Genomic DNA, 67,897 nt, shown 5'->3' with positions numbered 1-67,897 from the left:
CAATACTTCCTTGAGTCTTGGCTTCCTCTGGAAAAGCCCTTGACTCTTCCAGGGAAATGCTCTGTCATAATCAGCTGAATTCCTACTTCATATTTCTGTGGCTCATAGCCCCTCAGCTTGTTCAAGAACATTTAACAGTAGTATTTGAGTAGATTCTCTCTTGCTCTCCCTCACCCTCCTTTTTTACGCTTTGCCTGTTGAGATTGGTTCAGGTTGGCCTTGAACTTGTGACCCTCCAGAATCAGCCTTCTAACTTCTGGGATATAGGCATGAACCACCATACTTAGCTTTTCATTTTAATCATATTCTTGGTGAAACCCCTTTCACTTCAGGCTGTTCTTCACCTGGTCCATCAAGGAGCACTTCCTCACATCTGCACAGTTGTCCGTGTGTATCCCATCTGAGGCCAATGGGCCAACCAGCATTTATTTCACTGTTCTTTAGCCTTGCTTAGATGACAAGTCTCTCGGGCAACTGTGTTTTATCAGTTCAAGCGCTTATGTATTTCATTAGAATAAGAACTTTCTCTCCTTGTTTGACTTTATTCTAAAAGCACTGAGTCTTCCACCCGGCCTGGGAACCTGTTCTGATAAATACCCATGACTCTCAGGCTGTAGCAGTCAGTGTCCACTTCCTCCTTCGGTGACCATCTGGGGGTGACCTTTGTCACATAGCTGAACTCCTCAGGAGCCTGATTTTTATGCTAAGTGAGCTGATCTGGAAAGTCAGTGGGTAAGAATTGGTGGAATGTGTTAGGCACATTGCTAGATATCCTGGCCAAGAAAGATTAGGTCTGCCAGATTTAGATAACTGAAAAGCGTGGGCGTCCATTTGCTTGTTTGTTTTGAGATAGGAGCTTGCTATGTGGCCACTACTGGGCTAGTACTGGATATGAAGCTCATGTTGGCCCTAAACTTGCAGCCATCCTCCTGTCTCAGCCTCTTGAATGCTAGAAATTACCACCATGTTTGGCAATGTTTGTTTATTTTGAATTCTCAATTTCTTAATGTTCTTGTCAGGTCCAGCCAGTGGGCTTGCATGTGGACATAACAGACGTTATCCTCTGAAGGCTTTGTATATGCTGTGGGCATGTTAACCTCCTTGTCATGGAATATTTGGGGGAAAGAAACAAATGTTCAGCTTTCTCAAACAGGGTCCATCTGAGCCCCCAAACCTGGGTTGGTAGACTGACAAATCTTCCTTATTTGCCCAAGACTGAGAGGATCTGGAGGGGTGGAACCTTGGTACCAAAATTGGTAAAGTCCTGAGGGAACTAAACGGACTTGGCAGCTTTACTGGTTGGAAGGGACAAGGCCTTGTCTATAATCAGGGGTTCAGAAGCACGTAGAATCATCTAATGGAAAAGCCTGAGAGAGGCAGGATTGGAAGATAAACGGCACTGGTTACTCACCGGCCACGGCCACAACTACACAACTACCAGAGTTACCAAGAGCTTTATTAGAAGGAAGGAGGGGATAGGAGGGAGGAGAGCAAGGCCTGGGGGGAGGGAGAGATGGCCTGAGCAGAGCAGAGAGCAGAGAGAGAAGGTGGGGGTTCACATCCGGCTTTTTTAAGGCCTAGATTGCGTGACCACATAGTCGCCAGTGCCTCCTGAGGACGTAAGACCCCAAGCTGCACACGTGCCAGAGTGAGGGCAGGATCCTAACAAGGATGACAGGGACTCCCAACTTGTCTCTTCAGAGATGACCAGGAATAAAGAACTTAGCCTCCGGTAGCATTGACTGAGCAATCAGGTCTGGAGCTCAAGGGGCCAGCAACCTCTCCCCTGGGTCTACTGGTTAGGATTGGGCACTCTCAGAGGACCAGAGGTTCGGTCCCCCATCATGCTCAGGGCAGTCATGAGCCTGAGAAGGGTAAGGGTGTGGGAAAGGTTTGAATTGTATCTAAGGGCTCACATGGCACATCTGCCAGCACCCTCCCTGAGAGATCTGGGCATGAGGATGCCATGGCTAAGACTCATGGGAGATAGACAGCAAGAGCTCAGAGAAGGGCATGATAAACGTGTCAGTGGGCAGAGAAGGGGAGAGGCAACAGCACCTCTGGTTAGCTATGAAGCTCTGGCCCGACTTTCAGTACTCTCAGAGGAAAACCCCTCAAAGAACCGGTGTTTCCACTAAAGTTATACATTTCTGGAAAACTTCAGAAATGCTTAGAGGAGTAAGCACTAAAGGAAAATAACACAAGCCTACTAGCTAGCCGTTATGGAAGGCTGGAGGCGAGGGCTATTATTTTAAACATAATCTTGGGCTATCATTATGCAAAATTTCTAGCAAAGCTTGAGACAAACAGACCATAATTACACTAATCTATTATTTTAAAAAAAAACTTTCTATCAAGTACAAGTACTCGAAGAAAAGTAGCCTGATCATGGGTTATGGTTGAGTGAGTTTTCCAAGAAAATATCTGGATAGCCCCAAATCCAAATTAAGAAATAGAACTTCAGCATTATCCCAAAGGGCCACCACCCCAGCCCCCCTACACACACACACACACACACACACACACACACACACACAACTCACCATGCTCTTCATATAGATTCACCATAGGTTGATGTTATCTGTTCTTGAACTTTAGATAAATGGCAACACATGTAATTCTTAGTTTTCCTTCGTCTCAACATTATGTGTATGATAGTCATCCATGTCATGACCTCAGGCTATGGTTTATGTTTTCAGTACTGAAATGGGATTCCATCAGAACCGTGCAGAATTTACTTGTCCGTTTTACTTCAGGCGTTCATCTGTGTTGTTTTCAATTTGGACTTCCTAGGTGAAGTACTGCCATGGACTTTCCACTACATGGATTTTTGTGGAATTCGGTGCATTTCTGCTGTGCGTGCGGGTCTGCATCTGCTGTAAGCACCTGTGTGGAGGTCAGAGAGCCACCTGTAGGAGTCAGTTCTTTCCTTCTGCCACGGGGGGCCTGGGGATTGAACTGAGTCCGTCTTGGCGGCACACCCTTAACCTGCTGAGCCGCCACACCAGCTCCCAAATGTTAAGTTTCAATCTCAGATAGAGCAGATTTTTTGGGATCCTAACTATTAGTATTTTTTAAATGTCGCCAACTGGAGTCCTCAGGATGAACATTCAAATGCTGTTACAACTTGGATCTTAAATATCCACGAAGTGATCGTTATGTTGAAAGCTTTGTCCCCAGCTGGCTGCACTATTGGGAAATGGTGAAAACTTCAAGAGGTAGAACCTAACTCTAGAAAATGAGCCATTGAGGTGTGCCCTTGAAGACAACGATGGGACCGTGCCGCCCCGCCGCCCCGCCGCCCCGCCGCCCCGCCGCCCCGCCGCCCCGCCGCCCCGCCGCCCCCGCCGCCCCGCCGCCCCCGCCGCCCCCCGCCGCCCCGCCGCCCCCCAGTATATACTGCTGGTCCCAATAAAGTAGGTGTGTTCTCCACCATAGTCACCTGTTCTTTACAGAAACATCGGAGCCAAGAGACTGTGGGCGGAAAGGAGAAGCTCAAACCAGTGTTTCCTCCTGCCAGCTGGAGGATTTCTTAGGGTTTCCTCACAGTCACAGCAGGCTAGCTAACATAAGTGGCTTCTCTCTTTCTGAGGGAGTTGAGTGCACCTCACGAGATCTGGCTCGTAGATAATTCATTTCCATTGAGCGCATTGGGCCGGTGTCTGCCATTCCAGCACTTGGGAGACTGAGGCAGGAGAATTGCTATGAGTTTGAGGCCTCACTTGGCTCTGTGGTGAGCACCAGGACAGCCTGAGCCCCATAGCACGACCTAGAGAGAAAGAGGAGAGCGCGAGGAGAAGAAAGCTAACCATATGGCAGATGGTTCGCGGAGTAAAAGTGCTTGCTTGCCACAGAGCCTGTCTTCCCGAGTTCAATCCCCACTATCCGAGGGAAGAGGGAGGGTGGAAGGACAGAACTGACTGATTCCACAAAGTTGCCCCCTGCCCTACACACACACACACACACACACACACACACACACACACACACACACACGCTAAGACACATGTGCCCAAACACACATCATACACAATAATAATACATAAAACAGCTTTGAAGAAATTTAAAAACAAAAGAGAAAAAAATAAAACCTTCCATATGAGACTATTTCCTCAGCCAAGCATGGTGGTGTACACCTGTCATGCCAGCCCTTGGGAGGTGGAAACAGGAGGACCCAGAGTTCAAGGTCATCCTCCTCTACAGAGTGTTCAAGTCCAGCCTGGGTAACATGTTGTCTAAGTGGGTCCAGTAAACGTAGTGTCTGGTCAAGCTGCACTGGGATGCAGATGTTTCTTTGGTCTGTCCTTGGTGCCCTGTTTAGTGTCTGTTTACAACTCCTCAGGGAAAGTCATACTACACGTGTCTCCTGAACACAGACCTTTGGGAGAAGTTGCATTGCCCCTGCCAAGGGTAAGCTCATCAGTCTGAGGGTGGGGCATCCATGGAGGAGGGGGCAATCCCAGTGTGGCTGACCTCGCGATGCGGTGTGGCATGGCATGCCTTCTTGCTGAGGTGGCGGTTGTCCGGCCCCTGCTGTGACTGATGCAGCAGCTGAGGCTTAAGCCACTTGCCCAGAAAGAACTTGTCCATATAAGGAAAGGATTACTGTAGACTAGCACAAACGGGGTGGTGTCCTCCACATGGGGAGGTGCATTGGATACAGGAGAGGAAGCGGCGGAGGAACTGGCTTCCTCACAGGGGAAGAAGGAAAAGCCACGAAGTTCCCTGTCGAAATGACCCAAAACAGTTCTGATTACAGTCAACTTGTTGAGGTGATGCAGCCAGTGTGGGTGTTGCAATACTTGGGGGCGGGGGGGATATAAACAGCTATCTATTCACCCAGATAATGGAGGCGGACTACATGAACGGTGACTCAAAGTCAGCTGCACCATCCAACAGCGCACCTCTCAAGTGGGTGAGGACTCCTGAAAGCCGCATCCCTGGAGCCCCCTGCCCACCTTGCAGGCACTTACCCGAAGACGCCTTTCTCCTTCCTCAAAGGACATTTCAGTTCCAAAGAAGTAGCTAGACAACACAGGGTCTCGCTGTGTAGCTCGGGCTGCCTGCCCATCAATTGTGATCCTCCTGCTTCAGCCGACTGGGTTCTGGGATTACAGATAGGTGCCACCGTACCCAGATAATCCTAGGATTTTGCTTGGTTGTGTGGTGCTGGAGGACCAACTCATGTTTTTCTGGGCCAGTGCCCCACCGCTGAGCCCCAGGCCCAGCCTTCTCAGAACTTCTTTTTTTGGTTTTTCGAGACAGAGTTTCTCTGTGTAGCTTTGCGCCTTTCCTGGAACTCGCTTTGGAGACCAGGCTGGCCTCGAACTCACAGTTCTCAGAACTTTCACGCAAAGCAGAACTGTGCAAAGAGCTGGCTCTGTGAGCAAACCGCTTGCCATGCAAGCATGAGAACCAGAGCTCCTATCTCCAGAACCCCTGCAAAAATTTCCAGTGTGTGTAGTAGACTGCCTCTAACCCCAGTGCTCAGGACGGGGAGACAGGGACCCTATTCCCCAGCAAGCTCCCTAGCTAGACTAACCCAATTGGTGAGCTCTGGATCCACGGGAGATTCCTGCCTCAATATATGAGGTGGAGAGTGATCAAGGGAGATATCATCCTCTGGTGTCTACATGCACACACTTACATGTGTCCCTGCACACACGTGTGACCACACATATGTGAACATGCACACATACACATATGAACACACCACAAACTCAAAGGAACACAAAAGAAAATCCATAAACAGTGGAAGAACTCTCAAATTTAAAAATTAAAAAAAATCACACACACACACCCCTGGCAATGGGCAAAGAGACCCCTTGGTGGTGGTGGTCTTCTATTGGTCCGGGGCAGAGCAGATGGCAGTCCTTTGGTCTTCCTAGTTTGGTGCCTACCTTGGTGACCAAAGCTGTTTCATGCCTAGGGCACATAAAATCCAGAAGAAGAAGAAGAAGAAGAAGAAGAAGAAGAAGAAGAAGAAGAAGAAGAAGAAGAAGAAGAAGAAGAAGAAGAAGAAGAAAGAAGGGGAGGAGAGGGGAAGGGAGATGAGGGGGAGAGAGGAGGGGAGTGAGGAGAGGAGTGGGGAGGGGAGGGGGAGAAGGAGGAAGATCATCCGGGCTGAGATACCAACAGACAAAAGCATTTGCACACAAATCTGATGGCCTGGGTTGGATCCCTGGATCCCACATGGTGAAAGGTGGAAGGAAAGAATGGATCGTGAAATCCGCCCTCCAGCCACATGTGCTCCATGTGTGCGTGCATCCTCACACACCATACACATAATCATACATAATTATAGTCACCATAATAGAAGTAATAATTAAAAAAAATCACTTTCCAAAGGGAGGAGCAGGAAGCTAGCAAAAGACTGGACCAACGACTCTAACCCAGCAGGGTGAGCACCAGATTCTGCAGTTCTGAGTCCGGCGTCCAGGTCACATGGTGCCATCATACACCCTCCAAGGGGGCTTCTACAGCCCCTGCAGCTCTGCCACCTGCAGTCCATGTGACTGAGTCCTGCCAGGCTCCACAGCCTGTCTGCAGGTCTCCTCAGCTGGCATCTCACCTTCCCAGCATCTCCAGGACCATGGCCTCCCCATTATGACTTAGGGGGAAATTGATATAGTTGATCAAATTACAGTGACTGAGCCCACGGGGAAAGGGGGTGGCTTGGCTGGAAGAGGAGAGATGTGTGTCTTTGAAGGATGCCAGAGTGGCAATGAGCTAGAACCAGCCATCCTTCCAAACATGAATGTGTCCTGAGGGCACACCTCGGTTTACTCGTTCCCTGCTATAAAATTGGCTGCAGGTGATTAGCAAATCAGTATATTTGATAGGCAGCACAGAGAGGGTGGGAGTTTGTCTTTCTGTCCTGGGCATCTCAGTGAGGCCTGGGCTCTGGAAAGTGAACAGTAAAAACAACTAATAGAATGTAAAACTATATGTGAAGCAGAAGTCGCTGTGCTGGCTGTCCATCCACACAGTTAAATCTGCTTTTTAAAAATTGTGCCTCGGTGGTTAAGAGCACTGGCTGCTCTTCCAAAGGTCAATTTCCAGAATATGGTGGTCCGCAACCATCTGTAACTCTAGTTACAGGGGATCTAATGCCTTCTTCTTACACATAAAATAAAATAAATAAATCTTTAAAAAAAAAAAAAAAGTTACATTGACGTCTCTTGAGCGCCATCTGGTGGACATATTTCTAATTCCCAATCGGACGGCCAACTGTGCTGACCCACCAGTCTACAGTTTAGATTCCTCTCCCAGAGGACCAGGTTTGGTTTCAGTTCCCTGGGACTTTGCTCAGTTAGCACGTGATAGGCAACCAGAAATCCTGTTGAAAGAGTTAAACGCTAATGGGAGTGTGGAAGTCCAGTGTGGACTGCTACAGAGGAGGAGTGGGGGAGCGGGTAGGGAGGGGAGGGGAGAAGTTGGGAAGCAGACTTCTAGGCTTTTCTGACTGCAGAGGCCAGTGCAATGCCTGGAACCGAGCAGGAAAACAAGTTCCAGGCTCAAAAGCCCCTAAAACCCCACACAAGTTCCGCAGAGGTCACTCAGGGAGCCTGAGAGGACACTCCAGTCAATGTCTCATAAGGGAATAGACACAGGCCCCCTCCCCAAATGGAAGGATTCGAGGCGACTTAGCTCTTCCATGCCACTTTAGCACAGGCCACCATTTCCAAGCTCCCAGTCCCAGAGAGCAGACTCCAGAGCTCCAGCAAGCAGTGTACCTTCTATTGGAGAGCCTTACTGAGAAGCCCAGTGCCTATCCGGAGACTTAGAAATAGAATTTTCAACTGAGTAGAGTAGTGCATGCCTGTAATCCCAGCATTTGGATGACAGAGGCAGAAGGGTTACTAAAAGTTCAAGGTCACCCTGGGCTACAGAGTAAGACTCTGTCTCAACAAATGAAAATAAGATGGTGTTGGTGGCTCTTGTCTTTAATCTCAGCACTCAGGTGGATCTGTGTGAGTTCCAGGTCAGCCTGGTCTCTATAGTGAATGGTAGTCTAGTCAGGGCCATATAATGAGACCTGTCCAAAAAAAAAAAAAAAAAAGAAGAAGGAAATAAAAAGAGAAGGAGAACTGAAAAGAAAAGGAAGAGAATGAGAAAAATAAGGGGTGACAAGATGGCTCAGTGGGTACAGGTACTTGCTGTCAAGCCTAAGGGCCCGAGTTCGATCCTCAGGACCCACATGGTAGAGGGAGAGAGCCAACTTCTGCGGGTTGTCCTCTGATCTCCAGATGTGCACTGTAAATAATTCTACTAAAAATGGTAAGAGTTTTGTCTAGCATGCTGGAAGCCCCGGGTTTGACCCCCACCACCCATCTAGGTTCAGTCCCCAGCATCTTAGAAACTGGATGTGGTGGCACATGCCTGTACTCGTAGGACTTGGGAGATGGAGGCTAAAAGTTCAAAAGTTCAAGGCCATCATTGGCTACACAGCAGGACCAAAGCCAACCTAGAATACATGATACCTGATACCCATCTCAAAATAATAAATAAAAAGACTAGGAATATGGCTCGGTTGGTAAAGCACTTTAAAACATGAATTTGATCTAGAGTCTATATTTAAAAAAAAAAAAAAAAAAAAAAGCTAGGTATGCAGCTTGGACTACTAGAAACAGTGGAAAGGGTGCCTGAACTGAACTGGCTTATCCCAGTGATCAGACCGGTGACTACCCTGTCATCACAGAGCTTCTCTCCAATGACTGATGGAAGATGCCGAGATCCACAGCCAAACACCAGGCAGAGCCCCCAGGAGTCTAGTCAAAGAGAAGAGGGATTCTATGAGCAAGTGCATCAGGATCATGATGGGGAAACGTACAGAGACAATCAAACCAAACTAGAGGGAACTCAGGAAAGTTGGATCAATGGCTGTGGAGCCTGCGTGGGACTGGACTAGGTCTCTGCATGGCGATACAGTTGTGTAGCTTGATATGCTTGGGGGGCCCCCTGGCGGTAGGATCAGAATCCATCCCTGGTGCATGAGCAGGCATTTTGGAGCCCACTACCTATAATGGGACACCTCGAGCAGCCTTGAGGCAGGGGGAGGGCCTTGGACTTGCCCCTACTGGATGTGCCTCCCCATGGGAGGCCTTGCCTTCTTGCGTGGAGTGGGTGGTGGGTTGGAAGGGGATGCGGGGGGGGGGGGGGGGAGTGGGAGGAGGGAAGAGGGGAATCTTTGATTTGTATGTAAAATGAATGAAAATTTTTCTTAATAAAAAAACAAACAGGTGGTGGCGCACGCCTTTAATCCCAGCACTCGGGAGGCAGAGGCAGGAGGATCTCTGTGAGTTCGAGGTCAGCCTGGTCTACAAAGCAAGTTCCAGGAAAGGCGCAAAGCTACACAGAGAAACCCTGTCTCGAAAAACCAAAAAACAAACAAACAACAAACAAAAGTTAATGAATTTAAACCCTGAAAAAAAAAAAAAGCTGGGTATGTTGGCATATCCATGCAATACCAATACTGGCTTCCACATGGGTGAGTGTAGAAATGTACCATATGCCAGTGGGTGCGCGCGCACGCAGCACACACACACACACACACACACACACACACACACACACACACGAAAAAAATATATCTTAATTATTTAACATTCTTTAATTTTGCAATGTTGGCTCCAATTACTTTTGAAACCCATGATTAAAAAAAAAAAAACCAAAACCCTGTGTTCTTGGCCAAAAGTTAATGAGCCTTCACTGAGGACCTGTGATGTCTCCACATACACTGTGGCTCTGACCTCTGCCTACATGTATGCGTGGCTAATTTTTAAATAAGGTCAATTGATAACTGTGGGTCAGCGAGGACCAGAGGGCAAGACTGTTCTTTCTTTGAAGTTCCAGCACAACCAACTTCTATTCAGAGAACGACCAAGGCGTTTGTTCTCTGAAAGTAAATGATTTCTAGAGCTCTAGAGTGTCCCCACCCCCACCCCCAAACAGCCCTCGCCTGTGCTTCGGCTCCCTGCTGCGGACCTCAGCGCCTGCTCTTCTATGCACTTGAACCACGTCAGGTCCCTGCACTCTGAGAGTTTCACAACAGTGAAGCATTTTTTTTAATTGTGCAGTTTTTAGTTGGGCTGTTCCACTGATTCTAACCAAGTACTGTATGCTGGAACTGAGGAATTCTTTAGCTAGTTGGGCTTTTAAAAAGGTTTGAGCTGGGCAGTGGTGGTGCCTGCCTCTAATCCCAGCACTTGGGAGTCAGAGGCAGGCAGATCTCTGAGTTCGAGGCCAACCTGGTCTACAGAGTGAGTTCAGGACAGCCAGAGCTACACAGAAATGCTGTCCTGGAAAAAAATAAATGAAAGATAAGTGTGATGTAGACATACAGACTTCAGTATATTACAATTGTGTAAACAAAACACAGATATTGGGGCTGAAGAGATGGCTCAGAGGTTAAGAGCACTGGCTGCTCTTCCAGAGGTTCTGAGTTCAATTCCCAGCAACCACATGGCGGCTCACAACTATCTGTAATGAGATCTGGTGCCCTCTTCTGGCCTGCAGGCATACATGTAGGCAGAACACTATATACATAATAAATAAATAAATCTTTAAAAAAAAACAGATATTGCATATAGTGTGCCAGGGTCTACATTCAGTCTTAATATTCCTGTGCGTCTCTCTCTCTCTCTCTCTCTCTCTCTCTCTCTCTCTCTCTCTCTCTCGCTCTCTTTCACCACACACACACACACACACACACACACACACACACACACACACACACACCAGAGAGAGAGAGAGAGAGAGAGAGTGTTTGATCCCTTAACTTAGCCTTGCTGACAGTTATGGGAAGTTTTCTAAAGCCATTGGTCACAAGCTCCTCAGAGAGTCTGAGGTGTATGAGCACAGCTCCTCCCAAAGCCTGTGCACAGACCTGCATTACTTACTTTTCTTGGTGCTGTGTCCAAATGCCTGACAAGAAGCAACCTAAGAAAGAAACCAAGAAGAGACGCAGTCCACCATAGCAGGGAAGCCATGGCAGAAGGAGTCTGGGGCAGCTGGGCATAGGGTGTCCACAGTTAGGAGGCAGAGAGAAATGAGTGCTCAGCTCACCTTTTCTCTTTAAAAAAAGATTTAAGTTTTTAATTATGTGTGTGCATTGTGTCTGTTTGAATTTGTACATGGGAGTGCAATTTCCCCCAGAAGCCAGAAAAGGCTGTAGGATCCCCTGGAGCTAGAGTTACTGGTGGTTGTGCAAGGCCCAATGTGAGTGTTGGGAACTGAACTCAGATCCTCTACAAGAGCGGTATCAATTCTTACCTGATGAGCCATCTTGCCATCTTGCCACCTTCTCCTTGTTATTCTGACAGAGCCCCCACCACATGAGACTCTGTTCCCTATATTCAGGGCGAGTCTTCTATCCTCAGTTAAGCCTCTCTGAAAACACTTTTATAAATCCACTCAGCGGTCCATTTCCTAGGTCTGCTAATCCAGAGATGTTGATAATGAAAACTAACCATCACAGACCTCCTGGGCCTGCAGGAACCCCATACCAAGGCCTCCCAAAGTGTAAATGATGCACAAATGGGGGACTCAGACTCTGCAGGTCTCAGTGGATGTAGGGTGCAGAGTGCCCCTCCAGTATATCAGATGAGATTTGGAGGCTCCTGTATCCTTTGGGGTGCAAGGCTCTGTGTCATACATAGCTTCCCAACTTTAGAAACCACTTCTCCAATACTAACTAAGTTTCCAAAAGCTCTGCTGACATTTCAGAGTGCAGCTTCAGTCAGTGCAGACCCAGAAGTTTCAGGCTCAACCCAAAACACACCCTTTCAGATGCCAGTCACATGGCAATCCAGACTTCCCATCTACCCACTTGGAATCCAGCACCCACACCCTTCTTTACATTCAGTAGTTCACTAGTATACCTCAGTGAATTCTGAAACAGCTTATTAACTGATTCTATAGGATATAGGAACAGCCAAGGAAGAGGTGCATAGAGCGAGCCATGGGGGCAGGGGATGGGAACCGTACTGATTTCCAGTACCCTCTGGACTTGGGATGTGCCACCTTCCAGCACCTCGCATCTCTCTATCATTGCTCAAGAGAGTTTTTGGATTTTGTTTGTTTGTCTCAGAGTGAGGTGCAGTGGTGCACATTTGTAATCCCACCACTACTTGGGAGGTGGAGGCAGGATTAACTTCAGGGCTACCAGAGACTACATAGTGAGACCTTGTCTAATAACAATAATAAGGTACATAGACCTGTAAATTCCATCCTCAACCCAGACCTGTGGTCCAGCTAGCCAATCTGATTTCTATTAAAACATCACGAAGCCTGCTCACCAGAACCCTGGTTTTGTTTGTTTGAGACAGATCTTGCTATGTAACTCAGGCTAGCCTGGAAGTCACTATGTATCCTAGGCTAGCCTCAAACTTGCTGAAATCCTCTTGCCTTGGTGCTGAGGTGATGGGCATGAGCTTTTGCATCCCGCTTATCAGAGTCCTTTGCCACTGTTTTTGTAACAGTGCAGCTGGTTTCCTTGTGGCCCACAAGGCCCGTATACAATGAGCTACTTAAGGATGCAGATCCTGCCGGGCAGTGGTGGCGCACACCTTTATTCCCAGCATTCGAGGGACAGAGGCAGGAGAATCTCTGTGTTCCAGGACAGACTGACTGGTCTACAGAGTGAGTTCCAGGACAGCTAGCCAGCACAATGCTGTCTCAAAAAAAACAAAAACCAAAAACCAAAAAACGAGAGAAAGAGAGAGAGAGAGAGAGAGAGAGAGAGAGAGAGAGAGAGATATTCCTCCACATAAAACCACACAATATGCTCCAGTGCTTTTGAGGTGTTTCTTACAACCTTGTTCAGATGGACAAAGCAAGGAGACATGAGAGCAAAAGAAAGACTGACAAGTCACAGAGTGAGAATGCATCCACCCAACCTGCAGACGAGTCCATGGACAGCTTCCGATTACTGCAGTTATAATGGAGCCATGTACACTGTATTTGCCCATTTAATTCCTCACATGCCTGTTTGCCCTACAGGGAACACAAAAACCTGCTGTTTCCCATACACACTACACATTCCCTAACACCTGGTTAGTTGGAGCAAGTGGCTAATGAAATATGGTCACAGTTTAATTACTGAAATCACCCATTACGTTAGTCTGTCTTACGTCCTCCTTTCTAACTTGTCAATCGCTGCACCAAACACTCTCCAGGTCAGGGGTCATAGTTCATACCTGTAACCCTAGCACTTTGGAGGTAGAGGGAGGATCACCACTAGGGCTGCGTTAGAATTCCAGGCCAGCAATGTCTACAGAGACCTCAATTGACAAACAAAACAAAAGTCAAAACTAAAATCCCTCTTCTACATAAAAGGTTTTTCTAGAACCTACTTTTCCCAACCTAATGCCCTTTCTTTCCTGCCCCAACACACAGCTCTGCCACAGCTGTCCAGTCTCCCGCATCTTCACCTCCATAAACATCCTAAGCATATTACAGCTTCTACATCCACTCTTCAGAACTTCTGGAAGTGCCCCCCTTCTTTAGTGTCTAGTTCAGTCTATCCTTTAGGAATGCCTGCCTGGTCAGTCCATGGAGCCTTCTGGGAATACTAGTCCCCAAAGATCTAGGCTTCCTTAGCCCAGGCTGGCCTCCAAGTGTGGCGATCTTGTACACCGGAGTCCTGAGACCCAGGATGACTACAAGTGTAATCTGCCACACTAATTCTTTCAGTTTTGTTGTGTTTAAAAACAGTGGTTTATTTTTAAAAGATGTATTTGCTGGGTATAGAATTTTAGGTTGGTGGATTCTTCCTCTCCATACTTCCACGTTTTACTGTGTTCTTTCTTAGTTTCCTTCTGTGGGTCATGATTTCTATTCCCCATCACAGCTACCTTTAAGGTTTTTTTGCTTTCTTTTAATTTTTGAAAAATTGAAACCTTGTCTATCAAATTGCCTTGTAAAAAAAAAATGTTTATGCCCGTAGGCTAGTGCTGTTGTCTACAACGGTCATCAGCTAGTGCAGAAACTTAAGACTGGTCAGAGGATGAGACTCGATGATGGTGGATGCTCAACTCTTAACAAAGATATCTCTATCAAATTCCAATGGTTAGAGAGCATCGATCGCAGAAGAGAGTTGGAAAGAATGTAAGGGGGAGGAAGGACAGGGGTGTGGTGGGATGCTGTCCTCCTGGCACGGCATGGCCACTGCACTCTTGAATCCTCAGCAAGTGAATGTGGGGAGAGATTCACAAGGCCCCCCCCACTCGGAGGACTTACCGGCAGTTAACAATCAGTGGGGGGAGGGGCTCACAAGGCCCTGCCCTTCATTGAGGAGCTATTAGCAGCTAATGGTTGCTGGTGAGAAGGAGACATTTTCATCAGTGTGTAGCTTCTGATAAGTTGCCCGTCACGTTCATGTAAACAACCTAAATTGAACTCATTGGGTCACTTCCTGCAGACGATGTGAAAGGAGAAAGGAGGCTGGTGTTTTTCGAATCTTGAATGGTCTTTTAATTAAAAAAAAAAAAAAAAAGAGCCAGATATCAGGGTAAAAGCTGAAAGATCAGAGAAACAGAACAGTCAGCCACTAGTTCTTACCTCTCCGAAACCTTCAGTCTAAAGAGAGTGAATTCTTGTTTTCTCATGCCTTATATACCTTTCTCTGCCCTGCCATATTACTTCCTAGATTAAAGGTGTGTGTGCTCCCCAAGCAAAGGCATGAGATCTCAAGTGCTGGGATTAAAGGCATGTGCCACCACTGCCTGACATCTATGTCAAATCTAGTGGCTGGCTCTGTCCTCTGATCCTCAGGCAACTTTATTAGGGTATGTAATATATCACCACAGGCTGGTTGTGAGGAGGAGAGCGGGAGAGGAGGCAGGAGAAGGTAGTGAGGATGAACAATATCAAAGTACACTGCATACATGAATGAAAATATAATAAAACCAATTACTGTGCATAATTAATATATTGTTGCTAGAGTTTTCCTGCCTGGCCCACAGTCAGGACAAATCTCTCTCACCCGCCAGTCCCAAGCCGCTTAAACCCGATCAAGTAAACACAGAGACTTATATTGGTTATAAACTGTATGGCCGTGGCAGGCTTCTTGCTAACTGTTCTTACAGCTTAAATTAATCCATTTTTATTAATCTATACCTTGCCACGTGGCTTGTGGCTTACCGGCAACTTCACATGCGGCTTGTCATCATGGCGGCTGGCAGTGTCTCTCTTCCCAGCTTCCTGTTCTCTCAATTTTCCTCTCTGTTAGTCCCGCCTATACTTCCTGCCTGGCCACTGCCAATCAGTGATTTATTCATTGACCAATCAGCAACACATTTGACATACAGACCATCCCACAGCAATATATGGTAATAAAAAACTTCTGAGTCAGTATTCCTTGTATTGGTCCAGGCTGGCCTCAAGCTAGGAACGTATGCAAGGATGACCTTGAGCTCCTGGTCCTCCTAAGTGGGGGAATTTCAAGCAAGAGACATCATGCCTAGCGGAGTTTACTTTTCTTTCTTTATTCATCTATGTTTTTTGTTTGGTTGGTTTTTGTTTTGCTTTTCATTGAGGTAGAGTCTCACATTCTGTAGCCCAGGCTGGCCTCAAGGTCATGGTCCTCCTGCCTTAGCCTCCCAAGTGCAGGTATTACAGGTGTATAGCACCACACCACCTTGGTTGCTAAGGTAGTCTTTGGCTAGCTTGTGCCTGGGCTGAGCTTCTATGGTTGATAACTTTCATCAAGCTTGGAAGGAGTGAGGGCAATTTTTACTTCAAGTATCTTTTCACTCACTCTATCCCTGCCTGCCTTTCAGAACTCTATCATGTTTTATTTTGTTTTGTTTCTATGTGGGCCTCATTTTAGTTAATCTTGATAGTAGTTAATTTTCATATGTGTTCATGCTAGCTCATGTTACCCAGGCTAGGAATACAGATGATGGCCACCATATATTTCTTTTATTTTGTCTTCTATTATATCTAATCAGCTGTTCATTCCATGTAGTGTCTCTCTGTCTTAAACATTGCTCCTCTCTCTCTGTCTCATTCTTTCTGTCTCTGTCTCTGTCTCTCTCTGTCTCTCTCTGTCTCTGTCTCTGTCTCTGTCTCTGTCTCTCTCTCTCTCTCTCTCTCTCACACACACACACACACACACACACACAATCTTGCTGTGTAGTTCAGGCTGGTCTTCTCCCATAATCCTCCTTTCTCAGCTTCCTGAATTGCACTGAATAACATCTCCATGGTGGCAGCAGCCACAGGAACTTTTATAGTCACAGAACAAAAGACATTCTAAATCAGTGCCTTTAGGAACTGTATCACAAAAGCCATACAGGATGCAGATACAATCATATGCTATCTTGTTGTGTTCTTGGCTTCGAGGCTGGTGGAGACTAGAGGTCTGTCAGGCTCGATTATAATGACCATGAGTTTTATCGAATGGGCAAATGTTAGCTTACATAGAGTGGATAGTAAATGGTTGTTAAAGGGCCTAAGACAGCTTAACACCCCGTTAATCAACACCCCTGAAATCACAGCTGTGGTCAAGCGGTCTGTAAGCTCTTCCAAGAAGAGCAACCAAGCCTTTGCAACTGGTTGGGGATGGTCCACCTTACCCATCATCTTTGGCTTCCGTTAATCATTCCAGGAAGCAGGTGCTTGACAGTGAAGATGGCTGGATGAGAGAAGAGTTCTCCGGGTCCCTCCACCCACCTCATTTGCTCATTTGAGGATGATCCTGAAGGTACAGAGGATGCTCTGGGTTTACCCAGCTGTCTAGGCTCTGGTCACAGAGCTTCATTTAGTTTTATGAATATGCTTGCTGCCCCCCCATCACCACCCCCATTCCAAATCTCAGAAAACTCACAGGGCTTCCTCTGCTTGGAGGTTCTTTTCTCTCTGTTCTCTGAAAGGGTCAAAAGGCTTTGTTAATGTTTGTTCTGTCTTCTAATCTCATCAGAGCTTCAAGCTTTGAAAGAAACCTTCCTCCTCCCCAGCAGTACCTAAGCTCTTAAATGAAAGATTCTCAAAGAACCAATTTTAGGATATCCGTATGCCAGGTTATAACCAGATCCTCGTCTGTGTAATTATTTGACGTTTATTGCTTCCACTAGAGGAACACTCTACCAATACAAGGACATGAGCACCCTCAGTCCTGGAAGTTATTTAAGCACATGATATTCAGAGAAAAAGCTAGTGACAGGAGGGAATGAATCACCCCCCTCTCATCTGTCCCCTCCATCCCCTAGAAACATTTAAGCAGCATTCCCTGAGACTCAAGAACTTCCCCTCTACCCTTAAAAGTTCCTTAGAATTCATCTATATAAACGGCCCCCATTCAAAATGCTCAACACCTAAGCCTTTTCACTAAGTGAATACTTTCATTTCTGGCCTCTGGCTGCACCAATCATTCCAGGAAGCAGGTGCTTGAGGAGCAAGGATGCCAGGGTGGGGAAGAGCGCTCCGAGTCTCATCCATCCACCTCACTTTAGGCTTGGGCGGCCGTTAGTGCTGGGGGCAGCAGGCAAGTGCTCCACCCTGAGCTCCACCCTAAGCTCCACTGTTCTTGTTTTTGTTTTGTTGTTGTTTGTTTGTTACATGTACAAACTCATCCAGGAGCACTGGCACTCACCATGTAGCTTTGGCGGGCCTCGAATTCTAGCAGCCTTCCTGCCTCAGCTTCCAGAGTGCTAGGATTGCAGCTGAGAGCCACCGCATCCAGTTCAGGCCCATTGTTCTTCGAATGTAAATGTGGTTCATGAGGAACGGCAGGGGAGCCCATTGTTCCCTTCGCCCTCCCTATCTTTTAAGCATGCTGTCTATCTCAGCTGCTCTGATGTAATTCCTTCTTTTCATCCTTTCCTTGTTTCTGAGTAGGTGTTCCCCGTTGCCACTGTAGCGAATTCAAACAATAAACATTCATTCACTACAATTCTATAGTGCAGGAAAAAACAAACAAACAAACAAACAATTTCCCTGGAGGGAGGTCAAGGCATCACCAGAGCTGGTCCTTCTTGAGGCTAGGAGACAGGCCTTTTCTTTGCCATTTTCTCTTTCTAGAAACCATCTGTTCTAGAAGACACCTTGGATTGTGGCCCCCTTCCTTCATCTTCCTTGCAAGGTGATCTGCTCAGTTGTCGGAAGTATATGAAGTCTCTTCCTGGGTACCATGTCCTTCCTCTGGCTGTCACTGGGCTGCCAGCATGCCATTAATGGGGAAATGCCGATTCTTTGGGGTCCATGTGTCTCAGTAATCTGTTAACCACAGAGAGGGCACAATGGTTTCTCTTTAGGATATCTTCCCTTCTGCCAAGGCAATTACAATTCTTCCTCTGTCCTCTTGTGGTTATATTGAGCCCACCCACATGACCCAGAATATTCTCCTTTCAAAATCCTCAAGATAATTTCATTTGCAAAAGCCCTCTGGCATCATACCGCTGGGAACACTTGAATTTCATGATGCCTAGGCTGGCCCCAAACTCTCATATAGCTGAGGTGGGCCTTGGATTTCTGATCCTTCTGACTCCATCTCCAAGTTCCAGGTGCTCAATCTTTTGTTAAATAATGTAACAAAGGCCCATACAGATTGCAAACTACCTGGAAAGCTTTATTCTAAAGAAGTGTATTAGTCAGGGTTCTCTAGAGTCCCAGAACTTACAAGATAAATCTCTCAATAGATAGATAGATAGATAGATAGATAGATAGATAGATAGATAGATAGATAGATAGATAGATATGGGGTGTTGCTAGAGTTTTCCTGCCTGGCCCACAGTCAGGACAAATCTCTCTCACCCGCCAGTCCCAAGCCGCTCAAACCCGATCAAGTAAACACAGAGACTTATTTTGGTTACAAACTGTATGGCCGTGGCAGGCTTCTTGCTAACTGTTCTTACAGCTTAAATTAATCCATTTCTATTAATCTATACCTTGCCACGTGGCTTGTGGCTTACCGGTACTTTACATCTTCCTTGTCCTGATGGCGGCTGGCAGTGTCTCCCCCTCCCAGCTTCCTGTTTTCTCAATTTTCCTCTCTGTTAGTCCCGCCTATACTTCCTGCCTGGCCACTGCCAATCAGTGATTTATTCATTGACCAATCAGCAACACATTTGACATACAGACCATCCCACAGCAATGGGGTGGGGAATTTATTGGAATGACTTATAGACTGCACTCCAACAATGGCTAGAAATGGAAAGTCCAAGAATCTAGAGGCTGCTCAGTCCCACGAGGCTGGGTGTCTCAGCTGGTCTGTTGGGATCTGGAAGAATGAATTGAATGTGCTAACTGAGGCGAGGGCAAACAGGCAAAGAACACACCCTTCCTTCTTCAACAGTCCTTATACAGGCTTCCAACAGAAGGGGTGGCTCAGATTAAAGGTGTGCCTTTTGGCTTCAATGTCTGGACTAAAAGTGTGTGTCATCCAGTCTCAAGGTCTGAATTAAAGGCATGTGCTGTCCAGCCTCAAGATCCAGATCAATGGCATGCTGTCTTTCTGCCTCAAGATCCTAGATCACAGGTGTGCCCTCCATTTCTGGAATATAGTTCATTCCAGATACAGTCAAGTTGACAACCAAGAATAGCCATCACAATCCACCCCTTGTCAATTTGACACACAATCATATGTCTTTATGTAGTGATTAATTTCCAAATGAAAAAAAAAATAACCAGGTCATAATAATGCCTACACATAATATAGCTATCCCTCATACAACCACAAATGCATTATAAATCTAGAATAGTTGTAATGTTCTTGGGAGATATGCTTCTAGTATCTCAAACTTACATATGATAACCATTAATATTCTCTTAATTGACATTACAACATATGATAAGGTAAATGAAAGAAAACACAAGTATCTGTACAAACACATTCTTAACAAAATACAACGGAAGCACTCATGTCTGTTATAATCCTCGGTTCTGCAGCTGGTCACCTGGCCTTAGATGGTATTTAGAACTACCTTCCTCTACTATCTATTCTATATTTCCTCAAACCTCTGCAAGCACTTCAGCAGGCAGGCCTTGGCTCTTTTCCTGGAGCAGTGACCCACACCTTCATTCCTGACGGGTCTGTGCCCTTTGTCATGCTGCCTGGATTGGGCTGTTGTAGTTTCCCTTTGACTTCAATCACAGGGCACGGTAGCACCAGCATATGCCGCAAAGGATCGCCTGCTCTCCAGACATCATCCTTCTTACCTCCGTTCTGGAGAAGCAATCCAATTTCCCCATGGCAATCTGGATCAATCACCCCTCCTAACACTGTTATTCCCTTCTTAACCTGTTGGTTTAAGGGCATTAGAGGTCCAAAGTGACCATGAAGAAGTCTGACCTTCCAGTTCAATGGAAAGTTTGTTGTGGCTCCTGGAAAGAGCACTTCCCTGTCTGGAACCAAAACTTCTAGGCCAGCAGAAGGTAGGGTTGTAGGAACAGGAAGCAAAAACTTTCCTAGTGGGTCACTAGGGGATAGTGAATGGGACTGTTCCCTTTTCCACCCCTTGATTCCTGGACCTTGGATCCTGGTTGTGGGAGAAACCAACCATATTGGTCACTGATTCAAAGCATATACCGCCTTTTGAAGACCCCAGCCTCAGTCCTCCAGGCTACTGTCACCTAATTGGTGATGTAACCGTGTCTTCAAAAGGTCATTCCATCTTTCTATCAGGCCAGCTGCTTCAGGATGGTGGGGATCATGGGAAGACCAGTGGATTCCATGATCGTGGGCCCACTGTCACACTTCTCTGGCTGTGAATCGAGTTCTGGTCAGAAGCAATACTGTGTGGAACACTATGTCGGTGGATCAGGCATTCTGTAAGTCCACGGATGGTAGTTTTGGCAGAGCATTACATGCAGGAAAGGCAATCCATAACCAGAATATCTACTCCAATAAGGACAAGATGTTGTCCTGTCCATGGAGGAAGTGGTCCAATGTACTCAACCTGCCACCAGGTTGCTGGCTGGTCAGCCTGGGGAATGGTCCAATATTTGGGGGCTTAGAGTTGGCCTCTGCTGTCGATAGATCTGACACTCAGCAGCAGCTCTAACCAGGTCAGCCTTGGTGAGTGGAAATCCATGTTGTTAAGCCCATACAAAATGACCATCTCTGCTAGGAAGCAACAGAAAAGAACAAAATACATTGCAAGGGAGCAGAAGGCTCCATGAGTGAAGATAACCAAGGGCCCCAGTTACTGTTTGCGACTTCCTTTCACAGGGTCAAGAGAAAGAGGAGTTTGGCTACTAAGGATGTAATGAGGATGGTCCTCTGTTAAGATTGATAGATAGGGTCATATAATCATTTTTCTACTGTGCATATCCCTTCCCATAGCGAATTTATATGCACGCCCTATTGTTCATAGGCATATGATGGTAAAAAACGGATTTGACTGTAATGTTCACTGGCTGCACACACCCTGTGCTGGTTAGTTTTTTTTTTTGACACAAACTAGAATCACATGGGAAAAGGAAACCTTAATTAAAGGATTGATTTAGGAACAGGAAGAAAGCTAAGTAAGTAATGAGAAATGTCTTAGTTAGGGTCACTATTGCCATCAAATTGCCTATAAGCAAGTCTGTGTTACCTTTTCTAGATCAGTGATTGGTAAGGGAGGGCCCAGGCCACTACGGATGATGCCATCACCCCTGGGCAGGAGATCCTGCATGGTATAAGAAAGTGTCTTAGTTAGGGTTTCTATTACTGTAATGAAATACCATGACCAAAGAGCAAGTTGGGGAGAAAGGGGTTCATTTGGCTTACACTTCCACACTGTAGTCCATCATTGAAGGAAGCGAGGACAGGAACTCAAACAGGGCATGAATCTGGAGGCAGGAGCTGATGCAGAGGCCATGGAGGAGTGCTGCTTACTGACTTTCACAGCCTGCTTTCTTACAGACCCTAAGACCACCAGCCTAGGGATGGCCCCACCTATAATGGGCGGGGCTCTCCCCCATCAATCACTTATTAAGAAAATGCCCTACAGGCTTGCCTACAGTCCAATCTTATGGAAGCATTGTCTTAATTGAGGGTCCCTCCTCTCAGATGACTTTAGCTTGTGTCAAGTTGACATAAAACTCTTCAGCACAGAAAGAAAGCTAAGTAAGTCATGGGAAGTGTCTTAGAGTCACTATTGCCATGAGGAAACACAGTGAACTAAAGCAAGTAAGGGAGGAATGGGGTTATTTGACTTACACTTCCACATCACGGTCCATCATCGAAGTAAGTTGGGACAGGAACTCGAACAGGGCAGGATCCCGGAGGCAGGAGCTGATGCTTGCTCTCCTTGGCTTGTTCAGTCTGATTTCTTAGAGAACCCAGAACCACCAGACCAGGGGTGACACCACCCACGACAGGCTAGGCCCTCCCTCATCAATCACTTGTTAAGAAAATGCCCTACAGGCTTGCCTATAGCCTGATCTTCTGGAGGCATTTTCTTAACTGAGGTTCCCTCCTCTCAGATGACTTTAGCTTGTGTCAAGTGGACATAAGACAGTTCAACACAGACAGCAAGCCCATAAAAAGTGGTTTCCCGTGGCCTCTGCTTCAGTTTCTGCTTGCAGGTTCCTGTCTTTGAGTTCCTGCCCCGACTTCCCTTCATGATAGACTGTATAGAGAGTAGTGTAGCTCAAGGAAGGTGGGGGTCCAAGATTGCTCGGGGCATTGCTCAGCGGGGTCTCTTTGAGCACAGCACACACAGGTGGAAATGAGAGGCATTGTTAGAAGGGTGGGAATGTCCATAATCCAAACCAAGCAGAGTCCCAGGTTACTAAACTATCCCCTGTGCTCACCTGCCTCATTGGCTAAAATTAAAGTTAACCAGAGATACAAAGATGTGCTATAATCTCAGCTTTATCTTTTAAATTATTTACATGTCTCCAAATTGTGAGACTAGAGTAAATATAACAATGTACCTCGGATTTTCCATCTATAAATGGAATTATAAAGCCATCTATCAGGAAGTGGGGAAAACTTAGCAGGATGTACTTATCTGTCACTTCAAAGTGACCAACGAATATTTGTCATATAACTATTCTGCATATAAAATTGTGATTTAACAACAAGATGCTCATGGGATCCTAAGAAGCCAGTGAATAGACTTCATGAGTAAGTGTTTCGGTCTTGCATTGCTTCAGTATTCCCTCACTATGCTCCCTCTCCTTCCTTTTGGAATGGAAATGTTTGGTCTGCGCCATGGTATGGTGCAAGTATGTGATCTGCTTTTTGATTTTGATTTTATAGGGGGTTACAGTTAAATACTGTTTCAAAAGTTTAAAAGTGTTTATGTATGTGGATGTTTAGCCTGGATCTATGTCCATGCACCCACATATGTTTGCACAGTGCCCTTGGAGGCCAGAAGAGGGCATTGGGTCCCCTGATAACTGGAGTTACAGGTGGTTGTAAGCTGCCGTGTGGATGCTGGGAATCAACTCTGAATCCTCTGGAAGAGCGTGAGTGTTCTCAACTGCTGAGCTGTCTCTGCAGCCCTAGCTTAGTTTTTCCATTAAACCTTGTGTAAATTACAACCCTTGAGAATTCTTACTCAGAAAGCCTCAGGGTTATAGAGGAAGGGCCATTGTGAAGACACCTAAGTGTAATTCTCTGGAGAAACCTACAGCCCTATATTGGATATGTACTGATATTTACTTTCATGGACTACAATTCTCCTAACACACACACACACACCCCTGCCCCGCTCATGCTTAAATGTGTACTCTTCCTTATTTTAATAAACTTTGCTTCCCTTTATCTTGCCCTTAAATTCTTTTCTGCAGCATAGTCAAGGATTCAGGTTTCCTTAAGTCAGCAATTCTCAACCTGTGGGTCTCGATATCCTACATATCAAATATTTACATTTCTATTCCTAACAGTAGCAAAATTACAGCTATGAAGTAGTTACAAAATAATTTTATGGTTGGGGGTCACCACAGCATGAGGAGCTGTATTAAAGGGTCGCAGCACAAGGAAGGTTGAGAACCACTGCCTTTAAGTGGAGGTCCCTAAGCGGGAAGGAAGTGAACTCCTCAGGCTGCTGGTGACAGTGTTGGGCTGCATCTCCCTGCTGCTGACACTATCACTGAGCTATATCCCCACCACCTTAGTTCTTCATAGAACTAACTTCTTATCAGTCTCAGCCCAAGCACCTTCTTCTCCGGAAGGCTTTCCCTGAACATGAAGTCTAAAGGCGACACCCCTTCCCCATCATTCCCCATCCCCCAGCTTTTATAGGTCTTTAACTATATTCGCCATCCCACAGGTTACTGTTTTTAACGTTTTTGTCCTCAACAGAATATAAACTCTAAGAAGCATCCTCTCCCTTAGATTTGCAACACTTTATTTTAAAGTATCTTCAATTTAAGATCTAAGGGAACCCTTGATCTCACCCAGAGCATTCACAAACATGGACAGCACGGCTAGTTCTTCACGTAAAAGGATCCCACGGAAAATGGCAAAATATGATGGCCCCACGCCTTGGTCCCAAGCGGCAGTAAAATCCCGCCCAGGCCCCGCCCCCGCCCCGCCCCCAGCCAGTGCATCCGGATCACAAGGTTACTTACTGTACCATCCACACTCCATAGCTTACATCCTCTGCAGCACAGGAAGCAGTAAGACTCAGTTGAACCAGGTGAAGTGTCCCAGACAGCCCCCCTAAGTTCAGGAGGCCGTGGACACTCCTGTCCCACCAGTCTGTTAGACTAACCCCCATTTTCCTTTCCCCTTCTCATCACAAAGCTAGTTGGAAAGTTTCTTGGAATAAAGCTCGAGCTGGGTGTTGTGGCGCACACCTCTAATCCCAGCACCCCGGAGGCAGAAGCAAGTGGATCTCTGTGATTTTTGAGGACAGTCTGGTTTATACAGGGAGTTTCAGGGAAGTCAAAATTGTGCAGAGAGACCATGTCCAAAAAAAAAGTACATAGCATGATACTGGAAATGTAGCCAGTAACACACCAGATTTCTTCTTAAAATCTTTTCTTTTTTTTTTTTTTTTTTTTAAGATTTATTTATTTATTACGTATACAGTGTTCTGCCTGCAAGAATGCCCGCACTGCGGGCCAGAAGAGGGCACCAGATCTCACTATAGATGGTTGTGAGCCACCCTGTGGTTGCCGGGAATTGAACTCAGGACCTCTGGAAGAGCAGCCAGTGCACTTAACCTCTGAGTGGCATCTCTCCAGTCCAACACACCAGATCTTACATGATTGAATTTTCAATGAGAATAGCTAGGTGGGCATTCATGAACCCTGATACTACAACCGGTTAGAACGTAAAGGAACTCAGAGAAGTCCACTCAGTGAAGGAGGTGGAGTAGCTGTAAGCCAGGCTAAGCTGCAGGACCCATTGTGGGGGCTCCTCTCTTTGACCTGGGGCCAGGTTGTAAGGTCATAGGCACATCAGTGAGGCCCCTCTGACAGGCCAGAGATCTTCATTGGAGCTGCCAACCTCAGCTCAAGGGCTCACAGAAAACAAGAAGTCATTTCTTGTTTTATTTTGAGACAAGATCTCCTGTAGCTCAGGCCAGCCTGGAATTGGTTGGGCTTTTTGTTTGTTTGCTTTTGGTGGTTTGGTTTGGTTTTTCGTTTTTCGAGACAGGGTTTCTTTGTGTAGCCCTGGCAGTCTAGAACTAGTTCTGTAGACCAGAGATCCGCCTGCCTCTGCCTCCCAAATGCTGGGATTAAAGACGTGTGCCACCAGCCCTGGAATTGGTTTTGGTTTGGCCCTGATCATGTTGTGTCTACCTCCCAAGTGCTAAGATCACCTACATGTGCCACCATGCCAGTTTGGCATGAGGTTTTTCTAAACTGAAGTTTCATTTTCAGGACTCTCAGCAGTTTTGACAAATATCTATCGACTCCCCAACTGACAGGCTGCCTGAGAGTGAAGCCCTACACGTTACACTAATTCAAACGCTGCTTTATCTCCTCCCCACCACACACACTTCCACGCTATCAGTTTCAGATTCCAGAGAAGAAAGCAAAAGCTGGGAGAGGCATTTTTAGAGTCAATTTCTTGTCCATCCGAGAAGCTGGAAATCAAACCCCGCTGAATCATTTATATTCTACCCTTCAAACTCTCTGTTTTATTTCTCACCATGCAGGTTTGGAGGTCACAGCTGGGCTCCAAATAGGAAATGAAGGCTACTGCCCTCCCAGTCCGCCTAGCCCCAGTTACTCTTATCCTGAGAGCCATGGGCAGAGGAGCTGGGCAGCTGCAGTTCCTGGAGAGTCTCTCTTCCCTAGGGGCTGGGCCCAGAGGAGGGAAGGGAATGAAAGTCTAGAGAACAGGTCAAAACCACTTCCTCAAGTCTTCCAAGAAGGTCAAAGTTCCTGTTTTGTGGATGGAGACAATCCCACAAGCAGAGGAGTTGCTAGTATGCAGTTATGAAAGAGATATTCTCACTTGGGTTTGATGTAAGATTGGAGGGCATAATAATAAGGGATGCTGTGCATATAGCAAAATCAGGGCTCAGTTTACTCAACAGATTGATTGATCATTTCCAAAAAGAAAAAAATCAATCATTTAACTTCAAAAGAGTAAAATCACTACACACCCTTGTACTTTATTTATAAATGACATGACCACCCCACCCCCACCCCCACCTCACCCTGCCCAGGCTGGCCTGGAACTCCTGGGCTCAAGTGATCCTCTTGCCTCATCCCTGGCCTACACTGCATCTAGATTTAAGTGTAAACTGTTTCTCAGGGAAAGGCATAGGCAGCTCTTGCCTTTCCCAGCCCTGTCTCTGGTCTCCCACTGGAATGGCCCATAGTTGTGGTGAAGCTATGAGACGCTTGGAGTCTTGGCTGGGGTTGTAGCTCAGTTGATATAGTACTTACCTAACATTCACAACGCCCTAGATTTGATACCCAGACCCACATAAAAAACTGGGCCTGTAATCTGAGCACTCTAGAGGTGGAGGTGTGTGTGTGGGGGATCAGAAGTTCAAGGTCATCCTCAGATGTGTAGCAAGCTCTAGGCTAGGCTGGGATACTCGAGGTCTTGTTCAGAAAACAAAATGAGCTGGGCAGTGGTGACACATACCTCAAGTTCCAGGACAGCCAGGGATACACAGAAAAAGCCCGTCTTGGAAAACTAATAAATAAACAAACACAAAAATCAAACTCTCTGGATACTGTCTGAACCAGCAACCCAGACAGCTTTCTACACCTATATCATGTGGTATTTTCTTTAGTTTTTAAATATCTCATATGTTTGTTTATTTTTATTTTTTTGAGGCAGGGTCTCATGTGTTTTTTGAGACAGGGTCCAAGAGCCCACATCCAGCCTGTTCCATGTGGCGCTGGGGATTTAGCATTTGTAGCAAGCACTCTTCCAACTGACCTAGTGGCCAGCTTAGCTATCTTAAGTTTTTTTGTTTTGTTTCATTTCTCATGTGGCTTAGAGCCGTCTTCAAAGTAGGTTGCATTCAAGGTGATAGAGTGCTCGCCTGCCATGCATGAAGACCTGGGTTCAATCCTTGGCACCAGATAAACTGGATGTGGTGGCACTCACCTGTAATTCTAGAGCCCGGAAGGCGGAGACCGAAGGTCATCCTAGGCTACATACCCAGTTCTAGGTTAACCTGAGCCACATTCATTTTACAGAGCATGGTGGCTTCTGCCGATAATCCAGGTTATAGCCCAGAGTCTTAGGTAATATAAACTGTCAACATTTTGCATCGTATTTCTTTTTGTATTCTCATTTCATTAAGACCAGAGAGGGCTATAACCAAAGTACACTACACCCACGTATAAAAATGCCAAAATGAAGCACATTATTTATATAATTAATTATGGTATTAATGTAAGGTAATAAAAAGGCAATGCAAGGGGGGCAGAGGCAGGTCTGTGTTTCCCACCAAGAGCGCCTAGCACAGCCATTTCGTATTGTAAGATTGTAAGTGTTCAGGAGATGTTTTGTTCAAAAGTTAACTTCTCAAGCCACCTACTGTGTGCTGGGTGATGTGGTTTCACACTTGGGGTAGTTGACGTGTAAAACACAGGCTCCTCAGAAGCAAAAAAGGGCATAATTTAAGTTATAAACAGGGGCTGGGGTGCAGCTCCCTGGCTGAACGTCTGTTATGCCCTCCCAACACTGAAAGAAAAGAAAAAGAAGTATTAACAATTAAACTAATTATTTCTCATTCCATCACCTTGGAGCTGACAGCTTTGTGACATCTCACGAAGTGCCATACGGATTGTTGTTGTTGTTTCTTTGTTTTGGCTTGTTTTGCTTTGTTTTTTCTAGACTGGGTTTCTCTGTGTAGCCCTGGCTATCCTGGAGCTTGCTTTGTAGACCAGCCTGGCCTCCGACTCAGAGATCCGCCTGCCTCTGCAGATGGAGTGCTGGGGTCAAAGGTGTGTGCCACCGTGCTCAGCCTCCACATTGTTTTTAATTAGGTTTGCACCCGTCTGTGCTTGTACTGTGCTGTGTTTGGCTACCAGATGTCTAGGGCTACCTTTTTAATGTCTAGCATTGCTCCTTGTACTTTAAAGAAAAAAAAAAGTCTTAAAAGGGCTCAGGCAAGGCTAAACCAACAGTTCAATCCCGGAGTCCAAATGGTGGAAGTCAAGAACCAACTTTCAAAAGCTGTCCTCTGAACTCAGGAACTCATGTACACACACACACACACACACACACACACACACACACACACACACACACAAATAAAAATGCTGTGGAGATTAAGGAACAAGGGGATGTGTGTGTGTGCGCGTGTGTGTTGGGGGGGGTGTTGCTGGGGATCGAACTCGCGGCCTTGCACACGCTAATCATGTTCAACTACAGAGCTGTAAATACCCAGCCCAGTGAATGGGCCCTAAAGAGGAAAGAAGTTACTATGAGATTTAGTTCTCTTGTGGAGATCGCCTATTTCTCCGTTTATTTCAGATATGAATCAGCTAGTCTGCGTAAATCATGTGTGTTAAAGCTCACCAGGTGCAGGTACGAGATTCGCAGCTATAGAAATTAGTCAGGGGCAGATGAAAAAAAAAAAAAAAAAAGTAGGCGGCTCTGCCGGGGGGGGGGGGGGCGGAGCCGGCAGAGTTTAAGCATTTCTGACCAATCAAAAGGAGACCATTGGCGCGAGGGGGGAGGGTAAAGGGGGAGCGGGAGATCGAGAACCCTGCCCAGTCACCGGAGCCAGTCCTGCCTACAGCTTCCTGGCCGAAGTGTTTTTGCCCACCCAGAGCAACTGATTCCGAGCCCTGCTCCAGCAATGGCCTTCGCAAATCTGCGCAAAGTGCTCATCAGCGACAGCCTGGACCCCTGCTGCCGGAAGATCCTGCAAGATGGAGGGCTGCAGGTAGTGGAGAAGCAGAACTTGAGCAAGGAGGAGCTGATAGCCGAGCTGCAGGTAAGGTGAGCCGGAGACGAGCGAAGTCACCGGGCATCTTTATGACCAAACCCGCTGACCTTACGGGTGCCAGGACTGCCCTCCCCTGTCTTATCTGTTGGTCCCGGGGCCTCCCGAGATTGGGGACCAGCAGAGGGAGGGAGGAAAGGCGGAGAGGAATGAACAGCCCCGGGCTGCAGGATGCAAACTTTGCGTGCTGTTTGCAACCGCGTGTTTCTTGTCGGCGTTGCAAAGTGTAGCTGCTCCCATCTGGTACCGCGGGATGCCAGAACCGCTCCGGAGCCTTCGCGCCCGGCCGCCCAGCCTCGGGGTGCCGCACGCGGAGCCTCGTGCACGGGGGGGACCCTTCCCCATCCAGGGCAGGCCGCTGGGGTGGGGGCAGGGGGCGCTGGCTATGCCAATGCGGGTCCCGTGGCATCTGTGGCTGCGGACTCGCACCGCCCGTTGTCTGATGCAAGACCTTGGCGCGCTTTCTCGGGCCCTGGGCCTCTGGGGAGCGCTCGCTGGATTCGGGGCGGGCCGGGGGTGCAGCCGGAGCCCCGCGCCGCCCACGCGGCTGCCGCCTGGAGTCGGCCTCCACCGTCGGCTTTATCGCCGAACAGGACCGACTTCACTCCATCAGAATATTGTCCCATGCACCATCGGGAAAGAACATTTCTACCAAGTCTTCGGGGTAAACCTCTGATCGTTTTAACTTGAAGTCTTTCCCTTCCTTTCCCTTGAAAAGGTTTTGCTAAATTGGGTGACATTGCTTTAGGTTTGCGGTGGGGGGTGGGGGTATTTTGTGAGCTCTTCTCTCCAGTTCCTGTCCTTCCTGCCGGTCGGATCCATCCAGGTATGCTGTCTCCTTCGCTGCCTCTCAGCTGTCCTGCCCCACCCCCCAAGTTCCACGTGCTCCGCCTAGGGCCTGCAGCCAAAGCGAATGTGCGCCTCCTCCTCTTGGGCAGGCTGAGAGGCCTTAAACCGCAGGGACCAAGCGGGGTTGCTCTGGCCGCCGTGGAAACTGCTCGCTTGTCGGTTTCTCCCAGGACCCTGCCCCGCCTCCCCTTCCTCTGTGAAGCTGATATCCACGTGCCCAAGCAACCCTTATTCGCAGACTTTTCTGGTCCTGATCTTTAAGAAGCTTGGAGGAGTCTAGGCCAGGTGGCACGCACCTGTAACCCCAGCGCTCCCCGGAGGCAAGGAGAAGGCTCTCAAGATGGATCCCAGCCGGCTGGACGGCCCGAGATCCTGTCTCAAAAAGAAAAACATGAAAAAGAACTGGCTGGCTCGTGCCTTGCACTAAGGAGGCTGAGTCGGAAGCATCTCTTGTGAGTTCGAGGCCAGCCTGGGCTACAGAATGAGACCGTATCTGGAAAGCTTGATAAAAAAAAGGAAAGAAGACTGTAGGTTACCTGGGGAGCAGGGCCCAGCACCGAGACAGCTGCTCGGGTGACAGTTCCAGCTAGACTGGAAAGTGGGAGAAGGGACTTACAGGGGACGGTATGGGTGGGCGGGGCTCGGGGTGTGACTCTTGTCAATGGAGCAATTACCAGCAATTACCTCCTGGTGTCAGTGACCTTGGCTCTCAAATCGAAGCAGTGGCCAGGAATGGGGACTTCAGGGCACCATTGGCCAGGGCTTTGCTGCTTTCCAGTGGCAGTGAGAAATGTCATATCCAATAAAGGGGGCAGGAATAGGGGGCGTGAGGAGAGTGAGGAGCTGGCCAAGGCCTCACCAAACACCTGGAAGTGTGGGGATGGGAGTATGGCGCTTAAAATGCAGGCTGCTTTCAGGCGATGGATACGCGTGGCAGGTTAGAAGAGGTGGGTGCCAGCTGACGTGACTGGCTGGCCCCTGGAGGAGCTCTCAGCCTTCAGTCTGCCTTGGCAAAATACCCAGTGCAGAGTGCCAATTAATTAATCTTGGCTAACCCGAGGAAGGATCCTCACTTCTACCCTCCCTCCTCACTTATCTCCTTCCAGAGTAGTCTGGCCCTGCCTCCTGCCCTCCCCACCTCAACCTTTGCAGTGAGAAGCAAGGGTTAGCCCCTGCTGGCTGTTTGCCCTCAGCCCAAGAAGGAGATGATAACGTAATTCTCTCCCCTAGTGGTAGACTGCCAGTCATCAAGTCACAGCACCCGGGGGGGGGGGGGGGGGGGGGGGGGGGGGGCCACTGAGTTTCGTAAGTCATGATCAGTGTTGTAGAAAATAATAGAGACAGCCATGTTGGTAGTGTCTTATTTCATATATGGGGTTTCAGTCACGTGTGTATGTGAATATATGAATATAAAGACACAAATTAGAGGTTGGCTTCTTTTTTCATTCATCAACATAACTATTGTTATTTGAGATAGGGTCTTACTGTGTGTGTGTGTGTGTGTGTGTGAGAGAGAGAGAGAGAGAGAGGGGGGAGGGAGGGAGGGAGAGAGAGTGTTGTACATGCATACAATTGAGCCCTTTGCAAATAGTTAATTTTTAGCTCTGGATGTGGTGAAGCATGCCACACTTGAGAAGCTAGAACATCAGGATTGCCACATTGCAAGACCTTCTCCAAAAAAAAAAAAAAAAAAAAAAGAGGGAGAGAGAGAGAGAGGCAAGGGGTCATGGCTCATGCATTTAATCTCAGTACTCAGAAGGCAGAGGCAGATGGATCTCTGTGTTCCAGGCCAGCCAGGGCATACCTGTATTCCCTACAACAGGGGAATCACCTGGAGAGCTTGACCAATGTGCCCTATGCACTAAGTGGTAACAACAATGGACTTACCCACAAGGCCAAGCTGGTTCTCTTGGGAGAGGAAGCATGTGTGAACTTGAAGAAAGGGGGTGGGGATAGGTTTTCGCTGAGTTAGCATTAGCTTTTCTGGGACAGCCGTAAATCAAGCAGATCAGTGGCTTGGTGTTTCCAAGCTCTAAAGCCTGGGAGTCAGAATGACGGAATTTGTAGGCAAATGTGGACCGTGCGCATTCCAGATGAAATAAGAGGCAAAGAGCCATGGAGGTGCCTGTATCAAGGTGCTTGCATTCCCAGAGAGGAAAGAGCGGGCACTGGGGTGGGGGTGGGGGGTAGAAGGATTCGATTTTGAGAGCCTTCAACTTAAATTCTGCCCTTTTCCCAGTGTTGGAGTGCTGGAACAGAGCCCTGGATTATAGGCATGCGTCAAGCATGACCAAGGAGAGCATTCTCATCCCAGCACTCCACGAGGAGTTTGGTTAGGTGTGAACATTTGGGTTGTTCAGTAGTTTGTGTACGTAAAAGAGGGGAGGACACCCTGAAGGAGTCTTTGAGGGATAAGCTACGTAGGGACGGAGTTTAGGAGTGCAGGGTTGGAGCGCTCAGCACAAGGTGGGTGGGCTGGTGGCCTCAGTACGTTTGCACTGAATAAGCCAAGGAACTGGCTTCTAGTTGATGTTGTAGGAGGCCAACTCTGACCAGTGTTGGCTCTAATGTAGGTTCTGGGCCCTTGGGACTTTGGATGCACATCTGTGCCAGTTTTGCTGGAGAAGCTTCGGGTTTATCGGAGCCAAAAGCTGGTTGCGACTGGTGGGTGGAAAGTACAGTGCCAGGGTGATGGCCCCACAGGGCAGACCCAGCCAGAGAGAGCAGAGCAGTGTTGCTGTGCTTGTCCTCGGGGGCTATCAGAAAAGGCAGGCCGGAGGCCTCCACCCTCCGCAGCGGCTGTTTCCTGGGGGGGTGGTCTCTCAATCTGGGGCAGCCTTGGAGGGAGTACTCAAGCCCAGGGGAATGATTGGGCAGGATTCCTTGAACAGGGCCGGGCCTGGGCTTTGGATCCTAGAGGAGACAATGAGTGGGAAGATGATGGATGACTCCTTGGGTGGTCTGTGCGTGCTTGCTCCTTACCTGTGCTTGTCAGTTGTGATGGGACCCTTCTCCCAGGGTTGGCCAGTTCCAGGGCAGGTTTCATATGTTAGTGTGTTATCAGTTACCTAAAGTGTGCTTGCTGGCTGCAGAGGGGCACACTAAGCCACCATACTGTGATCATACTGTATTTGTGCAGCTACACCACACACTGCCCAGCTGCCCGCCCCCCCCCCCCCCCGAAAAGGATGTGCAGGGTCCACTCCCCTTTCTCCACGTGCTCACCAACGGGGAATGGTCAGTTTCCTTTTTACCAATAGTAAACATGAAGTGAACCTTTAACATTCTGCTTTTATTTTATGTGTACGGATATGTTTGCCTGCTTGTATGTCTGTGGACCATGTGGGTGCCCTAGTGCCTGAGGGGGCCAGAAAAGGGCATTTGGATTCTCTGGAACTGGAGTTACAGATGTTTATGAGCCAGCCATCCTGTAGGTTCTGGGAATGGAACCCAGGTCCTCTGGAAGAGCAACCAATGTTCTTAACTACGGAGCCATCTGTCCAGCCCCACAAAGTGAACTTTTAAAATTCACCTCTTTTCTCTCCTGAGACAGGGCTTCACCGTGTACCCAAGGCCAACAGCCTCCGTGACTGCTAGATTTACATTTTTGGTTTAAAAATCTGTCTCTCTATCTTCGTGTGTGTGTGTGTGTGTGTGTGTGTGTGTGTGTGTGTGTGTGTGTGTGTGTGAGAGAGAGAGAGAGAGAGAGAGAGATTGGGGGTGGGGGAAGGGGGCAGGCGTGGTGGGGGGGCGACTTTTGGATGTCAGTTTTTTTCCTCCCACCAAGGGATCCTGGGTGCAACAGGCATTTTTCCAGCTGAGCCATCTCACCAGCCCTTGTTTTGTTCTTTTAGTGTCAGGATCTCACATTGTAGCCCAGGCTAGCCTCACGTCTGTGGCCGCCGTCCTCAGGCTCCCGTGCCCCTGCATCTCGGCTCTGCCTTGCTCTCCTCACCCTCACTCGGGTGTTGAAGGGTCTTTGCACAGGTCTGCATCCAGCCTGTGTCTTCACGGACGCTTTACTGAGTTCTTTTGCCCTGGAGGAACGTGGTTATTTTTGGTTCTGCATGGGATTTTCTTTCCATATCAAGACCATTGTCTTTCATTCTTCTTATGAGAGAGTTTTCCATGCAGAGGTTTACATTTAGAATACGGCCATTTCCTTACAGTTTCTGCAATGTGTATCTTTCTTATAAAAGACTCTGTCATCCCAAGATCTTAAGAAAACCCAATATACACTTTTCTCTAGTGCTTTGTTTTAAATTTCTTTAGCTCATCTGGATTCTTAAATCTAAGCATTTTCCCTCTAAATCTTCATAGCACTGTTGTTCAGTCTTTCCCCCTCCGTTTGATTCCTGCCTTTATAAGTTCCTACTTCGTGAATGTTAGTGTTACTGTTTGTTTTGAAGACAGTGGCTTGCTCTGTCACCAGGCCGGTCTTGAACTCACAACCGTCCTGCCTGAGTCTTCTCAGTGCTGGAGTATTTAGTCACCACACCATAGATCTGTTGGTCTAGGTTCCTGTTTCTGTTGATTTCCCACTGTGTTTCTTATGTTTCTCCTGGTCCTTCCAACTTTTTCTCCCTTTCCAAAACCTACTGGCGATCCTTAATCACTCTTGTTGATGAAGTTGATGTAACGAGTGTTCTAAAGCATCAGCAGGCGCTAGTCCACAGCCCAGAGGCCACTGGGTGTTCTAGAGGCCTTGGTCTTTGCCCCATAGCTGTGTCTTCACAGCTGAGTAGCTGAAGATCCCAGACCTTTGTTGGGGACCTCAGAGGCTTTCCTGGAGGAACCATATACTTTTGACAGTGACTCTAAATGCTGCCTTTGGGAAGTGGCTGCACACTTGGACTCTCAGAAGAGTTGAGCTCCATCCCAGCTTCTTCTAGTGTTGGATTACTGTCTGTTATATGGAGGCCATGAGTTAGGCTGTTGAGAAGCACAGGGCTTGATGTAAAGTACCCTTTTAAAAAAGTCATTCCTCACAACTCCCCACTCCTCCAAACCGAAGTGTTTCCAGTTTGGTTTCTGCACCTACCTGCCTGTGACTCAGGCTTTATCATTTTGATATCCTGACACCGTCTCTTTCCTAGTTACGGCATCAAAGATGCCAGTTCTTGGGGCTGACTTCAGATCTGTAACAGTGACCTAATTCAGGTTGCCTCTCAGAGCCTCTGTTTCTTGACCCAAAAAATGGGGATAATGGGGTCCGTCACTGGAGATGCTCACATGTGGCTTATGCGTGCAGCACTGAGGCTAAAGGGGCTGTGGAGAAAAGGGAGGGTGCCAAAAATAATTCAGGTGAACACTTGAATTAAAAAACATTGCTTAGCCCCATGGTGGTGGCTCACACGTTTAATCCCAGCACTCAGGAGGCAGAGGCAGGCGGATCTCTGTGAGTTGAAGCCAGCCTGGGCTACAGAGTGAGTTCCAGGACAGGCAGGACTGTTTTCACAGAGAAACCCTATCTCAGGGAGAAAAACAAAATAGAAATCTTTAAGCCTAGGAGATCAGACTCTGCAGGTCAAGGGGAAGACCACTAAACACAGGGCGTCTGGGGCTGGGGATGTAGGTCCAGTTGGTAGAGGGTTTGCCTGCCTTCTCAGGGCTCCGTCCTCGGCACCTTATAAACTGGATGTGGTAGTGAGTGCTGGAAATCCCATCACTTAGGATCAAAAGTTCAGAGTCATCCCCGGCTACTTTATGAATTCAGAGCCATCCTGGTCTACAATGAAGCTGTCTCAAAACAAAGGGGAGAGGAGCAGACGGCTCATCTGAACGTCTGAAAAAGTGAGCAAACATCCCACCCTAAGGGTCACAGCAATAAGGAAGTGTTAGGGAGCAGACATCTATCAAATCCAGTCAGAGGCAGGGGAATCCTTCATTGGGGCCAGTGTGGTGGGCGTCTGTGTGCCAGGAGCAGTGTTCTTTTTCTGACTGGGCGCTGGCTAGTATTGGGCTAGGGTGCTACAGGGGGAAGTCGGAGCACCCTCTTGGTGCAGGCTGGTATTGGCTGTACCACTACGGCAAGTGTTGGCAGATTTTAGAGTATCTGTCACTGAACTTCCGGGTCTGGATGGTTTCTTGGTCATCCTACCTACCAGTGACCTAGCCAGTGGAAGAAAGAAAAGAACTAGGGCCCCGGGGTGTGGTGACAGAGGTTTACAGAGCTGACTGGGTTTTAGGGGGACAGGTGTGGCTGGGTGTGTGTTTCTCATTTGCAGAATGAGCTCGTGAATATTTCTTGGAATCTCCTACTCTGTTCTGTCCAAACCACAGCCGTTAAGGGGCTTGAGGTGGCCTGAGGGGGCCGTGCCACAGCCCTGACCAGACACCGTTGAGGCTGCCTGAAGCATAAAGAGCTACAGAGAAGTGCTTGTATAACTGTTAAGGTCGGGTCTCACGTTGCCTGGACCAGCCTTGGATTCTGTCACTGTGGAGTCTACCTCTGCTCTTGGGCAGTCGGTCCGTTCCCACATTTAAACCACCCCTCCCCCCAGCACAAACACCCTTTGCCACAGCACGAGCTTCACCCCTCTTTCCCCAGCAGAGATAGAACAGCTCTGTTCTCAGCTTTTAACTGCTCCACACTTGTTCCTCAGTTCCAGGCTTGTGCACAATAAATACAGTGTGGGCCTCACCCTAGGGGCCAGATTCTTGGGCCTTTCTGTCTTCAGAATCCATGCCTTGGGGGAAGAGAGGCAAGAAGCTCTTCAGAGGACCTGATGGAGAGCTGCTCTGGGAAACTGGGTGTGAGGGGCCACTACTCCGACCCTCTTACAAAACCTGTGGAGGAGAGGAGGGGTAAAGAATGAGGTAACTTGAAACAGTGACCTGCCTGAACTTTGGCCTCTGGTGCTTTTATTTTTGGTGCCTTTTTATTGACATTTGTCTTGTTGTTGTTTGCTTGGTCTATTTTTATTTAATAGTTGAATAATTAGGGGTAGTCTGGCCTCAAACTCATGATCTTCCTGCCTCAGGCCTCTCCAAGCGCGGAGGTTACAGACGTGCCTGCCCCCACAACCAGCTGCTTGGTGCCTTTATAACATTTTATGCTGGCCCGAGGCCACCCATGTAGGACAGAGTATGGAGTCTTTCACCCGCTACCTCTCTTGGGGGCTCCCGTTCTGTTTGGTCAAAGAACATTCTTGCTAGGGAAAGACAGTACATAGGATACGTTTCTTTCTGAATGACCCCAAGTTGGGGGTCCGCCGTGGCCCAAGTGTGGCAGCTGTGATGATGAATTCGTGGTCTTAACTTTCACATGTGTGTTCTCAGTGTGCTGTTGCCTGGGCCTCTGAGCAGCTGCAGATGGCATGAGTTAGGCCCACGGCCCTCCCCTGCTCCCTTCCTGTGGGCTCTTGTCTCGGGAAGCATTTTTGTTTCGGCAGGCGTGCCTTCCATTCATGGTGCTTCCTCATTCAGTCAGCCAGCATTTACAGACTCGATTCCAGGTGCCTGGCCCAGGGGCATGAGGAGTGGAATTGGATTCCGACTCTGCCCTTCAGCAGTCCAGTGGAGGAAGTGACAGCCAGGTGCTACCCCTGCCTGTCTTGTTGGCCTCTCACACACCTGAGGCTGGAACCCACGTCCCTCTCTGATAAGTGATGCGGCTTAGAGTTGAACCCAAGCCAGACTGGTGTATACAGATGTTGCCTTTCTCTCTTTGGAATTCACCTGTGGAGCAAGGCCAGGTACAGGAATATTAGTGTGTATGGCGTTGACTGTGTCTGGTCACACTGAATGGGTTATCTCTTGGCTACAGGTATTTATTGGGATACCATCTAGGGAAAGATGAGTCAGATCCTTAGAACTGGCAGGCTGATGCTGGAACGTGCTGGCAAGGCACTCACTTGTATCTCACAACTAGTCTCAATTCCAAGTCAAATCTGTGCAGGTCCTAATCCACATCACCCTACAGTGCGCCAAGAAGGCAGAACTGCCTGTGAGCGGGCACGCATGCCCACCAGGAACACACCAGAGGCCTCAGGTACCTCACAGAACAGCTCTGTGAATCCCGGCTCTTTCTTCCTCTGCCCAGGACTGTGAAGGCCTTATTGTCCGGTCCGCCACTAAGGTCACTGCTGATGTCATCAACGCGGCAGAGAAGCTCCAGGTGGTGGGCAGGGCCGGCACAGGCGTGGACAATGTGGATCTGGAGGCCGCCACGAGGAAGGGCATCCTCGTCATGAAGTAAGTTGTGGAAGCTGAGGTGGGCGTGGAGACCAATAAAAAGAGGGAAAGAAATGCTTAAATGAGAGCCAGGTAGAAAAGGTCTTTCAGAGTGCTGTCTGAGCTAGGCCCCGGGTTCCTAGAATGGTGCCTAGTTGAGCTTGGTTGTTCCAAGGCTGTGTTCTGCAGTCTTTGGGTGTGGAGCTCGCCCTCCTATGGGGGACCTCCACCCCCCACCCCCGCACATCTGCAGCTTAGTGTAGGAATCAGAAAACTCTAGGTGAGGTTTCCCTGGTTTCTTGCTCCAGTCTGGCTCTTCCGCTTTGCTAGCTCAGTGGTTCTGCACCCGGTGAGATGCCCACGCTTTCTTGATGGAGTGGCACCCCCCTCTTGTCTCTTCCTTCATTTCCCTGCCCCAGTCTGAAGCGAAGATCCCAGTTCCTTTCCTAGCACTTTGGGCCCCAGAAGAGAGGGGACCCTGCTAGTGCTGTGTTTGCAGACGCCCAGGGACAAAGATCATGGCCAGTTTGCTTCTGCAGTGCTGTCCTGAATCAGGCACCTGAGTGACACAGCCATTCCCAGCCCACTTTGCTGACTCCCAAGTCCTGCTGTGCCTCTCCCCTGCCCCCAGGAGGGTGGGGGACTGTTGACAGAAGGACTGACAGAGGTCAGTACCTGATGGTGGAAGTGTTAAAGGATAACCCACTCTCCCTGCTCTCTCTTCCTGCACAGTCCGCCAGCCCCACTCCTTCCGCTGCACGCTAGCCGCTTGCTAAGGGGGAGAGCTAAAAGCTCTGTTGTCTTGCACAGACAAGCTCTTAGAGTCCTTTTGTTTGTTTGTTTGGTTTTTGTTTTTTTTTTCGAGACAGGGTTTCTCTGTGTAGCTTTGCGCCTTTCCTGGAACTTGCTTTGTAGACCGGGCTGGCCTCGAACTCACAGAGATCCGCCTTCCTCTGCCTCCCAAGTGCTGGGATTAAAGGCATGCGCCACCACCGCCCGGCTCCTTTTGGTTTAATGGAGTTTCTTAACTCTTTGTAACCTTCATTTCTAGCAATGACCACACCCAGTAGAGGAAGCAGGAGGGTGAATGTGTGTTAGGTTTGGGGTGTTGTCAACATTATTTGTTTTTTTTTTTGTTTTATCTTGTTTGTTGTTTTTGAGGAGTAGGCTTTTTCTCAGTTCAAAATAGATTGAGTAAGAAGGAGAAACCGAACGGGTAGAGGTCTTGTGCCTAATACAAGCCAGGTGATGTAAGGTGATGGGTTTCCCCGATAGCAGGCTGACCTGAAAGTCATAGACTTGTTTGGAGGCTCACGCTAGGAAGGAGCAGAGGAGCATGTCGATAGATGGACCCTGAAATGAAAGAGTACTGAGCCAAACCACCCATCCATTTTCCCATCACAGGAGATGCTTCCCTGCCTTGTGCGTGTCTGAGGGAGGGCCTCTTCCTGGGGACAGGGGGCCGAGGTAGCCTGATTTTTAGGGCAACAGTATCTGTCAGAGAAGCCAGAATGGGAGCTTGGGGCTGGAAGCACAGAATACTGGGTTTGTCTGGCTGGGTCCACTGACCTCTCTTCTGTCTTTAGCACCCCTAATGGGAACAGCCTCAGCGCTGCAGAACTCACCTGTGGGATGATCATGTGCCTGGCCAGGTAAGTCCCTGACTCCTCTGGAGATCCAGCCACCTTCTGGTAGGTCAGTGATTACTGCTCGGCAAGCAGACAGACATAGAAAAAAGGTACAGCTGTCTCAGTACGCAGATGCCTTGTAGCTTCTCAGGGGGGTTGAAAGTAGGCATGGGAGAATGGATGCTAACTCCAAGCTCACAGAGAGTGTATACACCATCTCCCTTCCCTTCCTCCTACTCATGACCACGCCTCACACCCACTGGATGCTGTGCCTTCTCTATTCCCCAAACATTGAGAATGCTTTCGGTACCCCAAGTGCCGTGTGTGTCCAGGTTACTGCTAACTTGTTAAGGATTGAGAGTTTTTGGTTTAACTCTTGTTAATTCATTCAAGAGACTCTGGTTTGGGCAGCTGAGCCATGGCTCCCAGTGTTTACCTGTCCTCTAGGCCTATATTGTAATGTATGGAATAAACATCATCCATGTGCCTACCTGTGGATTCCTATCTAAGGGAGCTCTTCTGGCAGGATTCTGGGCTGTGTGGGCCTCCTGGGGGAGTGACCCCAGTCTAGTGACCAAGTAGATGGAACACACAATATGAACTCAAGTCCTAACAATCCAAGCAGTTGTTTGGCAGACATGACACACTCCATAGGCCTTTCTCATGTCTCTGTGATACAGGCTTTCTAGTAAAATGGGGCCTGAAGCCTGCTGTGACTACAAGATTTTCTCTTTCCCATCTTCTCCCTCCTGCTGGGGAGTTAGGCTTTGCTCTAACTTCTCCCAGGACTCCTTGATAGCAGTGCAGACTTTTCAGTGAGGGGGGGATGGGGAGGAGGGAGCAGCAAGGCCAGCGGGCACAGCAGGAAAAGTCTCCGCTAGGGTCCCCGGGTCTCCCCGTGTGTCTGAGCTGTGTCCCTTCGGGGAGGACTGTACAAGCCCCATACCCTAGTTTCAGCTTGCTCTGTTAAATTGGGTGACCTATTTGTCTGAGAGAGTAAAGGAAGTGTCTCTCCACACCACTTTCTGACTCTCCCACCCCGACCCCTGAGGTGAAGAGCTAGGAATGGTCTCCCTCCAATGCCAGGGCCAGCTTACCTCAAGGAGTAGGCAGGGTCCTGTGAAGTAGAGAAGGCTGCCCTCTCCCAGCATCCCTTACTGACGCCCCTCATCCAAGGTGAGCCTAAACTGAGCCATCTGTACCCTGTTGGGAAGGAAGCGCTTGACTCATAAGCTGGTGGGTGTTCCGCTCTTCAGGCTGCTCTCCGACTCCTCCTGTAGGCAGGAATGAGCTCCTTCATTCAGGAGGTGAGTCGTGTGGACCCCAGCACTCCTCATGGAGTCCAGCGTAGAGAAGGTGTGCTGTCCACACCCTTCCTCATCTCTTCTTTATTGTCCCAGACGCGGTCTTGGTGACATGTCCTACAGTGAGATCCTACGGTTAAATTCCAACTTCACCCTACCTGCCACTTTCTCTGTTTGATCCAGAAAGCGAAACAACCCCAGACATGGCAACTCAGACCTGCATAGGAGCCAGTCAAAGGAGAGAGTCTACGGTGTGGTGGGGGGGAGTTCCAAGGCGTAGGCAGAAGGGTGGTGGACGTGTCGGAAGTATCAGGATCCTTTAGGGCAGAGTGGAAGGGACTGTGGTACCCACTTGCCTCAGGTTTTCTGTCTTGAGGTTTAAGAGGGAAGGATAATCAGCTGCCCTTTCTTTAGAAACAAGAGATGTTGTCAAGAGTGGTCCTGATGTGGAAGGAAACAGTCCCCGGAGTGGTTGGCACATCTGTCCCTGTAAACTGTGGCCGTCTGGCCAGTGCTTACGGGAGAAAACTTGCCAGACCCATGCGTCCTCTCTCCTTGGTACTTGAGTGACTGAGGTAGATCAGAGTCTTTCCCCCAGCCTCCTGGCTAGAGAGGGTGTCCTCTGGTTCCCGAGTCAGGCCCTGCCAATGCTCTTGCTGGCCCAGCACCCCTTGCGCACAGTGTCCCTGACCCTGAGCCTCCACGCCCATGTGGAGTGTGGCTCCCAGGAGAATGACTGACAGACCGACGGCGGCTGTGCTGATCTGTCCTCACACCGTCCCCCTGGGCTGTCAGGTGACCCTACTGAACCTGCTGCGTCCTTGCAGGCAGATTCCCCAGGCGACAGCCTCGATGAAAGACGGCAGGTGGGACCGGAAGAAGGTGAGCTGTTGCTTTGCCTCATTCCCATGCGGGCTCAGCGCCCAAGCCCCACTCTTGGTCCTGACCTGGACATCTTTCGTTACCCTTTTTGCCTTGTCTGGTTGCAGTTCATGGGGACAGAGCTGAACGGGAAGACACTGGGAATTCTCGGCCTGGGCAGAATTGGGAGAGAGGTGGCCACCCGAATGCAGTCCTTCGGGATGAAGGTAAGAGGCTTCCAGACTCTTTGGGCGTGGGCCTTTCTGAAGCGGCATCTGAAGACATAGCTAGGCTTGGGGGACGCCGAGGCTTTGTCATGCCCGGATCTCTAGAGTCTCTTATTAAATAAGCTGTTAAGTCAGGGAGAAAGGGACCGCTGACCTCTCTGTTGGGACATTTGAACTCAAAAGCTGAGAATACTGGATACAGGTCCCTCTGCTCCTGGGTATCCATCGCCGGAGTCTCAGTGGGCCAGCAAGTGTCCTTCTGTGACACACATCCTTTCCCGTCATGCTACAGGGCCTCCTGGTTTTGCTGTGTCTCCTCTCTGTGATAGTTTAGAAAACAAACCAATTTATAGCCTTATGCCAAGGCAGTTATCTTTCTGTCCTTATTTCCCTCACTGTCCCAGCAAAGATTAAAGGTGGTACTAGGTGGACGTAGTGTCACATGTCTGTAATCTCAACATTTGGGAGCCTCTGGTAGGTGGCTCATGAGTTCAAAGCCAGCCCGGGTTACACATAGCAAGATCCTTTCTTTAAAATGCAGGCTTGTTTGCGTGTCCTGATATGAGAAATTACTAGACAGCTTCAGACCTGTCTCAGAAGTCACTGTGAGACCCTATCTTTTCCAACTCTGGGAGCCAGGAGGTTCCTGGCTGGGTGAAGGCTGTGATCAGTACGTGTCTGCTCAGGTAGGCCAGACTCCTCACAGCAGCTGCATGGGTGCCAAGGGGCATTCCATATTTAATGTGGTTGTTGAGGGAATTACAGGGACTATGGATCACACCACACAGCAGGCTTTAGTTAAACATGTAGAAAATTGTTTTGACAGTCATCAGTCATTCCAGGTCTGGGGAACCTTACGAAGAGCTATTATAGAGCTCCCCTGCCTCCTCCCTGCTCTTCTCGTAGTCACCGACCTCCTGTCTTAGCACGAGAGTGGAAGTTATGGCTTGAGACTGGCATCCAGAATTTATAAGAGTGTGCCTGAGGACTCACTGACGGGATGGTGACCCAGCCCCCAGGGCGGCATCCCCCTCTGCCACACTGAGTGTCTTCTCCTCCACCCTTCACACATTTATTTACATCACACATCTTTCTAAAGCTCAGGTGTGTGTATTTATATATTAGGTCCCTGAGAGAAATGGGCCTGGCTCAGCAGCATCTATTGATGATGAAAATCAATCTCCCCATGGCCCCCTGCAGGTGGAGGGGGCAGGGGGTGCCATGAGTCATTAAGAATACTGTTTCCTCCTTCCTCTTCTGAGAGAACCAAGGTCAAGATCTATCCCCAGGAAGAATTCTGAACTAAAGGCTAAGGCCCATGTCTAAGCAGGGCTAAGCACGTGGAACCAATCAGCTGACCATTTCATTGACATGCATTGGCTTGGGGACAGACAGTAAGGCTCGCCACCACCCCCGTGACTCCCATTGTCCCTGTGGCATCAACGCCCAGACTTTTCTAGCTGTCGAACATTGTCTCCAGGAGGCCTTGGCAGTAGCGGAATCAAAGAGCCCCGTTTTGTTTCCTGACTAACTGGTGAGAGGGAAGCCCTTCCAGCCACCTGGTACTGCCCAGCTGCTTCCCCCCTGCAGGGGTCAGCCATGTGGGGCCTTGAGCATCAGTGTCAAGAAGTCATAGATACTTCTCAGGCATGCGTTTGTTTCATAGGGATGTCTAGAGCCTGTTCATTTCAGTGTTGGTCTGCAGCTTTGATTGTATCCCACACAGCATGCTTGAGTGTGTTTAGGATAGAGTCTAACTATGTAGCTCAGGCTAGCCTCAAACTTACAGTCCTCCTGCCATAACCTCCTGAGTCCCGGAATTATAGGCATGCACAGCCGTACCTAGCCATGTTTAACTACAACCCTGGCTTTGAGGGTATGTTGCCTTTACTTGGAGCTTCTGCTGTCTAGCTGTCTCTGAAGGATCAGTCCTGCCTGTCTCGGTTTTGAACCATTCTTTGTAAACCCCTAAAAAAACGGCTTGTCATGACCTCCCCCGACAAGCCTCTTCAGCACTCCCCTGATCAGCTGACCACCCTGAGGTGTTCCTGGGCTTTAGTGAATGTCATCTTGGGACAGGGAGATTGTGCACCATCCAAGCTCCTGTCTGTGTCCTCGAAGCCACAGGGGAAAAAAAATGACATAGTTCTAAATATCGAGAATAGGAAACAATGATCACATTAAGAAATTATATTACTCTGTGTGTGTGTGTGTGTGTGTGTGTGTGTGTGTGTGTGTGTGTGTGTGTGTGTGTACGAATGCTCACAAGAAGGCACACGTGTACCCTGGTGCACATGTGGAGGCCAGACAGACTGTGAGACCTGGCTCTCTCTACCTTGTGGGTTCCAGGGATCCAACTCAGGTCATCCACCCTGGTGGCAAGTGCCTGTGTCTGCTGAGCCGTCTCACTGGCCCTGAGATCAATCCTTACTAAGCTCACTTTCAGACTCGTCTTGTCCCCTTTGACAATAGTAATTTAGCTGGTAGAGCATGGAGATGTATAAATATCTCTTTACCTGGACTATTTTTAAATGTGGGAGTTTTGTTTGATTTGTTTTGGGGTACCAGGCTTTGAACCTAGAACCTCACGCTGGCTGGCAAGTTGCTGTATCCCTGAACTACGTCATCAGACCCTTTCATTATTTTGTCTTGAGGCAGAGTCTTGATGAATTACACAGAGTAGCCTGGAACTTACAACCTTTTCCCCCTTGGCTCTGAAGTGCTGGGGTCACATGTGCCAGGATGCCCAGATTAAAGTACTGTTTGAATTATGTAACAGATGCATGTGTTCATACAGAGAACGGTCTCCTGCATGAGACTCCCCTTAGTAGCACTAGTTTGGCATATGTCACGCCAGACCACATTCCCTGTGTGTTCGTGGAATGTGTACCTTGCCCAGAGAAGGTTGCCGGCCTGTGTAGAACACAACATCGCCTATGGTGTTGAGGTAAAAACACAACTGGACCGACCTACTGTGTTTTTAACCTGGGTGTGGAATGCTGTGGTGTGGATTACTGGCTGTTCCACCAGTGATGCGCACTGGAGTTTCAGCCAAGTCCTCTTCCATAATCCCCATGGGGATAAGCCGAATGCCCAACTCCCCCTCCTCTCCCCCACCCCACCCCACACCCCACCCACAATGTTAGAGCAGTTAGTCTAGGGTTCAAGGAGGGACCTTGTCAGGCTGGCAGGAAGTTGTTCATGATGGCCCAGAGCTCTGCCTTATCCACCATTCTCACCGATAGCCCAGACCATGCATCATGTGTGGATGCCAGAAAGCCAGGAGAGGTAGGTAGTTAGAGGAAGGGATTCCAGGGCAAAGGGGGTTGACATTACAGGTCAGGCTGCAGCCTGCTGGTGACCTGACTCATCGGGCCTTACCCTCTGTTCATATTTTGAGCGTTTCTGCGATGTGTTGCTAAATAAGAGCCGTAGTTATTGACTCAACCTGTGTGGTGGAGCATGTTTGTGATTGGAGAGACTTCGGGAAGAGCCAGAGTTCAAGGCCAGCCTGGGCTGCACACTGAGATCCTGCCTCAGGTATCCAGAAGAAATAAGTCCTAGAAAACAATCAAAGGCTGGAACGCTTGGGCATCCTACCAGGAAGTTAGCTAGAGTGTCTCTCAATGTCTGTAGGAGGGTCTAAAAAGTAACTAGACAATTTGGACTTTGGAGACATTTATTAAAAAACTTTGAAAAAAAAAAAAAAAACAGTGGCTAACAGTGTTGTGTCCTGTGGAAAAGGCAATATGACTTTAGCAGCATGGAAGAGGAACGGATTCCAGGGCAAAGGTGGGTGACACTACAGGTCAGGCTGCAGCCTGCTGGTGACCTGACTCACCGGGCCTTACCCTCTGTTGATACCTTGAACGTTTCTGCGATGTGTTGCTAAATAAGAGCCGTAGTTATTGACTCAACTTGTTTATGCTGGCATCTCTTAGGATGTGTAACCAGGCCCAGGCCAGCTCAGAGGTGAGCCCTGTGCTTCCTTACCAGTGTCCCCGAGGGACACCACCGGCATCTCTTAGCAGTGTCTTTGTGACCAGTGTTGTGATGAATCTGACCTCAGCACCCGAGGCCCCCGGCGGCCCCGTTGGTATTTCCTGGCCAGCTTCTGTTTCCTAGGGTCGACTGCGTCAGCTGCCATGCTCACAGAAACGGAGGCCCAGCAAGGTCAGCTACAGGCTTAAGACAGTAAGACCAGGAAGTGAGAGTTCACTCAGGTGTCCTGGCTTCCAGGGTCTCCACTGTTTCCACTCGTGGCCCACATTAAGTCCCTAAGCGGCCACTGCTCAGCCACACAAACGGCAGATGTTTTCTAGGGCAGGCAGCTCTTACCACAGGAAAAAAAATCATTGCTACTTTATTCCAGATTTTTATTTTTACATTTTTTTTTTATTGTGTGTGCCTGTGAGTGTGCGTGTGTCATGGTGTGTGGAAGTGAGAGGATAACCTATGGGAGGAGTTGGTTCTGTCCCCCCACCATGTGGGTGCTAGGGATCAAACTCAGGCGTTCTGCCTTGGTGGCAAGCATCCTTAGCCACCAGGCCATCTCACCGCCTCTGGCACCTCGAACCCTTAACTGCCCTAGAACAGTGACCTTCATACCTCCTACAGCCTCATGGGACCAAGGCAGGAGAGAGGAGGCGGTGGAGGAGAGCTGGGGTGGGGGGTGGACTCCGGGCCGTCGCCTAAGCAGCTTTGAGGTAATAGTTTCTGTAAAGTTTGTGTATAAAATCCACTGCAGTGGCAGAAAGATTTCGGATGCTCAGTCAGAACACGCTGTGAGGGAGAGGAGGCTCTGTTCTGGCCAGCTCTGCCTTGGAGCCCCTTTAACTTCCAGGCCGCGGTTCTCCATCCTCTGTTGAAGCAGCAGAGCCCTGGAGCTGGACGATGAGCCTCCCGGCTCTGCCTTCTGTAACACCAGCAAGGTGATGCAGGGACCATTGAGGAAACACCATGGCATAGCTACTTTCCTACTTCTCTGATAAAACGCCGTGACCAGAAGCAACTTGTGGAGGAAAGAGTGTATTTCATGTACCAGCTTGTAGTCCATTATCCAGGGAAGTCGGGGCAGGAACCTGGAAGCAGGAGCCTGAGGCAGGAGCTGATGTGGAGGCAACAGAGGAGTGCTACCATCTGGCTTGCTCAGCCTACGACGTTCTTATACCACCCAGGACCGTCTGCCCCGGGGTGGCACTGACCACCGTGAGCTAGGTGCTCCCACATCAGTCATTCATCAAGACAATATCCCACTGTCTTGCCTAAGAGCAGTCTTAGGGAGGGATTTTCTCAATTAAGATTCCCTCTTTCGCCGGGCGGTGGTGGCGCACGCCTTTTATCCCAGCACTCGGGAGGCAGAGCCAGGAGGATCTCTGTGAGTTCGAGGCCAGCCTGGGCTACCAAGTGAGTTCCAGGAAAGGCGCCAAACTACACCGAGAAACCCTGTCTCGAAAAACCAAAAAAAAAAAAAAAAGATTCCCTCTTTCCAGATGTGTCTAGGTGTGTGTCCAGTTGACAAAAACCAACCAGCATGCTCCCAGGCTTCTGTACAGTAGGCTATCTGAGCCTTCTCAGGACGTGTAGGAGCCAGGCAGGCATATGGCGCATGGGCCTGATGTTACTCCGTCCGCTTTGGCCAGCATGATTGCCTCCTAGTGTGAGACCTCTAGCTCAGCTCGGCTCTTTCATGCCCTAGTTATCACTAGTGGGAAAGACAAAGCAGAGCTTCTCCCAGCCAGGTTCATTCCTGGCATGCGCCTGCAGATAAGTGAGATGCTATCTCTCCACGAGGAAGCAGCTGAGCCCATGCTCTCTGGCCTCTGAGGACAACACTCGCTCTCTCCTTTCCCAGCCCACCACCCTCAGACCCAGGCACCTGCTGGCATAACAGGGCCGGTGGGCCTGGCGGTCAGCCCCGAGCCCTGCCTTGGTCCCCAAGAGTAGAACAGGCCAGAGGGTGCTGTGAGCTCGCTCAGTCACGCGTGCCTTTGCGATCTCTGGTGTTCTTGTTCACTCCTCACCGCACATGAGAAGAAAAATACATCTGGATTAGAGATGAACAGGGCCATTGTTCTAGTCATCTCTGGCGCCGGCAGACAAAGACGAATTGTGAGGATGAGGCCAGGGATTCATCTCTCCCCCCTGAGCATTTCCTTCTCTGTCCAGAAATGACATCAGAGGGTAATAAAAATGTTTGAATAGGCCCTCGAAATCCATAAGCCCTTGGTGCTCTGTGCTGTGGTCCTCAGAGGGCCACAAAAGCGGTGTCTCTCCTGTAGCCTTCCCTGGTGGCTGGGACGGGGGAGGGGAGCTCCTTGGCTTTGCTTATGAACAGGGCTAATGATGCAAAATGTGGCCCCGAAGTGTTAACTTATTCAGAACCATTCGGGATTTTTCTTTTTCTTCCCCAGAAGCTCTTAAGTGGGGAAAAAGAAGTCTTTGTGTTATCGTAAGGCAGGATCTATAGTCCCCTAATTTCAAGTGATTCCCACACCTCGTAGCAGAGGACTTGAAAAGCACAGGAAGGGGAGGAAGGATTCCTCTCCGCAGAGGCAGCAACCACTCAAGGATGAGGCCTCATTTCTTCGCTGTTTTCACTCACGCCTGGGTCTGCCGTGAACATACGCCTGAAGGGTTCAGGGGGGTTCTCTCAAAATATTTTTACCGTAGCAGTGTTAGAGCAGTGGGTGGCTGAAGTCATCTCTCCAACGGCTCTTATACTGGGGTCCTCACCCACCTAGAGGAGCCTGACGTACGCTGGCGGCAGAGTTGTGATAAGAGCTGAGCTCAGGAGAGAGGCCTGGGAAAGCCTCCTGGGTAGATCAGGCAGAGAAGGCTTAGATCTTGGTTAGTGTAAACACCACACACACACACACACACACACACACACACACACACACCCCATACCTGCTTCCTAAATCTGCCTGGCTACTTGGGCACGGCCCTTGCAGGGACTTGGAAGAAGCTGAGCCTGTGTTCTCTGGCCTCTATGGACAATGCTTGCTCACTCCTTTCCCAGCCCGCCGCCCTCAACCCCAGGCACCTGTTAGCATAGCGGGAATGGTGGGCCTGGCGGTCAGCCCTGAGCCCTTCCTCGCCAGCGCTCCTGTCTCAGGGTTTCTGAGTTCCACTTTGTCCAGACACACGCTCAAGGTTGGACCTTGGTGACAGGTGACAGGTGACAGGCAGCCTTCTCCTCTCTGGCTGTGCTCCCTCCTAGTTCTGCAAGCTTCCTTCCATTGACATACAGCAGGCAGGAGAGTGGCCCTGAGCGCACTGTGTTGTCCTGAGAATTACACTACAGGATTCAGTTAGGCTTCGCGTGGTGCCGGCTCCTAGCAAATGCCGCAGTTACGGATAATAACAACGCTGAGGGTAAAGATGCCTCCTCCTTTCTCTCGCTCCTGACCAGACTGTCGGCTATGACCCCATCATTTCTCCAGAGGTCTCGGCCTCTTTCGGTGTTCAGCAGCTGCCCCTGGAGGAGATCTGGCCTCTCTGTGACTTCATCACTGTCCACACTCCGCTCCTGCCCTCCACCACGGGTAGGCTCTCAATGTGGGTTTTCTGCAGATGCCGTTGAGCAAGTATAGAAAGGGGCCTGCCCAGGACCTGCTAAGCACAGTGACACTTTGTCACAAGTCCTTGCCTCCGAGGGAGGAGGGCTGAGCTAGCTGAAAAGCCATGGGTGTGTGAATGAACTGGACACATAGGCCACTAGCCTCCCATGTGGAGGCTTCACGGGTCAAACAGCAGGGGCTTTTTGATTCTTGGACCCATGCAAAGCACCTTCATCTCCAGAACTTCCTGAGTCTAACCCACATCCCGTACAGGGTGTATGATCTCAGCATCTGGGAAGACAGAGGTGAGGTCAAGGTACCTGTCCAGCAGAAGGAGGCCTCTGGGGAGAGGTGGATTGAGGGGACCGGTGCCAAGAGAGGGGATCAGGAACGTCACAGTTGGCAACGTCTCCTCTTTCCTCCAGGCTTGCTGAACGACAGCACCTTTGCCCAGTGCAAGAAGGGTGTGCGAGTAGTGAACTGTGCTCGAGGGGGGATTGTGGATGAAGGCGCCCTGCTCCGTGCCCTGCAGTCTGGTCAGTGTGCGGGCGCCGCCCTGGATGTGTTTACAGAGGTAAGTGCTTGCGGCCTCCCTGTCAGGTCGGAGGGGAAAGGTGAGGAGCCGCCAGGCCGCAGGCAAGAAAATGTAGCATCTTGCAGGACGGTAGCTCACTGTTTGTGGCCGGGAGGAAGCTGTGCTGCCAGGAAACACACCTGTGGTTTGGAGGAGGCCTTTCCACTGTGCTGTCTGTCTTCTGCAAAGCCCGGGTCTTAAATAAGACCCATTCCTGGTCAGGCTGTTGCTGTCCTGGTAACTTGGGGAAGACAGAGGCAAATTGATGAGGCCAGGGGTTCTAGACATGGAAACGGGAAGTTAGTGTGTCGTTCCTGATACTTAAGTCAGCCCTATGGCCAAGGAGATGGCCTGCTCAGTACCCAATAGCATTCCTCTTTGCCTCTTCCCTTCCTAGGGAGGGCCAGAAACCCAGGGATGATGGTAGACCCCAGTGTGGACTGCTCTCCAAGCGTGTGCAAGGGCTCAGCCTCGGCACAGAGTGCAGAGTGTGCACCTCCACCAATCCCATGGGCCCCTCTCCTCACAGATGCTATCACTGCATTGGGGCTCCTCGGTGTGACCCCGGGGGAGGAGCATGGACTTTGGCATAAATGCAGGTTCTAGCTGTGAGGCCGTGGCAGGTCACTGGCCCTCTCTGAACCCCATAGTGCTCGTCTATTTCCAGCCCAGGGTGCGTGGTGTATCACAAGCTCCCCTGTGTATGACCATCTTCCTAATAACGCACTTCTTCTGCTGTTAGGAGGCTGGGATTCAGAGGGTTGCAATTCTCAAAATTCAGTGTGAACAACAGTGGAGGGTATATAGCCAGTCCACGGCCAACTTAAAGCTATCTCTCTCTGGGCAGGAGCCACCACGGGACCGGGCCTTAGTGGACCACGAGAATGTCATCAGCTGTCCCCACCTGGGGGCCAGCACCAAGGAGGCCCAGAGCCGCTGTGGGGAGGAAATCGCAGTCCAGTTTGTGGACATGGTGAAGGGGAAGTCTCTATCAGGGGTCGTAAGTATCTCTCCATGGGACTGGGGCCTGGAGTCCGGGAAGAGAGCACAGATAGCCACAGCAGCTCCGGAGTAGACAGACTCAGCCCTGGGAACTGGGTCCGAGGCTGAGCTTGTGTTGGCTCTCCGAGTGGATGGGCAGAAGCAGCCCTACTTCAGTCTTGATAGCCAAGGCCTTGGAGCCGGGAGTCGGGTTCTGAGCCGTTATATTGTAGCCTCGCAGCAGAGATTGTGAGCCTTCCCAGGCTCAGCCACCAGTAAAAGGCTCCTTTGTTGTCCACATGCCTTGGGAATGAGGGTGTGTTGCTAGGGTGAGGGAGCAGGGCCCTGTGTGTGTGAGATGGGGGGGGTATGCTCAACACTCTGCAGCATTTCCTTGGTCAGAGCTCACGCTGCCATAACAACCCAGTCTTCATACTTCCTAAAACGTTTGCTTAGTCTGCTGAACACCAGATCCCCACCACCGCTACCCCCCCCACCCCCCACGGAGGCGGGGGTGGGGTGGGGTGTTAGGGGACACTGAACTAGGAAAGCACAGCTCATCCGGGGGCCTTTCTCCCTCCTTCACCAAGGCTTTCTGGGCCTTGCAGCTCTACCACGTTTTTGTTTTTTTTTTTTTTTTTGCTAACCACATTGTTTTAGGGGTTTTGTTTGTTTGAGGGTTTTTTTTTGTTTTTTGTTTTTGTTTTTTTTTTTTTTACTATGTAGCCCTGACTGGCCTTGAACTCAGAGATCCCTCTACCTCCTGAGTGCCAGGATTAAAGGTGTGCCCTGCCACACTCACTTAACCACATTCTTTTTTTTCTTTTTGGTTTTTTCGAGACAGGGTTTCTCTGTGTAGCTTTGCGCCTTTTCCTGGAGCTCACTTGGTAGCCCAGGCTGGCCTCGAACTCACAGAGATCCGCCTGGCTCTGCCTCCCGAGTGCTGGGATAAAAAGCGTGCGCCACCACCGCCCGGCTACTTAACCACATTCTTATAAACTCTAATGGGTTTGTTGTCTTGTTGATGCTGAATTCTAAGTTCTCTGAGGGCCAAGAAGGCTGACTTAAGTTTCTCTGCAGCTTATGTGAACGCCCCAGGCATTTAATTAATACCCTGCAAAAACCAGTGGGTAAGACTGGATGTGTGAGAGGGGGCTTATGCCTTCCTGGCTGACTCACAGCCTGGAGATAGTACTGGTTGGGCAGAACTATGGTAGGAAAGACCATTTCCCTTAGCCCTCCTTTCTCTAGTTAGACAGCTCAGTTCTATGTCTTGAGATAGTGAGGATGCCATTTGGTCTGTGATGATCAGGGGGGTTTCTTGAGGGCCAGTTGTGGTGTGAGAGCCTTCAGAGCCTGCGGTGACCAGGTGACACTGGCCTGCCTGCCCTCTCTTTCCTCTGCACACCGTTATTGGCTCCTTGAGGCCACAGCACATTTTCCTACCCATCAGGCTACCCAGTGAGTTTCTGAGCAGGTGACTTTGATTGGGGTCCTAGCTGACTAAATGGAAGACTGAACACAACAGACCATCTCTCCCAACTCAGCTGATGCCCTGCTAATGAATTCTCCCCCCTCTCCCCCCACAGAACTCCGCTCTCTCAGCTTTTTCAGGGGCAGGCTTCTGCCCTCTCTGTGGGAACCCTTTGAGGTGGTGGTGAGATCCTATGGCGTTTTCTAACAGGGACTTCTTCACACAAGCTCCACGGAGTACAAAGACAGCGTTGATGTCTTATGTAAGATAGGAAATCTCTTAGTCTCACACAAATGTTAGCAAACTATCCACCCCAGCTGCTGATAGTCTTTGGAAGGAGATGCTTGTATCCCAAGAGGAAATCCCTCCCTGGCTCTTCCTGCGTCTTCTCTAGTTCTCTGTCCATAGCGCAGATGAACACTGGGGCCAGGCTGATTTCCAGAGGCACCTGACATTACCCTGGCATCTTGCTGTTTGTTTTTCAAGACGGATCACTGCACACCCTTTTATTTCACAAGCCTACAGTCAGCGGGCATATCCCTGGGCTGGACTGTGTGGGCTCCACACAGTGGACAAAAGTGAGGTGCTTTGGGGTTTCTTAGCTGAGCATTTCTGCGTCTGCGGCCTCCTCATCCTCTGCTTTTCCTCCCTGTGTCCTGCGGCAGCTTCTCAGTGTAACACCAAAATCTCTCCTAGTGATAACTACGAAAACAAGAACCAGAAGTATTACATTTTTGCTCATCTCATAGCTGCTTATTTGATTTTTTTTCCTTCATCAAAGTTTCTGTTTGTTTGCCAGTGGGGTTGGCGGATTTGGCTTATGTTTAGAGACAGGGTTTTCTTCTGTAGCGACAGCTGGCCTGGAACTCAGGGGAAGCCGCTTACCTCGGCCTCCCTGGTGCTAGGATTACAGGCATGAGCACCGTGCCCAAATTTAAAATCCAGATTCCTAATTAAATCCTTCTTAGATGGATTCTTTCTAAGTAGCCTCAAAGAAATTCTTGGTGCCTGACTGGGAGCCAAAGCAGCCGGAACCACAAAAAGGAGCAGGAATTTTACCTCAGAACAAGGAAGCTCTGTTATTAGGTCCCTGGGAGGGGAAGGGAGGTCCCAGCCCCGAGACCCTGTACTTGGGCCTTTCCAATTGGGTCTGGCTGCTCAATTTCCCAGCATGCCTCAGCACACTTTTCATAGTTGGATGTTTGAAACATAATATAGGATCATTAGACCTGCCTGAGTCTGGTTTTATAGAAAAGTCATGGGAACTGAGCATAGGTGTTCAGTGACAAATGTGAGTGGTCACTGAAAATAATCAAAATAGAGAATAAAATGAACCAGGTATGCTGGCTCACTCCTGTCATCCTAGTACTCAGGAGTTCTGCCAGGCTGGACCATAGAGCGAAGCCCTGTCTCAAAACAACACACACAAAAAGGGCAAATTAGATCACCCTCCCTGAGAACCACAATTCTGCTTCTGCACCATCTGTGGCTCCCGTTTTTATTGAGCTGTCCAGATCCTTTTCCATCACACAGAAAGCCAGTCTCCCACAGAGGGTACCAGTACCAATACTGCTCAATGACAGACAGAAGCCAGGCTTCCGGCCATATAGTGCAGTCGAAGCTTTCTGAGGCTCCTCGGGCTCTGTGGCCCGTCTCACCTATAGGGATAAGTCACTGTTTCCTGGTCGGTGATTGGTGGACATTGTCACCCATCACCTGAGTCGTCCACCACCCCCACCACCACCACCCCTCCCCCCGTGCCAAGTTGACTCTTGGCCACATGGCATTGATTCGGTTGCTCAGCCCTCATTGACTTCTTCCCCGCTTCACCCTGCTCCCCTCTTTCTGCAGGTAAATGCCCAGGCCCTTACCAGTGCCTTCTCTCCACACACCAAGCCTTGGATTGGTCTGGCAGAAGCATTGGGCACACTGATGCATGCCTGGGCCGGCTCCCCTAAAGGGACCATCCAGGTGGTGACACAAGGTGAGTCCGGGTCTGGCTGGGCCCACAGCGTGAGCTAGGGACACCGCTGAGAGACAGGGAAAAGGGAGTGTGGACTCCTCTCTGCTGGGTGTGTCCAGTGCTCACTGCAGATCTAGTAGCAGACTCAGGGGACTTGGGCCCTGCTCTGGGGACAGCTCACCCACTGGGGAGGTGGACAAAAGATGTGTGTAAGTGGGATATAAGCTCCCTGGGGAAGTCTACTTAATTTTCTCAGGTCGTGTTTATGCAGTGTTTTTAGGATAAACATGTTTCCCATGCAAGAAAGACCAGAGAGTTTCATGTAAAAGAGACGGGAATCCATGGAGAATCTAAACTAGCCAGCAAAACTATGTGGGTCTGGTTTTACCTGTGGCTGTGTGCAGCTCGGCTGCCTTGGTGGCAGACCCACCTCTCTGCAGATGGAGTTGGGTGGCTCCCTTCATCCTGTACAGGGCTCCCCACTTCTCTCCCCTCATTGCCTGTTTTGCACCTGACACTTGGGGAGAGATTGTGAGGTTGGACAGCACAGGACAGGCGGAGCCGGAGGATGCCGTGCCCACTGCCCTGGGTACCCAAGCCCCTGAGAAAGCATGGCGGGGAATTGGTCATGTGGTTCCTTCAGTGGCACCTCTCTGCGTCTCTGAGTTTGCAAGGGTCTGGAGTTCCAGCCGCTTGGGGGAGCTCACAGTTTGCCAAGTATCTTCTGGGAAGACAGACAGGCCAAGGAGGATAGTTGAGCTGGTCTCAGTTTGGGAGGCGACTTTCTCAAATTGGTTAAAACATCCTAGGTTTCTCGGCTCGGACCCCAGCTGGCTTATCAGCACTCTGAAGGAATTACAACTGCAGCCTGAAGTTGGGGTCCCTAGGGCAACAAGAGCCATGTAGCCGAGAGCTAAGTGCCAGTGGTCCCCTGCCGCTCCTGTGGTACCTCGTGAACAACCATCTTTAGGGTAACTCTCTGCGTCCCCAGGAACATCTCTGAAGAATGCTGGGACCTGCCTGAGCCCTGCAGTCATCGTCGGCCTTCTGAGGGAAGCGTCGAAGCAGGCAGACGTGAACTTGGTGAACGCTCAGCTGCTGGTGAAAGAGGCTGGCCTCAATGTGCGCACCCTCTTTACTCGGGGCTCTGCTCTGCCACCCCTCTTTTTGTTTGTCTGAGGCAGTCTCATATAACCCGGGTTGTCCTTGATCTCCTGATCCTGCAGCTCCCACCTCCCGGATGTTAGGATTACAGGCATGTGCCGCTGTGCCTAGCCCCACCCCACATTTTAGAGGCCTGTTCACAGTTTCACCCACTGGGTTTGCTTCTTGCCATCCGCCCTGTCTATCCGTGAGAGCTAGCCTTCATTCCTTCATCTGTGAAGGGGAAGACCATGTGTTTGAGTGTAATGGAGTGAGCTCATACTCACAAAACTACCATATGGGTAGATGCAGAAATGCTCTGAATGGGGGTGTAAGGCACCTCCATTTCACAACTGAGGCAAAAAAAGCTGAGCTAGGCCATATCTGAACAGAGCTGAGAGAGGCTTATAAACCCTGGGAACATGTTCCTTCGCCACCCCCCGGCTTCCCTCCAGTGGCTTCCTCCCTCATTCCCCTTTTGGATCAAAGAGTATGTCTTAGCCAGTTGAAACTGGCCGAGGCCATAAGAACAGAGTTCTCCCAGCACTACCCCACTTCCCTCTTTTCCTGCATCCTGCCCAGGCCATTGACTGAGAAGCTGGAGCAGAAAGGGTCAGACTGGTCAGCTACCCAGTGCTTGGACCTCTGCTTCCCACTTCCCATCCTTCCTGGCCAGCCGGGCAGACCCCTGGTCCTCCCTTTATGGGGCATATTGACCGTCCTGAGAAGCTTAAGTCTGGAGACATAGGTTCACGTCATTTGTCCCCAGCCCCAGACTACTGACCTGGTGGCCAGGCTAGATTCCTTGTACATGTGTAATTAGGCTGTGGGAGAGGGTAGAGAGTTCAACTGTGCCTCTGTCTCCCCTCTGCAGGTCACTACCTCCCACAGCCCTGTGGTCCCAGGGGAGCAGGGCAGTGGAGAATGCCTCCTGACTGTGGCCCTGGCAGGGGCCCCCTACCAAGCTGTGGGCTTGGTCCAGGGCACCACACCAATGTTGCAGGTGCTCAACGGAGCCGTCTTCAGGCCAGAGGTGCCACTACGCCGGGGCCAGCCCCTACTCATGTTCCGGGCTCAGCCCTCCAACCCTGTAATGCTGCCCACTATGATTGGTAAGGAAACTTTTGGAGGGAGGCTGGCCAGGCTGCTGAGGCAGAGATGGGGGTCTTCCCTGAGATTGGGCCTTGGGGAGATGTTTCCTTTGGGCCTTTCTCTGTGCCTCAGGGCATGTCTATATGTACATCACAGAGGGTCTTGCAGAACCATTTCCACAATCATAGGAAGAAACAGCTCAGACAGGGGACAGGGGAAGTCAGTGGCTTATCCGAGGTCACAGAGCAGTATGGGCAGAGGTGGGCGGAGTGCCAGCTGCCCCCGGCCACAGCCCAGGTCCATCATGTTCCCACACACTGTCTATATATTCATGGACTGTTCCTTCTACGGGCCCTGGTGACCAGCTTAGTGTACCACAGCACAGTGTGTCAGAGCATCCCTCCTGTGGTGCAACCCCCAGCTGCTGAGGGTTCTGGGTCTCGTCCAGGTTTGGCAGAGGGTATGTCCCCAGACCCTGGGAGGCTTTATTTCACCATTTCGCCAGCTGCCCAGAGGGAGGTTCTCTGCTTATCTTGCTATTGGCCTAGACACTGTCTGGGTATGAGAGTCCCCCCCAACTCCTGCCACCTGATGCTCAGGCTGAGAAGAGGCCGAGGCCAAGGAAAGTCACCTGCCCTGCTTTGTCAGCTCCTTACTATGGAGACCAGCCCCGCCCCTCCTTCCGCCCTGCGGCTTTGGTCACAGAAGCCTGACTTCTCTCTGCTCTGGACTCTTGCTTTCTCACCCCTTCCCCCATGTGCCATGCTAACCTGTGCTTTTCTCCCCGCCCCGCCCCCTCCCCAGGCCTCCTGGCAGAGGCCGGTGTGCAGCTGCTTTCCTACCAAACCTCCAAGGTGTCTGGCGGAGAGACCTGGCATGTCATGGGCCTCTCGTCCCTGCTGCCCAGCCTGGACGCATGGAAGCAGCACGTGTCTGAGGCCTTCCAGTTCTGCTTCTGACCCTGGGGCTCAGCGGCGTCAGCCCCCGGGGCTTTTCTGAAGAAACCCGCTCGCTGTCATCTATAGGGAGAGGAGCTCCACATTCCTGGGGCAGATCCTGGGTACCTGCCCGAAATAACATCTTAGTAAAGAGTCTTAACTCTACGTGGTGTCTGTGCAGTCATTATCCAGAAACGTCAGCAGAGGGTGCCCACGGGCTGCCTCTGGAAGTTTTGGTAGCTGACCAGTAGGGTGTGTAGAGGAAGGCTGGCTTGAGTGTCCTAAAGACAGCCCCCTCCCTTCCTTTCAAAGATTATCCAGAGGCATCTTCCCAGGACCGTAGCTAGGAGTGTTCCAGAACCCTTTCATGTTAGGAGTGCACAGTAAGGACTGCAAGGCAGCAGAGTGTAGGCCAGGCCCTGGCTGGTGCTTGGCTTTCAGGGAATTCAAAATGGACCGTCCCGCACCAGAAGTCTTCTGGGTGTGACCACACACGCAGGTCACACGCTGCAGGAGTGCAGATTCTCCTGGGTCTGAGGAGGAAGCGATTTGAGCAGGGGATGTCTCAGGAGTTACTTTGGACTGATTTTGTGAGCCAAAGGAATGTGTTTACTTAGCAGCTGCGCACAGCAAGCTTGGTGTGAGTTGGACAATGTTTTACATGATTTTCATGGAAGGTGGTAGAATGAACTCCACTCTAACAACTGTGTCTATTGAGAGCTTCTCGCCCCATTAGTGGGGAAGGATTTGTTTCCAGGCTGCCTGCTGCCTGGTACAGAGGCTAAGTCCCAGCCTTGGCTTCCTGAAAGTCTAGAACTCCAGGAGCCAAGGCCTGCTCCCCTCTCAGAACAGCAGATCCTGGCCTTCCTGTAGCAGACCTTGAAAGAGATGGGCCCAGACCAGAGCAGAGGGTCTGACCTGGAACACAGCGGTGATGACCATGAGCTCTGCTGGTTCATCTGTGTGAAGGACATGATGCTTTGTAGCACAGCAGTGAGAGCTCAGTGAATATATAAATACAAGGGTGATGTGTGGGCACACAGGCTTCACAGAGCAGGCAGGCAGCCCCTTGGCACGCTCTCCAGTGATGTCCAACTTGCTGGGGATCCTGATATCAGACCACCCATTTTCTTATTGGAAAGGAAATAGCTGTGTTGGCTTAAAATGCTGACTCCTGGACTCAGTTTGAATGAAGAGTGTCTCAGAGGGGTCACACCCATAGCTGGAAAGCAGGCAGAGGTGGGTGAAGTTAAACATGCAGGGGAAAATGGGTTCCGTTTCCAGACAAAGCGCAGTGCATGCTAGGATGCTTGGGCCCTGACTTGGAAATACCTTCAGGGGGGTCATATGGGAGAGTATGGGAGCATTTCTTTGCAGCGTGTGACTCCCCACAAATTGAAAAAGGATTGATTTTTTTTTTCCCCTTGTTGCTGGATATCAAACCCAAGGCATCATCCACTCATTCTAAGCAATGCCTCTCCAGCTAGCTGCACTCTGGATCTAGAATTAACTTTAAGATTGAGTGGTGCCTTGCTTTCAGAGAATTCAAAGTGGACCATCCTGCCCCAGAAGTCTTGGGGGCGTGGCTAAACACATAGGTTATATGCTACAGGGAGTAGGGATTCTCCTGGGTCTGAGGAGGAAGTAGTTGGAGCAGAGGATGTTGGTGTTTGGGAAGTCCCTTTGGATATATCTTGTGAGCTTAAGAAAGCGTTTGCCCAATCAGTGCCATTCTCTGTGATATTCTACCTGTGGCATCCATTCCCTGTAACTTTAGAGTGGAGTTTCACTTGTGAATATGTTGTCTGGAGTCAGGGCAAGCGTTGGCCTTAAATGCTGACTCTTGGAGTGTCAGTTTGAATGAAGAGTATCTCAGAAGAGTCAAAGGAAGACCTCTTCGGGCCCTATAAAGGCTGATGAGAAAAAGAGCGAGGGACCTGTGTGTGTGTGTGTGTATGTATGTGTGTGATGGTGGTGGTGGTGGTGGTGGTGGTAGACTTGGGGGTATGGGTGGATAGTGATGACCAGTGTGCTCTGCTTGTAACCTGAAGTTGGGCCTTCAGCCGCTGTGTGGTGACAGCAATCATTCACTTAGCCAGCACCTTGACACAATTTTAAATTACATTTTATTGGGGGGTAGAGCATGCATGCCACAGTGCCCGTGTGACTTCTTGAGGACAGGTGTCTAAACTTGGTTTCTTGTGGTATAGGCTGTGACTCCAAGTTTGGTAACAAGAGGACCCTTGTAGGAACTGGTTCTCTGCAACCGTGAGTCCCAGGGATGGAACTTGGGTCACCAGGATTGTCAGCAGGGGCATTAAATCTTACTAAGCCATCTTCCCAGCCCTACACTGTCACTTTGAGATCAGTCCTAGTTGTACCCAGATGACCTCTGGTAGAGGTAGGCCAGGAACCAGCGATGGGACAAAGGGAAGAGAGTCCTGGTTGCCAAGACCCTGCGGTGAGCTCTTCATGGGTTCGGTGTCCCTGTCTTGAGCCAGGTGACCATTGGCTTCTCTTCCCTGCAGACAGATGTCACTGCAGTGATCTAAGAGGGGAGTGTGGTCCTGCAGGAGCTTCTGGCTGAGGGCCCCATGCTGCGTGCTGAGGAGGGCCTGAGCTGGGGTAGGCTGGCGTTGGATTAACTGCCTAGCCTGGGCCTTGCCCGGGTTTACTGGTGGCAGAGTGACATGGTTGTCACCTCGTTTCTTTTGTGTCCCCGAGGCTCCCCAGCCTGCTGGCTTCCCTCTACAGAACCTCTCTTCAAAACTTTTTCTAAAATAAAATGAAGGACTACAACCCCTTGTCCTTCCTATTCCTGCCTTCCCCCACTTTCCTCCCCTCTTGTACTCCGTGCTCACATCCCTAAACCATTGCTGCTTCATGAGGACCCTGGAAAAGCTACATTCTCTTTACCCAAGGCAGAGAGTATCCCACCTCTGCCTCATCCTTTTGTTTTGATAAGATCTCCCCACATAACCCAAGTTGGCCTTGAACTCACCCTTCCTCAGCCTCCCAAGTGCTGAGACTTCAGATGTACATGACCATGCCCGGCCAACGTTATGAGTTTTGTTTTTATGTTTGGTCTAGGTAACACTGGCCACATGTGCCAAGGGGGGTTGATTTACCAAGCACCTCCTGGGCCTGCCTGGATATGGTGTCTGTAGGATAGAGAAGTGAGCAGGGGGAACCTCCAGATCACTTTATTTTCCTTGTATCTGCCATAGTACTTGGCAGAATTGGACAGAATTATGGAGAATTAGACTGAATGGAAGGGTTGGGGTAATGAGATGAGTGCCCCGCACTCTGAGTAGGTCTTGACTTCTAGAAAATATACATCATTTCTTCTCTCATTTTAATTGCCATATATTATTTTAGAACAAGATACAAAATTTAGAAATTCTCAGGAAACTTTAAGAAATGAGCATAAAACATAACAGCAGAGAAGTCTGATAATAAGCTGTAACAAATGGTGGGTCTGTCTGGATGTGGGAGAAGACGTCTGATCTGCTTCCACTGGGGGTCAGCGACCCTCCTTTCTTCCATCTCCCTCTTCACAGGGGAGCCCTGGTCCACAGCAGCATGAGCCTGTGGCAGGGATACTCACGAAGGACCCACTGAGGGTGGCGGCCCTTCACCTCGGAGCAGATCCTATGGGGCTACTTTGTCTATTCATTATTTACAGCTGTGGGTGGAATTTTAAGCAGACACTGGGCAGCAGCTCTGCTCAGGTTCCTTCCCCCAGGAACTGGTGCATGGATCTGTAGAGAAGAGAAACAGATTCGGTCACTCCTCACCCTGGCTCCCTAGCCCCCAGGTCTTGCCCCTTGCCAGAGACATAGCTATGCATATAAGCCCCCTGTTCTATGAGATCCTGGTACCCTTGCTGCCTTCCCAGCTCTGAGCCACCATGCCTAGGGAGCCTATTAACTAGTTCTGCAGGAGCCAAGACTGGGGGACAGGCAGGTCCCTGTCACATGCTCTGCTGCTGATGAGAGATCAGGGGGTTGGCTGGAACAGTGGCCCCAAGGACTGCTATATCAACCTAAGCTCTCCATGTCAGCCCAGCCTCGGTGCTCTTGATTCAGTGTGAACAGCTCAGGAGTCCTGTTCCTTCTTTGTGGCTTGGCACTGTCCAGGTTCTTAGAAAGGAAAGGGCTGGGGCCGGGAATCGTCTTTCAGAAAATCTACTTCTCTCTTGTCTTTTTTTTTTTTCTTTTGGTTTTGATTTGTTAAGACAAAGGTCTCACTCTGTACTCCTGGCTTGCCTGGAACTCACTGTGTAACCCAGGCTGGCCTCAAATGTGATTCTCCTGCCTCAGCGTCCTAAGCGCTGTGATTACAGGTGTGAGCCATCATGCCCAGCCCATTATTTCTCTGCATCTCGTGACTCAACTGGCTGTATGGATTTAACAGCCCTGTCTTTGCCAGTCGCCTACCCCTCAGAACCATATTTCAAGCAAGTTTCCTGCTAGGGCCGAAGCCTTATGAGCCTGTTTACTGACAGAAACTGTCTCACGCCCATCCTGCATCCTTGGCCCGTCAACTGCTTTGCCTCACCCCTGACTCCAGCATTTGAGCAGCCTCACAGAGGGGGCCGAGTCGTTGTGACTGTTCCATTCGTTGGGGACCCGTGGTTAGTGCCCTGACCTGTGCTCTGCCTGTGCCTCTCCTGTGTTGGTGGACATCTTTTCCTCTTCCGTTCCTTGCCTTTCCTCAGTTACACCTTTTTCTCCTTCCTCATTCATTTACTAAACTAGCACAGGAAATCCATTGAGATTTGGGGGCCGTAAGAGAAATTGGTCTTGCACTTGCATATTGCTTGTCTGTTGGGCCGACGCACTACAGCAGACATCTACACTCTTGAATCACCACAAGCTTGCAGTTCCGAACCCTCGATTTTCCTTAAAGAAATGCCATAAGGAATCCTTCCATTTCTCCTCTCCCCCAGTCCTCTTCTCCACTCTCTTCTCTCCCCGCACTCATCCTTGATGATTCCCCAAGCTTTGCTGTTTCTCCCCAGGAGGAATCTTGCGACCTGAGAATTGTCACATTGCTACTCCCCCCCCAACCCTCCCCCCCCCCCCCCCCCAGCAAGCTCCTTCCAGCCAAGGAAGTCAGACCACCCAGCTCCCTTAGGAATTGCCTCCCAGTCCGGCTACTGATCTGTGTCACCCATCTCATTGTGCAGGAACAATGTGCTGCAGAGTTCCTGCTGCTGCCTGCTCCCTCCTGCGGTCTCTGATTTAGTTTCTCTCAAGCTTCTAGGAGACTTAAATACTCAAAGAGGTCTGACTTCCACAGTGCAGATTTTCAAGACGGAGGCCCCTCCCACCCATGTTCTGGAGCTCACAGCTTGTAACTCCCGGTGACTGTCCCCTAAGCTATGGCCTTCTCTGACGTGAGTCCAGGCTCAGAACTGCATCTGTTACCCAGAGGCCTTTGCGCAGCCAGCCCTGCACACTCACTGGCCTCCTTTAGACGGGGCGCCGGGCATACTTGCGGCGATGCATCTCATCCACTCGTTCCAGGTACCAAGTACCTGGGAAGAGGTTGCCTGTGTCACCAGGTGGTGAGTAGTTCACTGTGGGACAAAGAAAAAGACACAGTTCTTATAAAGAGTGCCATAGGATGGGCTGGAGAGATGGCGCAGAGGTTAAGAGCACTGGCAGTTCTTCCAGAGGTCCTGAGTTCAGTTCCCCGCAACCACAACCATCTATAATGAGATCTGGCACCCTCTTCTGGCAGAACGTTGTATACCTAAATCAACCTTTAAAAAGAGTGATAGAGGTGTCTAGGGAAGGATACAGTAATAGGAATGCCCACAGACTCCAGTGAAGCACTCCTTTAATACACTACATAGAAGACAGGACCATATAGAAGAAGGACCAGAGAAGCTGCCATCTTGGGTCTGGTACTTGAGGTCTGCATGGCCGTGAAAGAGGGTCTGTGAAAATGGCTAGGTTGCTCAAGTTCTTGCCTCATAAGCACTACTCTCAATCATATTTTTTCTCAGAAAAAAAAAATGTGACCCTGACCCCTTACATCCTGGATGTCTGATGAACCCCCCGGTTCCCAGGTACTGACATGGAATCTGGGGTGAATTGCTTTCTTCTCTCTTCCTGTCCCCTGTCTTACCCTTGTGGTAAAATTGTTCCCTTTGGTTCATTATGTCTGTGAATTCCTCAGGGGACATGCGCCTCCGGGAGTCTAGACGTTTGGGCAGATCTGACACACTAGATACCAGGTTCTCCAGAGCGGAACCTGGGAAGCAAAAGCAAGATTGTTAAAGCTTTCTGTTGTCATTGTCACGGGTGCTAACAGGCAACCGGGGTCTGTGACATGGAGCGTAGATGTCTGATCTTGACCATAGTGGTCATACCACAATCAACAGATGCTGGATGTCTCGGGTCCATCAACTTCTCTTTAGGCAGCCAAGCCAAATCGCCATTACCTCTTTAATGTCTAACATTGCCTCTCTAACAGGTTTGTTTGCATCTACTTTTGCGACCGTCCAGGAAGGGCTCCCGTGTATAACCTTACGCAGGAGTTTTCTTTGCTCTTAATCACAACCTAACTCTGTCAAGACAGCAACCTCAGCCACGGCGAACCACAGGGTGGCTTTGTTCACCAGGTGGCACTGTTTCAGGAGTACCTGCTACGAGATGAGACTCACCTGGAGAAGCATCCTTGGACACTCGAAATGAGAAGAAACTCGCTGCTAAGCCTGAGCCGTAGGAGAAGGCACCAATCCTGGAGCCAGCCAGTTCTTGGGCAGAGTGACTGCGAGTGGAAAAAAAAAAAATCCACATTAGCATTGTATTTTGCATTTCATATAAAGCTTCTACGTGTCAGTCCAGTCTCACCCCGGCCCACCTTATGCAACTAGAAATATGCTCCATGCACTCTGCACAAAGAGGAGCCTGTGGTGGAATCCTAGAGATATGGAACCAGAAGAAGCTTTGCCAAAAGGAGAGCAGCCACAGCCCGAAACGTGAAGGAAGAACTGTGAGGGCAGATGCTTCCAGGGGTAGCCTGATTAGACCAGTGGACTCACCCTCAGGGCTCCCAGCTTAACTGTAACGGTCCAGCGCGCGCTCGTGTGTGTGTGTGTGTGTGTGTGTGTGTGTGTGTGTGTGTGTGTGTGTGTGTGTGTATGTGTGTGTGTGTTGTACTTATGTACCTACTCTCTGGGCTCACAAGTTAACTGCAATGGTTTGGCTTTGTGTGTGTGTGTGGGGGGGTGTACCTATATACCTATGTAGCCCAGGCTGGCCTTGAACTCTGCAGTCCCTCTACCTAGGTCTCCATAGTTCTGGGATTACAGGCATTTGCCAGCACACATTCCTATGACTCAGCTTTCTGAGCATCCCCCATGAGTAATTTGATCGAGTTCACCTCTAAGTATCTTTTCTATATAATACGCACCTTTTCTTTATAAACACCACAAAACAGAAAAATCAGTGAAAGTAATAGCATTTGAGCACTTTCTGAGCATCGTAAATATTTTTAGGCAATTATCCTTAAAATTGTGGAAAACACTCCATAGTCAATGATCCTCTGTACTGTGGCCAGTTGTTAATCTCTGTATTGATCACTGTTCACTGTAAAAAGAAGCCTCTCTGATCGAGGTGAGAGCTGTACTAATCCATGAGTATAAGCATAGGTATTTAGAAGGCAGTCTGATACTGTGTCTATTTAGCAAAGTAACAGTATGTTCTCCTCCAGGGCCTATGACCTACCCAGCCGTGGGTTCCTGCACAGGTTTACAATCCCAGGCATTAGTTCCCTCCTATGGAGCTGACCTTAAATCCAATTAGAAAGTTGTTGGTTACTCCAATAATACTGTGCCACTATTGCGCTGATGGGACTACATCTACATCACACACACACACACACACACACACCCCTCAGGCATCATCACAGAAGAGGAAGAAGAAAGATTGTAAGATCCAGAAGTCGGGTTGGACTGCTGCAAAATAGTGTCTCCTGGACATGTCAGGCCTTTACGCTCCTGAACTCCCAGCAACTCTGGTTGCCTGCATAAGGTCAAGCCATCAAGACTCCTGCGTGGGTAGAGAAAGGGCTTATGAGGAGCCGTTGGCAGTCGATGGCTGCTGAGGGAAGGGAGTTAGTTTTCTTCAGGGCTGTGGCCCGTGGTGAATTGCTTATGCTCCAGTGGACGTCCCTGTACCCATGTGTTATAGGAGGCACTAGCTGGACTCAGTGGGTTATATAAAAATAAAATAAAAAAAGAGGTAGCTAGATGGTGGTTCAAGAGGACTTGCAGTGGGTGATGGAGGGTGGGTATAATCTAAACACATTTTATACTATATGAAATTACCGAAGAATAGAAACAGTGTAGAAAGCAGGCATTGTTATATAGATATTTTACAGATGAGGAAAGTAAGGGCTCAGACAGGTTTGGGGAGTTATTTTTCAAGATAAGTGGTACATAGACTTGAACCCAGTTGTGGGATCTAAAGCGAGGCTCCAATCCACCATCCTATGTTAGTATAGAGATTTTTAAATAGATGAGATAAAAATATGCCCACAAATTCTATTTTCTTACTGCCTGGGTAGTTCTTACACATTCCCCAGTATACATCTTCACACTGGACAAGCTCAACACAGCTAGCAAACCTGCCCCCCCACCACCACCTCTGGAACAAGGTGTGACCTTTCTATCCATCCTTTCTCTCTCCCTTTATTGCAAAAGCTTACCTCTCAACAAACCGAAAGTTTAAATGAGAAAAGGAGCCAAAGCTGGTAGGCCCCTCAGCTCATGAGTGGGAAGCAGCGGGTGGGTGAGAGGCAGTACTCACTGGGAGAGAAGTGAGGCCAGGCACCCATAGAGGGACGAGGTGTACATGTTCCCATTGTTGGTGGAGAGGTAAAGGGAGGCCTTGGTCTTCTTGTTGAACATGTCCAGAGAGGCCTTCAAAAGAGCCTTATCTAAATCCTTGTTGGTGTAGGTTTCTTCGAGCTTTAGACCCCTGTGAGGCAGAGCAAGATGTTCACGTGAGAGGTGTCAAGAGAAGAAGGCGGGAACATGGCAGGAGAGAAAGCTTTGGGTGCATGGCTTCACTGCAATACTTAAACGTTGGAAGAGCTCAAAGGAACATTCCCGTCATCTGAGGGAGGTAGCGTTTACACACACTGTGTTATGTCATCTATCCACACTTCCGTGGTCCATTAGAAAACTAGAAATCAAATCATACCACATACCCTGCTTAGCTTTCATTCTTAATCCTACCTTCCTTTCCTCACCTAATACACAGAGAGCCCATGCAGACCTGCCCCTTCCCTCCCCTCTATTGAAAGAAGGGCTTAGCATCCTTTCTGCTGTGCTGCGGTGGCGGGGGGAGGGGGGGGGTTGCCATCTGCTTCCCATAGGAGGGAAATCTACATCTGAGGTGTGAGGGAGCCTCTTCCTCGCTCACCCTCTGCAAGCCTAAGCCTCCACTTAAAGAAGACCCACCTGAAGGCCTCCAGCCCCTTGTATAAATTGTTCTGTGTGTCACTGCTGGATGACAGGAAGTCACTGAGCATCAGCCGAGCCAGGGATTTCTGGACCATCTTGCAAAAGGGTGTGTGGAAGATCATATATTGCACATCATCGAGGGTGAAAGGCTGGTTGTTTCCAGCTAGAAAAGAAAGTGTGAGGCGAGGGGTGGTGTGACAAGGAGCTACTGAGATCCACTCTCCCAGATGGAATGATACCAAGCGGCTCAGCTGCCCGGAAAGATAACCTTCCCGGAGAGATAGTTCCTACTCCAGCACACTCACGTAAGGCCCTCTCATTCACTCC

General features: G+C 49.5%; 2 protein-coding genes and 1 non-coding gene across 4 annotated transcripts in view; 2 read left to right on the top strand and 1 right to left on the bottom strand.

Moving 5' to 3' along the window:
• The first annotated feature begins 5,798 nt into the window (after positions 1-5,798).
• Positions 5,799-5,938, top strand: LOC128106818 (small nucleolar RNA SNORA48). The gene has a single exon (XR_008216865.1). It is a non-coding gene; the product is annotated as a small nucleolar RNA SNORA48 (small nucleolar RNA).
• A 23,116-nt stretch (positions 5,939-29,054) lies between these two features.
• Phgdh (phosphoglycerate dehydrogenase) lies at positions 29,055-58,251 on the top strand. The gene is made up of 12 exons (XM_052730450.1): positions 29,055-29,306; positions 38,209-38,360; positions 39,926-39,991; positions 42,099-42,153; positions 42,261-42,359; positions 49,774-49,906; positions 50,347-50,495; positions 51,343-51,495; positions 54,802-54,934; positions 55,905-56,035; positions 56,931-57,168; positions 57,953-58,251. The coding sequence occupies exons 1-12, from the start codon at positions 29,169-29,171 to the stop codon at positions 58,105-58,107; spliced, it is 1,602 nt and encodes a 533-aa protein (XP_052586410.1). The 5' UTR covers positions 29,055-29,168; the 3' UTR covers positions 58,108-58,251.
• Positions 58,252-61,424: 3,173 nt separating this feature from the next.
• The window catches only part of Hmgcs2 (3-hydroxy-3-methylglutaryl-CoA synthase 2), a 24,745-nt gene continuing 18,272 nt past the window's right edge, over positions 61,425-67,897 (bottom strand). The window contains exons 5-10 of one of the 2 annotated variants that reach the window (XM_052730452.1): positions 67,568-67,733; positions 66,912-67,082; positions 64,763-64,869; positions 64,225-64,350; positions 63,519-63,670; positions 61,425-61,847 (exon numbers count right to left, since the gene is read on the bottom strand). In XM_052730452.1, coding sequence (XP_052586412.1) covers positions 63,564-63,670; positions 64,225-64,350; positions 64,763-64,869; positions 66,912-67,082; positions 67,568-67,733 — 677 coding nt within the window. In that variant the 3' untranslated portion in view covers positions 61,425-61,847; positions 63,519-63,563. The remainder of the gene's footprint in view (positions 61,848-63,518; positions 63,671-64,224; positions 64,351-64,762; positions 64,870-66,911; positions 67,083-67,567; positions 67,734-67,897) is intronic. The other variant, XM_052730451.1, reaches the window with a different exon arrangement.

This window comes from Peromyscus californicus, unplaced genomic scaffold, assembly GCF_007827085.1.
Source record: "Peromyscus californicus insignis strain IS unplaced genomic scaffold, ASM782708v3 Scaffold_9__1_contigs__length_137607984, whole genome shotgun sequence".
Classification (NCBI taxonomy): domain Eukaryota; kingdom Metazoa; phylum Chordata; class Mammalia; order Rodentia; family Cricetidae; genus Peromyscus; species Peromyscus californicus.
This window is presented reverse-complemented; position numbering and strand designations above follow the sequence as displayed.

Coding starts and splice junctions, on each gene's coding strand:
- Phgdh (XM_052730450.1), top strand. CDS start 29,169: ATGGCCTTCGCAAATCTGCGCAAAGTGCTCATCAGCGACAGCCTGGAC. Junction 42,154..42,260: donor GCAGGTGGGACCGGAAGAAG/GTGAGCTGTTGC, acceptor GTCTGGTTGCAG/TTCATGGGGACAGAGCTGAA. Junction 49,907..50,346: donor GCTCCTGCCCTCCACCACGG/GTAGGCTCTCAA, acceptor TCTTTCCTCCAG/GCTTGCTGAACGACAGCACC.